The sequence below is a fragment of the Biomphalaria glabrata genome, chromosome 14, assembly GCF_947242115.1.
Source record: "Biomphalaria glabrata chromosome 14, xgBioGlab47.1, whole genome shotgun sequence".
In the NCBI taxonomy this organism is placed as follows: domain Eukaryota; kingdom Metazoa; phylum Mollusca; class Gastropoda; family Planorbidae; genus Biomphalaria; species Biomphalaria glabrata.
The window spans coordinates 10042449-10114537 of record NC_074724.1 but is presented as its reverse complement, the minus strand read 5'-3'; the positions used below and the strand labels follow the sequence as shown (position 1 = coordinate 10114537).

Sequence of the window (72089 nt, the reverse complement as noted above, 5' to 3'; positions counted from 1 at the left end):
AAAGGGATTTATCTCGAAATTTCTCGGACATTTCGACAAGGTTTCTCTGACTCAGTGATCGTTGTAAAGATCCAAAGTTTGCATTCACCAGATTTAATCGTTTCGGTTTAAAGTCAATCGCTTTACATTTCTTCCACTACAACCTTAACTGGGAATAATAGTATTAGTTCAACGACCAGGGTATAACATCTGCCACAGAATTTGATAACAAAAAATAATTTCAAAAAAAAAGTTTTAAATATATTGCTCACTTACCATTGTAGACACCCCAATGCCAGAAAAAGTTACGATTTATTTTAATCAAATCACCTTTATTAAATTTAATGGCTTTCTTGTCCTTCAATAAGCACGGACTGGAGTTTTGTAAAAGTCCTTTGGTTAGAGTGCTACAGAAGAACTGCATTTTGTTTATAAGAATTTAATACAGAAAACTAAACCTAATGGTGAAGATCTATATGAAGCTGTAGTGGAACTAAGAAACACACCCCGTTAGCTATAGACCGACTCAACATCTAGTCTACGTCTACCTGTAACTGGTAATGTTCAAGACTGTTCGGGTAGATTATTGAACACGTCACTGATTTTTTTATTTATACTTTTGGTGTTTTATTTTTGAATGCATTTTTTTTTGTCTAACTTTTTTTTGGTTAGATTTCGACTCTAGAATTAAACTTTACTTTTAAGTGTTACGATTATAATTTCAAATCATTTAAAAAAAAGGTTCTAGTATATATCTTAAATAGTAAATGAGGTTAAGATGAAATACATAGTTGACCTCAATTTTGCATTTTAACAAAGTTTTCTTTTTTTTAAAAATATATTTCCTGGAAACTATCTCACCTGCTTAATGGATATTCGACATAGACAGGTGAGAAAAAAAATGAATTACGTCATCGCCCCTTGGAAGCGATACACGTGTTTCTAAGTTGTCTTTTTTTTTGTTTTCATTATGAAGACTCAATTTTCATATAATAATAATAATAATAATAATAAAGCACTTGGCTTTGACACACAATTTGATCGGTAAGGATACTCTTCCTTATTACAAATACTCACAACAAGAGGTTCTCTGGTCTACTGATCATTTGCTGTACTGGGACAGGCCTATCTTGACCGACAAAACGGTAGATTTTAATCGCCTTGATCTGCTTCTCATCGATAAAAAAGAAAAAGGCCGCTACCATTACTGACATCGCCGTACCACTGTCTCATAATTTAAGAAAAACTGAGAAAGAAAAACGAAGAAAATATGGGAACCTAGGCTTGGAGATTAAGCGTTTATGGAAGTTATCTTAAACAACAATATACCCCATTGTTATTTCAACCGAGGGGATAATAACAACCGACCTCACAGACACCTTGAAGACTCTTAATATTCCTAGGAACATCTTCGTTGCCTGTCAGAGGGCGGTACTGCTGCAGACCTGCCACATCACCAGAAAATTCCTCAGTGGAAACTGTTAAAGGGACTACGATGAATTTTGTTTCTCTTTAACGAAACTCGACCCTGGCAGCGTCAGAGAATGAATGCTCGTTCCTTTCTAACATAATAACATAATAATTATAATAATAATAATTTTATTTAAAAATCGGTGTTAACAAACAAAATGTAGGCAGACATAAATACGATAGCGAAAATGACAAACTAATCTAAAACAGAAATAAAAAGGTAGGTCTTAATATTCCTTTTAAATGAAGAGTAGCTTGTTGTCTGTCTTTAATCAAAACCTTTGGTCAGTACACACAAAAAGCTCGCGAAACCGTAGCGTTTGTGGGAGAAACGTATCACAACTAGAACCATTCAGTGCATTGAGCGCAAAGCTCTTTGAGGGACATAAGAAGTATTTGTGCTTCTTGTTTTAGTCTTAAATAAGAATTTAATTCGAAATATAACTGTTACGTTTACATAGTCAATGAATTGAAAGGTGCTGTATTGGGGATTTCTTTTTTATAAAACAATACATTTGATTTTCGGCTCTCAACAAAAAAAATATCATAGAAAGAGAGAGAGACTGACACATAGATAGATAGATAAGATAAGATAAGATAAGATAAGATAGACAAATAGGAGAGAAAGAGAGATAAATAGATAACACGGGATCCAAATGGCTCGCAAACAATATAAAGCAATGGAGGGGCCTGTACATCTGACTAAAATCAGATGAAAAGGCCTATCGGAATGGAGAGAGACGGTCAAAAGCTTAAGTAAAGTTGAGGTGAAAACTGCTACATGTTGTAGAGGGCGTGGTGGCCGGATGTCAAAGCTCTTTAAAAAACGTGGAACTCATGAATTAGATTCTACTTGGAATTTTTTTCCCTTAAATTTCTTGAAATTTTTAAAGACTCATTTTGTTGAAAGCAAAGGTTATTATTCGTTGAGTTGAAAAGATGACACTTTTAATAACAGTAACCCAACAAAGAGATATGATAAGTCTCCAAAACGGCTCAAAGGACTTTCCAGGGAATTGAAATGCTTAAAGTTACTAGCTAAATGGCCAAACAAAAAAATATTTATTTAGTTTAGACCATTATATTTCTTGTAGAGAAAACAATGAAATAAACAAATATACTTTTACATGAATTGTGTGCCTTGTGTTATAGCACCAGACTAGACCCAGTATTCTGGTCGAAAGTACTGTCTTTTATGTGTGTAAGTCCGAGTCTATATTACCAAACTAAATTATGTCATGTCGTTAACGAGATTTAGATTCACTAACGGATCCAGGTAAAGATCACTGTATATATAGGTAAATACAGTTAAACCAGTGATGCCCAAAGTACGGCCCGCGGGCCAGAACTGACCCGCGACCTGGTTCCATCCTGCCCGCCGAAACGTTGGCACAATAAGTAGAAAATCATCCTTCTTTAAAAAGTTGAAAATGTATCTTAACCTTCGTTAGGGCTCTCGCTTTTTCTCTGATGGATTGGTACCATGACGTTTAACGAGTAAATGTTTGCGAGTTTATGAAATGAAACTCTAAATGTAGAGTGTACCAGAAAAATAAATGAATCTTATTTGTGGAACACGATGATAATCCAACATATTTGTTTTGTAAAGAGGCATAATAAACAAATATGAAGGCTTTCTTGGTTTGAGCCGTTTATAAAAGATTGGTTAAACTACGCCTAGAGATTGGAGGATCGATGGAAATATTTACCAAAAAGGCAAGAATATAAGTTGTGGTAAGGGTGGCTACATTGTTGCTCACAATTAAAGCCATTTTTAGACGCGTAAAAAACTATAGACTTTAAATATTCCATTAATTAATGTAAGTACTGTACTAGATCCAATAATTTCAAATAGTTTCAAGTGAATTTTGATTTCATTTTTTTCTACCTTTTTGTTGATCTTGCCCTCGACAAAGGTGTCGAAAGTTAAAATGGCCCGCAAGTGGAATTAGGTTGAGTATCACTGTTGTTAAATTAACACAACGCGTCAGAGGCACGCCATTTCTATTTTAATAACATCGGGAACTCCACAAATTACACATACAGTTTATCGAGGAAAAACGAAAGGTTCTGGAAATTACTTATTTTACTTTAACTGTTAAAGTTTAACCAATGAAAAAGTGACTCAAGATTCAAATATATTAGTTTCAAACGCCATTACCAAATTATTGTTCAACTGCTACAATTAAATTATATTTTGATCACTATAAAGGTTTGAAATATAAATATTATCGTACTTTAAGTGAGAATGATTCCGGCCTGATTTATCTAGAATCTGTAATGTAATTAGAATTTCTGAAATCTGTTTTAAAAGTTGCTCAAACTAGATTCACATGTAGATATTTGTTTCTATAAATATATAGATCAAATTAGATCTGTTTCAAATATGAAGTTCTAGATCTAGTTTTGTTTGGTCTAGACTTTAGATTATTATTTAGACCTCTCTACTATCTATATAGTATAGTCTCTCCATCAAATAAACTTAATACTGTCAATCCCTTAAAAAAAGACAAGAAAGTTAAAAAAAAATGTCTGAAACTATATAAATATCTACAATGATATAATGTATATATATAGTTTCCTTAGGTACATTCAACCAAGATCGAGCGTTAGGATTACTACTAACAATCGCTAAAAAAATAGGTGTATGTACTATTTTCAATAAAGTGTGCCACAAATGTTACAAGCTTCTGAAAAGTTTTGTAGTAAACATGAAGAGAAGTTTGAACAACTATTAAATAATAAAAGGATTTGATTTTCCCATTTTTAAATCCATCGTCACAAAATTATTTAAATAACCTCCATCTAACCTTTTTTAGTTACTTTAAGAAATACTTTGTTTTGGAAAATTTTTAATTCTTAAAAATTTCTTCATTATATGTGTAACAAATGAGATGACTTCTGAACCCAAATATATTTTCCTAGTCATCTTTTTTCCAGCCTTTACTCTTCTTGTATAAACAATTTTGAGACTATAACTCACAATATATGCTTGAATCTTAAAAATGCAAAGAAATTTAGAGTAGAATCTACTTGACCCACTCATGTTCTCCTCCCACTTCCGAAAATTTTTGTAAAACCTTTGAATTATAGTTCTCTAACAAAACAAAGTTACAAACATGCATCAATTACATTGAGCTTTTTTCTTAAATTTTATTTTTCGAATATTTTTTTTTGTGGTGGGATCCTAAGAATCGTAATCTAAATATGTAGGGTATTTAAACATTTCAAGGAACAAATCCGCTTTATTTGCAATGTAGTAAGGGTCTGTAAATTCAAATTAGAATATTTTTCAAGTAAAATATTTACCAAAGGTCATTTTTAATAGGATGAATAATGAGCTGTAAATGTCAGGTGAATGCGTTTCTGCTGTGCAAAAAAAAGGAGGAAAACGCTTTTAACCCGGACCCCCACTGTCAAGAGAAAGGTTGAGAAAAACTGCTTATTAAAAAAAAACAACTATTATATTGTTATAAACCTGGTGGTGGCACAGATGGGGGTAGTGGTATGAGTGTAGTCAGTCGACGCAAATCGCCCCAGGCCAGCGCTAGACGAGCGGTCAACCGTGACGAGTTACGACGATCGGCCGAGACGAGTGTCAACAAGAGGGTTCGGGAAGAATCGCCTTCGTGAACAGAGCTCATTAGCGTCACGAGAGTTGTAGTCATCTGACCACCTAGAAACGTCGAGCGGCGTTCTGTCCGGTTCTAGAAGGCCAGTAGGGACCCTATATAAAGAGCGGAGGTGTCGCAGTCAAGACGGTTCAGAAAGCGGGTTCACGACAGGAGTTCAGAACACGGTCGACTACAGCACAGTTCAACGGTGTGGTTCTGTACGGAGCATTACGACGGTTCAGTGCGGAGTACTATCAAGTACAGTTGAGACGAACGGCGTCTTGATCTTGGTCTGTGATCGAGTCCGACACAACGAGCCCAAGTGTGTGAAGTCAGTCCCGAACTGTTGAACCCAGTGCAAGCCCGGAACGAGACGGAGAGGCTAGTGCAAGACTTGATACGGCGGAACGGTGTTATCGCAGAGCTATTTGTACTGTTCTACGTGCTGCCAATTGTACAGTATTGGCTGTTATTTATGGACATTAAACCTTTACGTTATTTTGGAGCCCTGACTTGTCAAGTTCTTTAAGTTGGTGGTGTATGGTGCAGTTTGCAGAGAGCCTGGATAGTGAGATTCGTAACAATATATATATATATATATATATATATATATTAAATAATCAAAGAAAGCGCTTCATGGACATTCTCAAAGATTCTCTGAAGGCATTCAGCATAGGCCCAGGCACCTGGGAGACAGAGGCACATGACAGAGCATCTTGGCGTCGCGCTGTGAAAACTGGCGCACAGGTTGCTGAGGAAAAGAGAACAACGCTGGCAGAAGAAAAACGCCAGAGAAGAAAACAAGACCAATGACTATGGCTTCAGCTGGATAAACCTGCCCAGTGTGCGGCCGAACATTCCGGGCTCACATAGGTCTCACAAGCCACATGAGGAGGCATAAACCCCAGTGCTAAGCCCTCAGCCCCCTGGATGACAAAGTGGTCATCACCGAACCACGATGGACGAACTATATACTATAAAAAAAACAATTCTGATGTAACGTTCTGACGATATATATATATATGCTGTTCTTGCGTTTATGCTTAGGGTTAGGGCTTATTGGGCGTTAGTGTTAGGAATTGGACAAAAATTAATTTTTTTCGTTAACAAATGTATTTTAATTATTGATTGTTTGTAGTTAAGTCCAGGTATTATGTTTGAAATAGACGTCTCTCTCGAGGACATTTTTTCCTTACAAAAATCTTCACTATAATTAAGTGCAATAGTCGGAGGAATCTCGACTTATCTCTAATAGGAAAATCCAGAAGAATCACGCTAGAGGAGACGTTTTGAAATGTTTTCTTCAAAAGTTTCAACCCACATATATGCGCGACTCGCGAAAGCGGTCTACATCTGACAAGGTTTTATAAGAAGAATAAGCGACATCTGTTACTTAATGATATTTTAATTTGTAAAATTGTTCATTAATTTGAGTAACTACAATGTCCCCCGACTTTTGTTGTAGGTCGCTCGTTGACGCGTTGCTCCTAACTGATAGCAGCCTACAACTTAATGTAGATCTACATCAATAATGACTCAAAAATATTATAGTCTTAAGTAACAGTCATGTAACATAAAAGTGAACATGTTTTTTAACATTCAACTAGATCTACTTACAGGGCGGAGGTTTTGGTCTAAACAACAATTTGTAGGTAGTAAGAAAAACAAATTCACTGCTCTGCTTCTGTAAGCGTCATTTGAAACAAATATTACAGACCACCCTTGAAAATTCAAGGTAAGAAATGATTTGGCGTCTATGGAAAAACCTTAGAAATTACGCGCGCGCCCTCCATTTTTCCCTATTAAAGGTTTTAGAAATAGCTTCTTATGTACGGATATCTTTTTTTTAAAGAAGTTTTGAAAAAATAGAGGAATAATTTGAAGTTATATAAACATTAAAATATTTGAGTTTATTTGAGTTAAAATATTTATTTATTAAACTCAAAATTTTAAAAAATAAAGGTAACCTAGCTATATTGGAATAATGATTTGACCGCCCCTTACATTCGGCCGGCTGCGTGTAATGCACACATTGCACAATAGGCATCGATGGCCCTGAGTAGTTTCATTATCACAACAGTAAATCTATTTCTTTTTTATCTCTAGGCTCAGAGAATCTAGAATGATGGCTACTAAAAGAAAACCATTTGGCGATGTACTCAATGTGTTGATGAATAGGGACACTACTGGGAAGCGCCCAACAAGCTCTTAAGCTCTGGTAAATTGATGTGTACACGTAGTTTATACATTTATTTATTGATTTTTTTTTACATTTTTTATTTCTTCTTCTTCGTTCTCATTGTTATGTTGGAGCATTCAGATGACTAGACCAATACATGAGATGAACTGCGCAGTGGTTTCCAAATCAGGGAGCTCTCCATATAGTTTTCTTTCTATTGGGGTGTTTTGGGGACAGTGTCTTATACGGGCCTCTTGGTAAAGAGAGCAGTTTTGGAGGACGTGGTCGGCATTCTCTGATGATACTCCACATTGGCAAATTTCACTTGTTCCAATTTTGAGCTTCCGATACATGTGTTGTCGCATTCTGTTGTGTCCGGTCCTGAGTCGAAAGATTTGACGTTGGTCTTGTCGGGATAGCTTATAGTAAGCGTCATCTTTCTTGTGATTTGGATGACAGCTCGTCCATTTCTCATTTATTTTATTTACAATTAATTTCTTCAATTATTCTGGATGGAGTGCAGAGTTTATTTGTGTGTTAGTTCTCCCACTCTTGGCGAGTGTGTCAGCCTTCTCATTTCCTTCTAGTTGTATGTGAGCTGGTATCCATTGAATTTGAATAACATTTTTTTTGCTGTTGTTGTTGAGCTTTGTAAGTGCTGTTCTGAGATTTTTAATATAGGAAGAATCAGAGTTTTGCAATCTTTGGAGGGTTGTTTTCTCATCGGTTAGAAAGACAATCTCACTGTGTGGGGAACTTGGATGATTTGCTAGCATGGTAGCAGCTAGTGCTATTGCTTCCCTTTCTGCTCTGTGACTGTCAGAGAGCTCTCCAGTTGCAATGGATTTTTCCAGTTTTTTTCTCCAATTGGCCATTCGATGAGTATTCCAGCTCTTCCATTTGTGGTGGCTTTATGGGAGGAGCCATCCGTGTAAACTCTGATCCACTGATTGCTAGGATAATTGGTTTGTAGAAAACAGTTCACTATTTCCTTGAGCTCTGTTGGTTTGTAGTCATATTTTTTTTTACAGATTAAAGTTGAATAATTTTTACTTGCCAAAACATTCAATATGATAAAAATGTATATCATTATGTTGTTAATGTCAATATGTCTCTTGAGAGAGATGGGGCAAAACCTAGTGTGGCCCCATCTCAAGATTAAGCCAAAACCAGTGACTAATCTGGGCGCATCCATTGCCTTTCGAGACAAAAGGAGCCATATATAAATATGTAATGGCCTTCTATGTCACTGTAATCATATGAGAAACTCCAATGACATATGCATAATGAAGTTTACTCAAGAAGCTGAATAGAAAAACTTAACGTGCATAGATTAAAATCTTATATTTAATCAAAGAGATAATACATTTATAAAAAAAAATATAATATTATAATTGTTTACATTTTTTTTGTTATTTTATATCTTGATATAATACGTGTAAATCATTTCTATTTATTTTACTTGAATTTTTTTTTCCATTTTAACAGTGAATGCTATCTTAGAAAGGGATCAAGACCTAGAGAAACCATTGGTCTCCATTGCGGAGGCATTTGAACCAGGAACTTCTGAAGTTAATGTATGTAATTGTGTGTACTTAAATAGGTTTAAACCACACTGATTAAAAATATTATGGTATGCAGTAATAACTATTATTCAATAATGGTCATATTAAATCGTACACATTTTTTTCTTGTGGCTATAGATACCTTTTCTGGAGAAACCTTTTTGACCACAAAAACTGGTAATTAAAAATAGTTCATTTCTGAGTGTGTAGGAGTAAGACATTTTACACTGCGCAATTTTTATCATTGCTACTTTCAGCTCCAAGTTTGTCATCATATCATTGTCTATGTCTCTCTCTTCTTTAATATTGATAATAATACAAATATTTTCAAACCATATTTAAAAATAGTTGATGGGCGCTATCCATTATTCGAATGGCTTCCGAAACTAGGTTGCAAGGTTCGAATCTCAGTGAAGGCAGCGATTTTGAATGTCGGGATTTTTAGGGCGCCCCTCAGTCCACACAACTGGAATGGGTACATTTTATTTGGAGAAAGTAAAGGCAGTTAGTCGTTGTGCTGGCCCCATGATACCTTAATCGTTAACCGTTGAACAAAGAAACAGATGACCATAGAATCATTTGCCCTATAGATCGAATGGTCTGAAAGGGGAACCTTACTCTTTATAAATAACTATTTTTTTTAATTGAAAAGAAATATAGAGTTAATTTAGTGAAAATCAAACATTACATTTTCTTTTTAAACAGCTGGAGCTGAGTGGCAGCAAGACTGAAACTAAGAAAAAAATATCAAGAAAACCGAATTTGGGAAGATCTAGAATTATCTACATTCTGAAATGCAAGAAGTGTAGACAGATCTACACTGGTGAGACCACATACACTTTGGCTGAGGTCAGGTCCAGACTTATAAGCGAAGTACAACGTGGAACATCCCAGAGAAAGGTCGCGATGCATTTCCGAACTGCACCATGTGGCGTGGATGACATGAAATTTCTTGAGAAGAAACAAATCGGACACACTGACAGGAGAATTAACCAAAAACGAAAGATGATACAAAAACTCAGAAGTAAAGACATGGGGCTTAACTCAGTAACTCCTAGAAAACGTAAAGTGGATGTGAGATCCAGATCTTCAGGTAAAGACGAAAAACCAGTCGCCAACCAACAAGACATAAGAAGTTATTTTCATGTTATCAAAAGAAAGATAAGTTCCTCAAAAGCACTGTAGGAAATGCGCGATTAAAATAAATGATCCTATTTCTTTACAAACTTTGAGAATTAAAGACACTAATTGATCTTTCTTTGGTTATTTTTAATATTTTTCTAATTCTGTTGTTTAACTAAAAATCACCATTAAATTCAATAAAGATGTTAAAACTTAAAAGTTTTATGTTTCTTTGCATTTAGTTATTAAAGAAGGTGTTATAGCAATACATGTTTCCTTTCCGAGGACTGTCGCACACGGCGAAAAGAACATCTTAAACGTTCACCGGCAGACAATGGTTATACTTGCCCAATGATGTAGGTTACAGATGGGACTGCATAGCCAAGAGAAATACTGCACTCCTCATTAATCTGTAGTATAATAATATATTATCTTCAGTCACACTATCCAGAAAGTGAGCAGGTTGATCTGCATATTTCTACACATAGTATCCTATCAAATCACTCATCTGTCTGTTTGGTACAAATGTGAACACTTTTTTTTCTCCAATTTCGTATTCGCGCAGTTTTATATAAACTAAAAGAAAAATAAGATTACAAAGAAAGTTTGTGTTAACTGTGACGCTCTTTCGCGGTGTTTAGTACTTGAAAATATAACTAAGTCCAACTGGAGGTAACACTGAACTCACTACTGGAACAGATAACACCGGCGAAAGGGCCACAATCGATTAAAGTATCCGACTCTGGTGTTGAACAAAAAAGTACGTTTAATACCAATAAAGGGAACTGTCGAATGTCCTTTCTTCTAGTCCTCTCTAAAATCCTTCACTTGTCTTCAATAGGAAAAGCGTCTTGTCTTCATCAAATCCTAGAGCGTTCTTAGTTCTATCAGGTCATTCGTCACTATGTAAATCTTTCCCCCTATTCCCGAAACATATAACTAAATCCTAATCATATCATAACATCACACAAAATTAGAGGCGGCCCCCATCGAAGTCACCAATCGACCAGGAATATTTGAGCCTTGTTTTGATTGTTTAAATTAATAAAATTGTAAAAAAAATATATTTGGCACTTTATTTTCACATAAAATCAAACTGGACAACACTTAGTCTTTACTAATCACCTAAAACAGAATGGAAACGTTTCTGACTTTATTAACCAGTTCACTGGGTTGAGTATCACACAAACTCCCTTTGTACTCTTTTTTTATGTATACATTTCTTTATACTGTCTCACATTTCCCAATATCGCTTCTCCTTCCTTATATATGTTCACATCACCCATCTCTTAGTTTGTTGGACTATAGGGAAACACATACGCTTTGCGATCTTTCTCCATTCCTCTCTGTATTTTGACTTGGACAAAACCTCTTTCAATGACAGCCCCGTCCATTCTTTGAAGTTGTCTACCTATCGCTTTCTCTGTCTGCCTCCTCTTCTTTTCACTGGTACTGTTTCACGTAGGAAGATCTTCTCAAGCCCCGAAGACATTGTAATATGGCCATATATCTGTTACGGTATTTTATTGTTTAAATAATGTAAACCGGATTTTAAACACTGACGTTTGAGCAAAAAAGAGATTGTGTTTTAAATTTTAGGAGGAAATAAATCACCAATACTAGCAACGACAAAAACATTTCTAGTTTATAATTCATCAATAAAAGACAAAAAAAAAAACGCTTGGAAGACAACATCAAAAGAATTAGAGAAAGACGTTTGACAGATAATATGTGGTGCCCCAACGGTTCAACAAACTAAATGGATAGGTAAAAGTGAAAAAGAATTAAAAAAAAAAACATTTTGGTTAAAAATTTTCCAATTCTCAGATAAAGTGAACATTTTTTACAAAGCTTATATTAACTCTGTCTTTGAGGAGAAATTATGGGGATTGTAGTTTGCATTTTTTTTTGTTTTATTTTCTAAGAGAAAGGAATTTAACTGCGAAAACTTCTGGTAGGGTGGGGGGGGGGGGTAAACTTAAAATATATATTATTAGAAAATGAAACTGTCTTTCACATAAAATATTTAAAAGTTTGAAACACCTTCATTTTACTAGATCAGTGTTATTTTATTATCTTATCTAATACATATTACAGAAGTTACTTGAAAAAAAAGATAATTACGTCCTACGCATTTCATATGTAACATATCATGTTAAGCAATCAGGGCCGGTCTTAGGCCACTGCAACCTATGCGGCCGCAGTGGGCCCAACGCTTTCATAGGCCATGCGCGATGCGATTTTTAGGTGTAAATTATTATATTAAAACCATTTTAACTTAATATTAAAGGATTCTTGGAATTCTGCAATTATCAAATATAAAAAAAAGTCATGAAAATCTCCTGAAATTATTAAAATCTTCTAAAAACTGATGCAAATCTCCTTAAAACAGACAAAATTGTCATTTTGAGGTGTCATTCAATATGGAAAACGCCTATCCTACTCATGATTAAAAAAAAAACGGCATTGTCAGAATTCATTTAATAAAAATGTAATAATAAGCCGAATTTTAACCAAAACAAGAAGTTCTAATACTTAATTTACTTTAATAGTCACTGGCATACAAATATAGATTTATATCTATCTCGACCTCTTAGAAAAAAAAAAAGCGATATTTTGTTAGTCGATAGTAAATGTAAAAGTCAGATCTGAATGTTTGTCGGCTTTTTGTTGGAAAACTACTATCTACTGTAGATGGCTCGTAAAGTTATTTTTGACAGTAATTTTGTACTTAGTAAACTAGAAATAAAAGACGAATTTATTTTCTAATACAAAGTCTTATTTTTCACTTATTTATACTTATCACAACCCAAATTAGGCCCGGCAAAATCCGTTTCGCATAGGGCCCCTCAACCTGTAGAACCGGCCCTGTAAGCAATGACTTAAAATATTCTCAGTCGTTAGTGTCCTGTCTGATTCAGGCTACCCATTCCATTCTCTAATGGCACAAGGGAAGAAGGAGCACTTGTACGAATTTGTTCTAGCACGTATGGAAATAAAAAGGAAAATGTTCCAGCATACGACGTTGCTCTCCTCTTGAGATGGTGTTGCGCCTCTATCATAGTTTGAGAAACGTTGTGCTAACAAAGTTATTCTCTTGCCATTTAGTGTTAAGATTAAGAGATTAAGATAGCTGATACGGCCTGAGAGAGACGAGCCACTTTCTTTGTTGGTCAGAAAACGACTTCTTATTATAGCGCAACTGTGTCATTTAGTACCTTTTAATGTTTCTATTTTTATACAGAAGTGAAATGCAGCAGAAGAAAAAGATAAGAATAGCATTAGTTTATTGACTCATTACAGTAGTAGGTAGCTGCCACTAAAGAATTCCCAAATTCTTGATATATTTGTATAAATGGTGTGACAAGTCACTGGCGTATGAGGACATCCCTCTACTTAAAGCTTAAGATCTCTCTTTAAGTGCTGAAGAAATCACTTAAAACATGGATCGAAACATTGTTCAGCGTTAAAGTTATTAAATATCTTACAAGCTGGCCTCTTATTCACCTTTTATTGTTTAGTCCGATGAGAATGAACCTATGTGGCATCATTTTTCCCTTTAGACGGTAGTCTTGGGGTCAGATAGAACAAATAAGATTTTAGTTTTACCCTCGAGGCTCTGGTTTCGGCATTATTCTGTTCATGTAGCAGCCCATCATAAAGATGACAATCTCTACCGCGCTAATGCTCAGCTGTGAATCGGATCTTTTACAGGCGGTTCTCAATCTTTTTAGGATGATGACCCTTTTCATTTAGTTACAGTATGCGGCGACCCCAGACAACTATTTTCGTTCGTAAGCATAAGGTTGGAAAAACGTAATGTAAATAACCGTGTCAGCGTTGTGTTTTAAGCCTTAGCTCGTTTGCCATTTGACATTCAATATGCACTTTCGTGCTTTAATATTTATTTGGCTAGATGTTAACATGTTAACATAATATTTCACGATATCACATTATTTTCAATAAATGCGATAATAACGTAATCTATTATTGAATTTAACGAATGTAATGTAGATATTATGTCACTAGTCAAGTAAGCATTCTGCACCTTGCGGTCCAAAAGTCCAACAGAACACAATGGTACCTACTTGTTCTCAAAACAACAAACGCACAACACTGAAAAGTGCTGACTCAACTGAAAAGTCCATCATTAACTCCCCTACACAGAGGTACACAGACATACGTTATATCAGCATAATAACAGAAAAATAAAATCATAAACTAAAAGGCAAAGCAACAAAGAAAGTGCGTTTAAAAATTTTGAACTTAACAAGAATTGGTGCTTAAATAATAAAACCTACGCACCGACAATCTGTTCAGCCTTGCGTTGATTGCCAAAACTTTTTTTATCACAAAAAAAAAATAATTAAAAATCTATTTGATAGTATGTCGGCTTTATCTTCATGCTAATTTCATTAGAAATAAATGAGAATGTATCATTATGAATTGTATTTAATGCCTAGTCATCATATTGTTACGATCTTCTCTATCAGGCCTTCTGTAAACACTGCTGAACACACAACACGTCTAACACAAGAACTTGACAACAAGAGTTTCAAGTAGCAATGTGGCGGTTTAATGACAAATGCATGAAAAGCCAATACAACACAAATGGCTACATCAAATACTTTAACACAATAGAACTGTCTACTCAACACTACAAGTCTTTCTCTGTCTACTTCTAGACTCGTACAGCTACATTTTCAAGGACTCACTTTGTGGCACAAGTACTTACTGCCTTGCTGTCCTAGACTCAACTGTTCTTTCTAACACACTGTCTCTAAGTCCGTAAAGGCTTTTGGTCACATGACCATAACACTGGTCATATTAGCAGTAATGTCCCGTGTTCAACTGCCATAGACCTGTGTGATTGGCCTGAGTCTTGTGTATCAGTAGGCCGCACACACATTAACCCTTTCAGTCCGCCACTAGGGTTAGAACACTGCCCTCTTCTCAGATTGTACATCCCGGACAAAATCTACCTCACGACATGGACCTTTGAGGTTTATCGACGCAGGTGGGGGTAGATCGGTGGGGGTGATAATGGGCTTGCCTCTTGAGCTAGACGAAGCCTTCAGTCGCATTCAGAAAATGTCGCTTTCGTCTTCTCCTCCAGTTGACCTTCACCTGGTTGCACTGACGTCGTTGTCGCATCGCCATGTACGTATGACTCATCAAACGTCGCCTTCTTCTCCTTCAGTTGACCTTCATCTTGTTGCAGTGACGTCGTGGTTCCATCGCCATGCACTTATGACTCAGCAAACGTCGATTTCTTCTGTCATTCACTACTGAGGGCAGCCACTTAACACATATGGAGGGATAGGATGTCAGGACTGGGGTCAGCAAGATCGTTGGTCTAATGGGTTTCTTCTTAGGGCTTTGAGGAGAAAGACTTAGGGGATGGGTGTAATTTTCTTCTTTTAATATTGTTTTTTAGCATCAAATCCCCACTGAAGGGGATTTTAACTCAAAACCTTCATTAGCTACGATCATGGCATTTTGAATCTGTAATTTGCTTTTTTTTTATATTGAAGAGGTGTTTTAAGCTTCAAAATCCGGGGGTATAAACTCAAAATTTCTTTGGCTATACTCGGGGAGTGAGGGTTTTGTATTAAAATATCACATAACATAAATAGAATCAAAGAAAAAAATCAATTACTAAATTTCGATTCCCACAGTTGGTGGTGGTGGTGGGGGAATTCGGGAAAGGTTTGAACCCCCTCCCTGGCTAAGTCCATGGCGGGACATGTCTCCGACAAAATGAATAACGCACAATAAGAGTTTTTATGACATGGTGCCATTACGAAGAAAACGCAAACAGGGTCATCCTAGTACAACTTTGCGCCACACTTTCTTGGAGGTTCTAAAAGCAAGTGGGAAGAGGCTTCAGACATTGCCAATGACAGATTTTGTGGAAGCAGCTTGCCGCCGAATGCGCCGAACGACGCGGGAGGATCTAAGTAAGTAAGATTTGTTTTGTTTTTTAAATAAAACTTTTTAATAGCAGGATAATTCAGTGTACCTCCTCAGAATATACAATTTGTTGACTTTCAAAACCGGAAATAGTGCTTGGCGGAGGGGCTTCGCTGGCAAGGGTGGGTTGTCTAAAATTTTTTCACCAACTCCAGAAATAACATATTCTACGGTACAAAAACGACTTTCAAATGAATTAAGGGTAAGAATGTAATAAAGATAAATTATGTACACACACACACACACACACACACACAGAGACATATATATATATATTGGAGGGGGAGGGAGAAAAATGTTCCCTAAACAACCCCCCCCATGCAGACCCCGAAAAAAAAATCCTGGCTACGCCCATGGTCTGCAATATATAAAATGAGATGTGTAACTGCCTCGAGAAATAGACAACAGCCTGGGCTAATGTTAACGGCGCTTTTGATTGCTTGTAAATAAAAATAAGACCAATTGGTCTCTCAACCTCTAAAACAGTGGTTCTCATCATAAATTTTTATATCTATAAGATCCAGGTGTCCTATAGGAGTCATTGGAAAACGCATAATGATACACTATGGTATGACCGTCATATAATTAACCATGTTCTAGTGGAAGCCGATGTGGGCAGTGTAGATAATTTATGTATTGTCCACAGGAAGAACAATAAAAAAAGAAAGCACCTAGCATCAAATGGCTACTGAAAGAAAACTAACGAGCTTTCACTAAGGTCACTGGACAATCCTTTGAGACCCAATGAAAAGATTTCTTCTAAGTAACTTTTTAAAAGTAATTTTACATATAATTTTTAGTATTTTTTTTCTTTATTATCAAGACATAATTATCATAGGAGAGAATAAAAAATCTAATAAATGTCCCGGAACTTAAGAACATGTGTATTATTGCACAAGGAAGTAAATGAGTACAGTGTATTTTCACGTTCTATAGGACCAATATAAATCTAGCAAGACATCATTATAAAATAGTAGTCTCAAAATAAAAACAACTACTTCTCTTGCATGATTAAGACCTAGTGTCGCACTGCGATTCTTCTGAATTTTAAAATGGCCACTTTTTTCATTATGAAAATACTTATTATTATGTGTAATATACTTGGCCATCAATGTTCTTACATAGCAAGTTATTCAAAGGACGAGTATCTCAATGCTATTCAGAACGTGGGAACTCTTGACAGCAGAGAATTTAACCGGTATAGAAAAAAAGGTTTGTATTGCTATTGAAAGCTTCTAAAAAAATAGTTTAAATAAGGCATGTCAAACACGGTGCTCGGGAGCTGCATGCGGCCCGAGACTACTTTGCTTGCGGCCCGCTGGGCTACCTCAAAAATTATCAAAATAATGATTAACTATTACGCAGAAAAATAAGAGACGACAAGCGACTTGAATTGAAACATATTATTTGTTAAACTGAACAACGAGATTGAGTCTGCAGTGAAAGCAAGCTACATTTTGTCAAACTTAATTGCAAGCAAATCATTTAGTGAATGTGATTTTATGAAGGAGTGTATCGTTAAAGCTGCCGAAGTAATTTGCCCAGAAAATGTGAAAACATTCAAAGAAATAGCGTTAACTAAGAATACTATGGCTGATAGAATAAATGACATGTCAATCAGCTTGTGAATAAATAAATAAATAAATAAATAAATAGTTGATTTTGGGTCAATGAGTCAACAGATGTAAGGGGTGTAGCACAGCTGGCTATATTCATAATTACCTGTGACAGGAATTTTCAGATACATACAAACTTGAGATTTGTTTAATGTTTAACACCTCAACAAGCGAGGATGTTTTTAGAAATATAGCAGTCAAATTTTCCTTTGTCTAGTCTAAAAACGGATTGCGCACCAACCATGAAATGAAATGGTTTTGAAAAAAATAAGACTGATGCAAATTTTAAAATTGCTCATTTTGAGTGCATCATTAACCATTACATTATGACACATAAAACTGTTTCAGTCGATCTCAATTTTATTCGTTGTTTAAATCAACGCCAATTTTCTATGTTTCTGGATGACATTGGACACGAATTTGATTGTGTTCCCTACTGCACAGAAGTCTGCTGACTCATAAAGCAATGAAGAGATATTTTGCACTGCGTGAGGAAATTGTATTGTTTCTGACTGTAAAAGGTGAATCTATTGAACATTTCCAAACTGACAAATGGATTCAGGATTTTGCATTTGAAATTTATCTCACTGGACACTTGCAGGACTTGAATTGGAAACTTCTAAGTAAAGACAAAATTGTCACAACTGCGTGTAATGATGTGAAGTGCTTTCAAGCAAAATTACGAATGTGGGTAAACCAAATATAAAATGAACGTGTCAGGAACCAAAAGGATTAAATACGGCTACAACATTTGGTAACGATGTTTTCAATGACCGTTTTCGTGACTTCGTTTCATACGAGCAAGAATTTTCATTGATTGTAGGCCTATCTCCATTTTTATTTGCTTTTGAAAATGATGCCAGTAATTTGCAACTAGAGCTGACAGAATAGCAGTTAGATTCTTTGTTGAAACGAAGTATATAGAATTGGCTGTGTCAAAATTTACAGTTATTTAACTGATTGGTACGTTGAATTGTGGAAATCTGCAGCCAGAATTCTATTTATGTTTGCAAGCACTGATCATTGTGAGCAGTTCTTTTTCATAACACAAGCTACAATAAAATCACACCGTTCATGATTATCTGATCAAAACGTGTCATCAGTGATGAAAGTGTCAGTGGCAAACAACTTTCAACCTGACATTAATAAACTTGTATCCCAGAAAGATGTCAAGCATCAGGAATGTGCTTTTTTTGTTACGGTACGTACCGACACCTTTTTCAAAGTTAGGCAATCCATAACTGAGTACCGACACATATTTTTTGACAATAAAGCACAGATCAGGACACAAAATAATGCGTAATCATAAGTAATTTTTAGCGGCCCCGTAAGGGGAAAAGACGTTATTAGTTTTGTGTGAAATGTCTGTCCGTCTGTCCGTCCGTCCCGTTTAGATCTCGTAAACTAGAAAAGATAGTGGGCCGCTAAAAATTAGTATTTTTTATGTTGTAATAAATTTTAATTTTTCGCCTTGGTAAAGATTTAGCGCATGAAGTATTGATTTCAACGAAAAGTTCTTTTTAGAGAGGAACTAGAATTGGAGTTTCTGATTTTTGTGCTGAAAATCTTAAAATCTTCATAATATTTGATAGCATTTTCCCATCTTTCTCAACTGCTGTTTTTTTTTTCAGAATAACATTATTGTCATCAGCGAAATTTGTGTGTGTGTGATCAGTACGAAGAATGCCCTTATTCCAGATATCTCCATAGTTTGATCATACAACGTGGCATCCATTCCAATGGTTGTAGCTTCATTACCCATAACGTTTAAAGGGACTGAAATTACTTCAGTTTCAAAAGGATGTTGTTAATAATAAACTCCAGAATTCTAATCTCACTGAAGCTCTCTATTACTATCACTTCCATTGTATCAACCTCTAATAGCCTCGCTACTCCCGTGTTATAAGAAGCACTACAGGACAAACTGAAATGTTGTAACAACGTACAAAGTACTGTTAACGTGACGTGTACTCTTGTACTATTATTCATCCAGCTGATACATTGATAGTTATTAGTGGTGGTTTATTATGATTAATGTGTGTGCTTTTTTTTTTTCAAAGAAGGTCAGTTAATTTGTTTTAATATGATCTGAGAATAAACAATAATATTAGTAGAAAATATTTGACAATGCAACTTTCAAAAAATGTATATTTTCTAACTAATATTATACTTTTTATTATTAAACAGGTACATTGGAGCACAACAAACAGGTTTACAAAGACAAATCATCAAAAAATACGAAGAATGTAATTTTAAAAGACATCAACATCTCTATCAACGTAGGCTCTGAGTGTCATGTATATAATCTCACTGTTGACTGTTCAAAGCTACATCTAAAGGAAATAAATTCTTCCTGGTTTTCAAATAACACTGAGATGATTTTACTGAACGACAATCTTCTGACTCGACTCGTCAATTCAACATTTGTACACTTCAGTCATTTAACTCATTTAGATCTCTCAAACAATGAGATTTCACTCATTGATCTTCTCGCATTTGACGGTTTGACCAGTTTGAAATATTTAAGCCTACGTCACAATAGCATCTCTTTCGATGCGGTTTCCACTATAATTTTAAAACCTTTAAATAATTTGCAGCTATTGGATCTAATACAGCAGCCTAGTGCTGGAATAACCGATGTTTCAGTTTCATTGTTGCAATCATTGACAAAGTTACGCACGTTGGCGATTAATACATTTAATTCTACTCTCTACTTTGGGCCTGAGTTCCTTAACTTAACGCATCTGGAAGTATTAGAGATTACTGGATCAACACGGTACGTAACTGAGTCATCCTTTAAAAATGTCAATGGCTTAAAAGAGCTGATTGTACGAGACATGCAGTTATTGAAACAAATGGATGACAAAGTATTTGTACATTTAGACAAACTAACGAGTCTTACACTGGCGTATGTTTCAATAGATTTGCAGAGGGTTTTAGCTTTGTTGTGGCCGTTTAAGGGAAGATCAATGTCCGAGATTTATTTTGAAGGCGTTACCACGACATTTTATATGCCTGATCCAATGAAAAACGGCTATATCACTAAAAAAGACTTAATGTATATAACAGACATTTGTTTAGACACGGTTACAGTGATAGAATGTAATATCTACTACATAACGGCGAATGCCTTTTCAAACAGAATAACATGGGATCGTTGTCTGCGTAATATCTATATGTCAAGAAACCCATTAATCGGAAGTTCTTTTTTTCTTTTTCCACTAGTTCTACTACAGAACTTGACTAAACTTACTGTTAGTGACGCTATAAGAACATGTCAGACGTTTTCTCCGTTCCCACGTTTAAGTTTAGTGGAACATTTTTTTCAAGACACTTCACTCCACTATTTGTCTCTTGATGGTCAAACGAAATTTAAAAACAATTTAGCAAATCAAGCACTTAGCATTCTAAATGGTACTTTCTATTTATATGTCTCTAAGAATTTAATTAGTTGGAATTTAAAACGATTGGTGTCTGATTTATTTTTACGACTGGACGTGACTTTTTGTGGAGCTGATAACCTTCAATACATTGATATATCGGACAGCGGATTTAACACATTTACTGGACATCTTCGCGGTTTATCGTCACTCAGAACTGCAATTGTATCTGGAAATGATATCTCTATTCTTTCTGAATACTTTCTAGATGAATTATATGGCTTAGAGAACTTGGCTGTGTCTAAATGTCAGCTTGATAGAAATTTTATCGCACTGAAAAGTGCTCGTATCTTACAGAATACAACAAAACTAAAAGTACTTGATATTTCCAACAACTCGCTAAATGGTTTAAGCCAAGGAACTTTCTCTCAAAATTCAGAACTACTATATTTAAGTTTATCTGGCAATCAGTTCAAAGACATTCCGTTTGATTTAAAATTTACTCCGAATCTTAAAATTTTAGATTTAAGTAGTAATATCATCACTTCACTCACACCCGAAACTACTATGGCTGTAGATTTCTTAAATTCGAAGAATAAATTATTTCAGCTCATGTTAAATGGAAACATACTTTCTTGTGGTTGCCATGATTTATCATTTCTTCAATGGTTGAATTCAACTTTAGTTCGTTTAGACAACAATAGAAACTACACCTGCATGAACAAAGATGGTGAAAGGACAAACACATTGACGTTCTCTGATCTAGATTCTCTGTGGAGACAATGTTGGGGTGAATTATTTTTTTACATTGCAATGATCACATTATGTCTTTATGTTATTGGGGTAGTCTTAATATTTCTGATGTTAAGGAATAAAAACTTTCTTGTTTCATATTTCTTACAAATTTTTGGCAATTTCAAACTTCACACTAGATTGGATTATAAGACAGATGTTTATATTGCCTATTCAGAAGAAGACTATCGATTTCCTTGCATTGAACTACGCGAACATCTGGAAAGAAATTTGAAATTGAGCACTTTTATAATAGACAGAGATCTGTTAGCTTCTTTGGACAAAGCCAGTGGTATCGTGGATGCAATAAACTCTTGTTGGAGAGTTTTACTTGTCTGTAGTAAGAGCTTCTTAACGGACGAGGACTGGTCAATGTTTACTATGAGGTCAGCTATGTACGCAGAAAGTCCAGCTAATCCTGCAAGAATTGTTTTAATGGTTCATACGAGTTGTCTCTTTTTGCTTCCCACAGAACTGTTAAGTGTCGTCAACGATGAAAATATTTTAGTTGTTTCTGAGTGGAGAATAAACTACATTCTAAGTGAAACGTTGAGAACACGTCTGACCGCTTAAATTTAGTGCATCTTCACAACTATCAGCAATAATTCGCATATGCATGTATTACCATTTTAGGATTTATATTTATTTTTACAATTTAATTTCATTATAGACACATAAATCATGCTTGTATTCTAATATACTTTTGTTTTGACTTTTGCTTGTATGAAGCAAATACACATTTCCAAATGATAATTATACTAATTTTGTTTACAATATAACATTTAAAATGCATCTTTTTACTTTCTTTAAAAGAAACACGCTTGTAAAACAAAAAACGATTAAATATTTGAATACTGAAATCTAACATTTTTTTTATTAAGACCTCCTGATTGTGCTGTAAGCGCCTTGGACGTCGTTTAGTCTTCATCTAACAGGTGTCTTGGTTCAAGAAGAAACCCAAAGGTATCCATTTTCTTTCCAGCCTTTGGAATCTGCCCTTCATCTCCATATGAAATCTGTCCAGCACTTCTGTCGCAACACGTTTGAATTGCAAATCTATTGACCGTCCTACATTAGAACTCAACTTCCCGTCAAGTCTTTTCTTTCTTCTGGTTGTTTTGATTACAAGGAATCCATAGTATTCACTACCTTCTTTTGCTTTTTCGATGGATTTGGTTTGTGTCAGTTTCTCATTATTTTGCAGAAAGCTTGAAAGGGTACTCATTTCTTCAGCAGCTTCCCGTATATGCAGTTTCTTCTGAACTATATTAATTAGGCGCAGGAGCTTTCACCGGAATTCCAGATAGGCAAAAATTCTTAATTTTCCACTGCATTAAGAAGATTATGTGCTAATATTATATAATATTACGTCATTGTTGGTTGTTTATGTTTAGTACAAAAGCAAAAGTATTCAAAGCATACACGTGGGAAAGATCCATATCTCGTAATGCTCGAGTATAGAAATACTCCGATAAGTGGACTGCCGTATTCACCATCACAACTGCTGACGAGTAGAAGACTTAAGGAATTATTTCAACTGATCACAAACTATTGAAATCATCGGTAGCTGAAAATGCAGAGACATTACTCAACGAACGACAGATGAAAAGCAAAGTGAAATACGATGCAACAGCAAGACTACCTAAAGATTACTCTGTCGGAAAGGTGAGAGTTCGTCTAGGACAAACATGGCAGAAAGCAGTTGTCATAGAAAAACATTCATCACCCAGATCTTATATCATAAAGACAAACGATGGAAAAACATACAGAAGAAATCAACGCTTTTTGAATAAGAGTTTCGATGAAGACACCTCTGGGTACTATGATACCGATACTATGATACCGATGAAGACAATGAAACAGACAGTTATAGACCGACGTCTAGAGAACTTGTTGTCCCAGTCAAGACAACCAGAAGTGGACGAATTGTTAAAGTTCCTAGTAGATATCTCTCTTAAGAACTTTAAAAGGAAGGATGTGATAATAACTTCAAAAGGAAGGATGTGTTAATATTATATGATATTACGTCATTGTTTGTTGTTTATGTTTTGTGCGAAAGCAAAAGGATTAGTTGGAAATAAAAAGAGAGTTTCCATTGGATTGAGGAAAGATGAATAGAGGGGTAATAACTCGAGTGTGATGTTTAATTCTGAAATTATAGACGCCAAACCCGAATAATGGACTATTCTAGCATTATTAAGAATATCTTTTGGATCTGTTATACTCGATTCTGTAAATTTCGCTTCAAGGTTAATTAGTGTAGCCATAAAATACTCGCCATTTAGATCTATTATTTGTAAAGGTAACAAGATATTTGGAATTCGCTGTATATCATGCAGTTTTATTCGTGGCACTAAAGTTTAAAATGTAAAACTAACTAACTAAAAAAAAAAACTTTGATCTCTGTGGGAAAAAATATTTTTAAAATGTCAACGAAGTGAACGTACTGATAGACCTAGATCTAGGTTTAGTCTTTGTTATAAATTTCATCCATTTGTGGCCTCCCCCCCCTAGGTGGGGGCCCGGGGGGTTCTTAAAATTCTCCCCCCCCTTTATCCCTTTTAGGTACGCCACTGTCTAAGACCTTGCAATTCGTTTGATCCATTTCCTTATTTCGAATTCAATTAATATATTTTCAATGATTTGTCGCTTTATGATAAACCATTACAAGAAAAAGAAAGCGCCATTATTGGAATCATTAATACAACTGAAGAGACAGATCTGCTTTTGAAAGAGGAAACATTTATTTTAAATGACACACTTTTTATTTATGTGTCTAAGAAATTAGAAATCTTGGATATTAAATGACTGATCAAAGGCGCGTCATTTGATCGAAATGTAACAATTAGAGAAGCAGACAGCCTCAAATATATAGATATATCAGATAGCGGATTTGAAACATTGGTTGGGAAAATTCAAGGTGTATCATCTTTGAAAACCGCAACAGGGTCAAGGATTGACGTCTCAATTCTCTCTAAATACTTTTTAGATGGATTATTTGGCTTAGAGAATTTAGCTTGCTCTAGTAGTTAACTTAATAGAGAGTTTTTTTGCTGTTAAAAGTGATAGAATTTTTCAAAATAATACAAAATTAAAAGAACTTGACCTTTCCGACAATTCACTAAATGTTTTAAGTCATGGGACGTTTTCTCGAAATTCAGAATTAATATATATATATAAGTTTGTCTGGTAATCAGTTCAAAGACATTCCGTTTGATTTAAAATGTACACCTAATCTTAAAATGTTAAATATTAGCAATATCACTACTCTCACACTACCAACAACTATAGTCTTTGGTTCCTTAAATTCAAAGAAGAGCGGATTTCAGCTCATGTTAAATGGAAACATACTTTCTTGTGGTTGTCATGATTTATCTTTTCTTCAATGGTTGAATTCAACTTTAGTTCGTTTAGACAACAATATAAACAACACCTGAATGAGCGTCCATGTCCATCCACCATCTGTGAGGTTTTGACTTGATTAGAAGTGTTTTAAAAATAACTATCCGTTTAATGTATCAAGTACTAACTTTATATCTATTGTGACGTAGAGGGAATTAACTTATTTTTTTGTTTGCAAATGTAAAGACATGAGTGATTTCCCTTAAGAAGATTTTATAAGGCCATGTATAGTGTGTTTAGTTGCCACTTGCTCCTCAGTTAACAGCTTGACCACTGGACCTTTCCGTGTGTTATGTGAACTGTATAATATGTGTTCTGCTTGTCACTGGTCCTGTATCTTTAGCTACTCAGGAGAGGTGTGCCCTGCGCTGGGGGACTTTAGGCTAAGTATATCTTTAATTATTATTGTAAAACATACATTTAGATTAATGATTTCCAGGCAGTGTATTTCTAGCCTGATGATTTTTATTTTACAGTATACCCAAAAGTGTCGTATTTTCTAGCCTTGTGTTTTAGATGGATTTAAAAGTGTTCTGAACCATTGGATAGGCTTCCCTGAAGCTTAATGCTCATCAAGTCCTTATTTGACTAAAAGTGGCTAGACGTTAGAGAGGCTAAGTGTTAGCCTGAAGGAGGTCACCTTAGAATGGCTAAAGGTAGTCGATTTTTTTACGTAAAGCCTGTGACCTTAGAATGTTTTTTTTTTCTTTACTGATGTCTGATTACATAAAAGAGGCGTTATATTGAATGATGGCAATGATCTTTTTTTTGTGTGTAATATTTGAATTTTGTTTACATTTGGTTGAGAAGGCCTTTGAGTTTACAGCCACGTTTTTACAAATTTATTTGACTCTTTATGTAAATCAACTATTTGTATATATGTTTACCAGGAATTTTATTAACTCTTTCTCTCTTTCTCTCGTAATTGACAATTGACATTAAGTTGATTGTTTTTAGTTATAAACATTAATTTGTGTTGTATTAAAAAGAGCATGCATTCCCCCATAATTCACTACCAAATATAACGTTTTTTGATAACACCTAAAAATTTATTGAAGTTTAATCATAACAGGATTGAGAAAAACAAATGAGCGAAATGAATAATACTAACAAAACGAAGAGAAAGAGTTAAGTCTTATGATTAGCACACATTATTGTAATTATAAACTTAGATGTTTTAATTAATAATTTGGAAAAATAAGTCGGTACCGAAATACCACTAGACAAACGTGTCAGTACACTTAAACACGTATTGATTGATCTTAATAACCTAATTGTTGCAGTAGGTCATATGGAAAGAGTGGTAAATAACAGACTGACTTAGATCTTTGAGTCAAACAATCTATTTACTGAAGCCCAAGTTGGCTTAAGAAAACGTAGATCTTGGAAAAAGCTTTCGATAAAGTCTGGGAACAAGGCCTTTTACTCAAACTAATAGACCATCACATATCCCACAGAACGTACACCTGGGTAAAAGAATATCTGAACAATCCAAAAGCTTTGGTCTGCATGCAAGGGCAAAGAAATCACACTCTGGGCATACAAAATGGCGTTCTACTGTTACTAATATATATATATGAATAATCTAAACTAAAACCTACCAATAAAAAAGAAAAGCACCATGTATGTAGATGGCCTTGCCTTAATCAGCAGTGAAGAATATGTACTTATGTAGGAACAACAAAATTTCGGTTACAAGAAGCTCTCGACAAACTCAGTCAGTGGTCCAAAGACTGGGTCATGAGCATCAACACCAAAAGAAAACATACACCATATTCTCACTATCAAGAAAATAGCAAACAATAAAATTAGTCCTAGATAAAGAAGCACTAGAAAAAAAATGAGTCCTAAAAATGACTAATAATATGACACATTACTTACTAGGAAAAATCTAATAAAAAAACACAGAATAAAGGCATCCAAAGATAATGATTAACCTTTATGAAAACATTAGCTGGCAGTGATTGGGGAGCTATTCACAACATTTTAAAAAAAGAAATACACCAGTTACATCATACCTACTCTAGAATACGGTGTCAGCAGCCAAAACCAACTTACAGAAAAATAGACAAGGTACAATAGAATTATGACAGCGGCTATAAAAACAACACCCATTCGAGTCATTGAGGTCTCTTTGAATGAAAGAAGAGAGAAAAAAAACTGCCCGAATTCACCAAATTATAATACTTAGAGAGGCACCCACTCAAAAAGAAAACCCACAAGACTGGCACCCAAAACTGACTAGAAATAACTCATTTTGTGCAGGAATCACAGAACCTTAAAAAGAAATACCAGTTACGAAAAATAACTATGGAGTCAACGAAGCAGCATATCATGATGTTATTTTCCTTGGGACCAGAGTTCCCTCCTATTAGAGACATCATTGAAAGCGTAACAAAAATATCCGATTACAATCAAACAGAGCTCAATGAATTATCATTGTCTAAAATCCCATTACCCCAACAACCAATGAGTCAGAGTTTACACAAATAGATCCTCTAAAAAATCCTACACAAACAGATGAGCTGGCATTCTTATTGAATGACCCAATAGCAACTGGCGATCTCTTACAGTCACAGAGCAGAAAGGCAAGCACTGGAACTAGCAGCTACCACACTAATAAACTACCCATGCACAGTAAATAGCCAAATGGTCTTTCTGACCGATGCTAAAACAGTCTTTCAAAGCCTGAAAAATTCGGATGCTTCCTATACAAAGCAAATCTGGAAAGCTCTTGTAAACCTTAACATCTACAACCAGGAAACTGTTCTTCAATGGGTTCCAGCACACATTGAATTAGTAAGGCAATGAAAAAGCAGACATACAGGCTAAAGATGGAAGAACGAACAAACAAATAAAAATTCTTCTCTAGCCAGTAGAAATGATAAAAGTAATAGTGTGTTCATGAAAGAGAAATGGACCAGCTTACATCCCAATCATAAGAAAAAGGACAATCTCGACAATATCTTCACGCATAATTTTTCGACTCAGAACCGGACACAACAGAATAAGACAACATATGTTCCGGAAGCTGAAAATCGGGACTAGCAAAATCTTCCTTGTGTAGCAGCTGACCTTCAAATCTGCAAACTATATCAAGAAGCCCGAACAAGACTATGGTCCCAAAACCCTCTTATAGAACAAAATTATACGGAGAACTGCCAGATCTGGAAATCACTGCGCGATTGATCTTAGATATAGGATAACTGATTTGAACCCTTCGTCATGTGAAATGAGAACAAAGAAGAAGAAAAAAAAAACTAATTCTTGCTATAGGTCACGTGGGATGTCTTTAACGATAAAGTCATAAAGGAACTGTTATTGACTATATACCTAATAGAATGTTTATAGCTATAACCGCAACTAGATAAAATTATTAAATCACATTTGTTCATAACATAAGTGCTCATTAGAAAGAACCACATCTCTACGTAACAATAGTCATTATACAAAGAACTTATTGGAACATCATCAGGTTTATATTCCTGGTCCTGAGAGACTGCAGCACGACCACTAGAGTTAGAATCATATATTGGTCGCTTGCGAGAACTTGTATAATAAACGAAATATCAATAATAATTTCTAAGGCATATATATTATTATCAAATTTATTTTATTTCAGAATAAAAAACAAACAAACGTATACATTTATACCATTAACAAACTTTAATAAGTATACTAAATATAAATGCATTGTAAATCTAAGAAGAGGTAAGAAAACAATAACATATTTATTAAAATGTAATACTTTTGTTACGATAGACAATGTATCACCAGATTAAACACTGGCTTCCATGTATCATTTAACTATGCAAAACGCATTTAAACAAGATAATTCTGTAGCCTTAAATTGTATAAAAAAATTCAGTGTGACCGAGTAGATCTGTCTTAGGACAATCACATTGGGAATCTTCTTCAACATTTGTCTAGCCCGCCTCCACCATTTTACTATCAGCTAAGGTAAGATAAGCTTACAATGCCTACCTCCATAATCAAAGGTATCTGTTTTTGAACGGAATGTATTAATATGACCGACAAACATTGACCTACTACAAGTTTTGAACTTGTTTGTGTAATTTCATACTAATGCAATTTTTATAATTTGCAATAATCACGGTAAAAAAAAAGGAGGTATATTTTTTTTAGCTCTGTAATTTATCTGTCTGTTAAACTTTTACTTACATTTATATATTGCATCAAACAGTTTAATTGTTCAAATGCCAGAATAACTGATCTAACAAAATAAGTACAGCAAATTTAATTACATGTATGAACTAATATATATAATTTCAGCTTATATTTTTAATATTTAAAAATCATGTATATCATTGTACAAATTATCAAATTTCAAGGTGTTATCCACTGCATATATACTGTAAAATATCATTGTTTATTAAATATTTCAATATTTACAGAACCCTACTGGTTTTGCATAGACAAAGACATTGTACTCATCCTTAATCTCTTGAATCGAAGACATTACAAGCATTAAAGATTTAAATCTTATTTTGCTTTATGATCCTAAAAACAATTACAAAGTGATATTTAAAAGAAACAAAATATTTAACAGGAAATCTTCCTTAAACAACAGGTTGAGCCGTTAACCAATGACACTGAAGGGCCTTAAAGTCTAGAAGAGAAAAGTAAAGGATAAATAAATAATTCAATTTTTTAAATTCTATTTATTGAAAGAATAAATACTCCAGAAAATAAAAGTTAAATACATACATACATATATACCTCTTACATTATGCTATATATTATCTATATTTCGATCGCACCAAATTTTAAAATGTCTTTATGTCTGAATATATATATATATATATATATATATATATATATATATATATATATATATATATATATATATATATATATATATATATATATATATATATATTAATGGTCCCGTACGATGAAACACACTATTATCATTGTCTGTCGTCGGTTGCCACATTGGAATAAATTAAAACACACACAACATAATAGCCTTTTTAAAAATTATATATATACTAGCCTGACATTACCCGCGGTCTGCGGGTCTAAGTTTGTGTTTACTAATCTAGTGGATTGGATTTAGATGTATGTGCAACTTAGCTAACGATCCTTTCAAGTTTTTTCTCTTTCGCTACGAAAATAAAATTCGTTTTGCGAAAATGGGTTTACCCGAAGCCGATACATTCATATCAATAAAAAACGAAAAGAGCGATAGCTTTGTTTAATGAATGGGATTATCAAGTGAACAATTAAACGAATTAATTTTTAGTACGCGATTCATTACGGTATTGTCTAATGAAAGAATGTTCGTATAATGTATGTTCATATAAGGAACTAATTTATGTAAAAAAAATGCTTTTGAAACAGAAAATTGAAGGTTAATTTTATTATATAATGAAATCAATCTATTTTTTTTTTTATTTTCATGTATCAATGTAAAAAAACTATCTGCACAAAGTGTATTTCTTAAAATTAGATCTGTGTCTAAATCCTTTCGATCTTTTCTCATGTCAACATTGTCAACCATGGCCTAGATCCATACATACTATAGCTTTAATAGAACAATTTTTCACAGATCGCTAAAGATGGCTGCGCGCTGTACTATCAAACCCTGCCCGCTCCCATCCCCTTCGTCTTGCGGGAGGTTTCGACTAGGAAGTAAACTATCGTCAACTCTGAAGGAACATCCAAAACGTAAAACATTTTAAAAACAAAAATTTTACAAACACTAAATAGCAAGGCCGGACTTAAGCATTGTGGGGCCCTATACAAAACGGATTTTGCGAGGCCAATTTTGGGTAGGGAAGCGGACAATAAGTGAAATGTAAAAGACTTTGTATTAGAAAGTAAATTCGTCTATGCATTTTATCCATTCTCAACTACGTACAGAATTACTTTACGAACCTTGCGTGTAGCAAAGTCATAGAGTATATCATAATAATTCTGTTTCCTGCATAGATCACGCTCAATAGCAAGAATTACCAAATGTTTCAATCTATCTTTGAGAATTGTTGACTTCAAGGTATTCTTCATTAGTTTGAGGCGCGAGAAGCTTCTTTCACCAGATTACAAAATTACTGCTGATGCATAATGTCGCGCGTTAGATTGTCGTTTTCCATATTGAATGACACCCGAAATGACAATTTTCGTGCACATATTTCCGTAATTTTTAATAACTTTTTGGTATATTTTGCGATTTCGGGAGATTTTCAGGTGCTTCTGGTAAATCGACAGGAGGGCGCGGAAAAGCTCTTTTTAAAAATGGTTTAATTTAATAATTTCTACACCTTGAATTAGGCGGGCCCTATGAAAGTGCGGGTCCTATGAAAGTACGGGGCTCACTGCGGTCACATAGGTTGCTGATGCCTAAGGCCGCCCTGCAAAATGAGGCTTATCATATAGTATAATATAAAATAGGTTTGACATAAATCAACTTACTGTTTGCAACGCTAAGACAGTTGTTAAAAATATACTCCACCAAGGCGAATCGATGTATTCACTACTACCTTTTATTAAAATGAAGTTATAATAATAATAATAATAATAGTAATAATAATATGAATGATGCTAAAAATAATAAAAATAACATAGTATGATAATAATAGAGTTACATGTTTATGCCTAATATTTAATCACTGTTTATATCCTCATGTAAAATCGTAGTTTCTCTTTTTACCCTTTGCATTTTGACATTTGACATCATGACATGAGTTAGTGTACTTAATAAATATATAACCTACATTCAAATTGGTGCGGTATATAAATAAAATTAACAAGAAATAATCATTAAGACTCTTATAATGAATAATACCGTTGTTTATTTGCGAAATAATGTGCAAGTGACGAATCTCAATTCATATTGCTTCATGCCGTTCTTTCTGCGCAGCAAAGTCATCTACAACATCATTTACATCGATAGTGTCTAGTATTGGTGACTAGATTGATATTAAAGCCATACTAAGCCTTTCTTGCGTCATCGTGCTCCTGAGGTAGTTTTTTATTTATTTGAGTTTTGATAATGATCTCTCACATGGCGCAATAGCTTTGGTCTGAGTTACCAGGATGTTGCAAGGCTTGAGCACACATTATTGCCATATGAAGCCACTTCATCAATATGTCAATTGGTAATTGTGGCACTGGTCTGTTGATGAAAAGTGCTCGTGCATCAATGACATCATTGAACAAGAGATTTTCCCTGTATTTCATCAACCAGGAAAAAGTAACACAGTTTTTCATCAGCGTGTCTTCATCCATTCACTCCAAGAGGTTCTTCGTTCAAGAAGAAACCCAAAGGTGGCTTTGGAATCTGTCCTGCAACTCCAAATGAAGTCGTATGTCAAGCACTTCTGTCGCAACATGTTTGAATTTCAGTTCTATTGACAGTATTACATCAGAGCTCAACTCGCCATCAAGACGTTTCTTCTGGTTGTTCTGATTACAGAAAATACATAGCATTCACTACCTTCTTTCGATGAATTGGGTGATCAGTTTCGTCAGTTTCTCATCATTTTGCAAAATGCATGAACGAGTTTTAATGTCTTCTGCAGCTTCCCATATGTGCAGTCCAGAATAATATAGTTTCTTGTAAAAAATATTAATTTGGTTCAGGAGATTTAATCATAATTCCGGATAAGCAGAAAAGTTTTAATTTTCCACTGCATGAAGAATATTTTGTACATCGCTTCTAGTGTTTATTCTTTCAGTTGTTGATTCAGAAAGTTTCTCCAACAGCTTGATAATTTTGTCGAGATGCATGGAAATTGCCAACGTAGCTTTCTTCTCTTGCAAACAAACTGGTATTACTCTCCTTTTTTAAACTCCAGGCTCCATCTTCCTTTAATTTGGCCCATCTCTATTGTGAATTGGAAAAAAGTTGAACTATTCATGTACAGTTCCAAAAATGGTGACATTTGCTGGACAAGTTCTTCATCATGTTTCAAAATTTCATAGTAGCCAATGAATGACTCTTTTATTTCAAAATAATCAACATCCAAGTAAATAACTATTAAGGATACCTGTTCTTGATGAGAAACATCTGCGGTGGAATCAAGCATCACAGAAAAGTAACAAACTTGACTTTCCCATCATGTTTTTGAACTCATTTGAATATCTGGTGACAAATAATGTTTTCCCATATTCAATTAGAAGTAAGTGGTGTTTCGTAACTTCATCAAATTCTGCAAGAAATTTCAAAGATGCTGGAAGTTCCCCAGGATTGGGTGAATTCAGTTTTTCTTTGTGACCACGTAAGCTTGAGTTGAGTTTGTTTTTGCTAAGTATTTAATAGATGCTGCTACACGCTTCAGAATATCTCTCCATTACTGCTGATTTGTTTATAACTTGCGCATGAAACATATGTGTCAGTTCATCTGGTTCTGCCTTAATCTTTTCTTCTTCCACTTCAAAAAAGCTTGTCTGTGGACTCCTTCTTCGTGTTCTTTCAGTCTCTCGTTTTTCTTCCATATGGTGAAACCAACTCCTGGTTTGCTTAATGCACTAGATGTTTTTCTGATGCTTCAGAAAACAGTATGCACGTAAAAAAAAATAAACACCCCAAGTGTGGAGAGAAGAGGAACCTAGATTGGTTGCTAATTTCTCCTGTTGGAAGCTTTCTAGTGAACCATGATGTCAACCTTCGTGATTTACTTTGGGTAAAATCTACTGGAAAAAAATACCATTTATCTTTGTTTTGGAAAAATAAGCTACCCTTTAACACAATCTTTGCTGGAAGTTCTTCGGATAAAATTCCAGGCTGGATCCGAAGTCTTTGTGCTTAAATAGAGCTTCCTCCACTTCTGGAGAAAGTGATTTTGGAAGACAATCTCTTGACTCCTCATCTGTTTCACTTACTTTAAATGTTTTCTCTGACTGTGGTAAAAGGGTATTCCCCTGGAGATTCTTCAGCACTACTTCTTTCTCATTGATAGACATTTTCCCTTCTACGACTGTTGTATTTTTGTATGAATCATCTGAATAGTGATACTTTTCTTCGACATGTTCATGGTCTCCTTTGTTTTTAGTGCTCTTATCAGGTTTCTTCTTAAATGATAAGGATGCTGAAATAAACTACCCTATCTACCAAGTTACTTCCTGAGAGTAACACGGCACTAGTCAGCGCTATGGAAGTTACTCCTTGACATTGATAGTAACCCTTTCTCTGTGTGGAATACATACAACAGGGTCAATAAATTATAAAACAACGTGAACAGCAAGATTACATGACAGTGATGTAATATTTAACTTATTTAAAGATAAAATTCAAGTGGGGACCGGGGGATTCTTCAAATTCTTTCCCCTCCTCTTCCCACCCTAGCTACGCCACTGCACATGCCATTGTATGAGTCAAAACGTTGATTTGTATTAACAGAGCACAGGTAGCAGCAAGAAACCAAAAAATTACGAGCAGCAGCATCATAAATTAACTGTATTTGCTGGGCATCTTGTTGATAAAGCTGCAGATAACCCAAGCACTGAGTAGATGTCCTTGGGCGCTAGTTATTTTGTTGTTGTTGTAGTTTTTATTCCGATTGTATTTGAGAATACATCATTGGTTTTGTTCCTGTTGCTAAGAGAGATTCAATGCATGTGTCTAACGTATTTGTTAGAGAATACATTATGTACAGTATACAAATTGACAGATTATTCTCCAAGGTTACGATGGCTGCCCTGTGATAGCTAGCGTTCTTCCGTAACAGTCCCAAGCGAGAGCGTTGGTGCTAAGTATACCTTGGGCTGAGAAATATGAATCTATTCGCGCTTTAAGGCACAACTTTTGAGATCTTTGTTTTTTTTGTTGTTGTTTTTGTTTTGTTTGTCGGATCTTAAAATAACGGCTGTAAGTGAAACCAGACAAACTGCACATGTGTAATCAATGCCTGCTACTCAATATTTTCAGAAAGAATATCAGATTAAAATTCTATCAAAGCAAAATACATTATGGCATATAATGATCAACTAATTTATCTAATTGTTTTGATAAGGGCCAATTTCTTATTCAAAGCCTCAAGAAAAAACATTTCCGTAAAAAGAAAATTCCTTTAGTTAAGTGTTTCATGGTTACAGTGAAGCTCTGTAGTTCACGCGATAATATAAAAAAAAAACTACTTATTATTGTTGATTTAAATTATGTTCAACTTATATGTACATTTAAGATTTTTTTCCTTTAAAAATGCATAGTTAGTAGGACAGAACTTACTATACTTGGTAGATGCAATTGTAAAGATTTTTTTCAATCTATAACCGTTACCAAAAATGTGTAAAAAATATAATAAAATGGTATCTCACTTTAAAAAATATCCTCCCGTGTTTTTTACATTTAGCAGTGAATAGTTGTAAAAATGGTGTACTTTTATGAAAAAAAAACTAATTGCATAGTTAATTAAAAAAATTAAATGTGTCGCTTTCAGAAAGCAAAAAAGTAGCCGTTGCCTCAGAACCCTGAATCGTCTAAAATATCATAATATTGGACTTTCAATATCTTTTCAAGTTTACGAAATCAAAACGGGACGGACAGACGGACCACACAAAACTATTACTCTTACGGGGTGTGCTAAACAGGGCCTGTCTTCTTTCAGATATTGTAAACATAATATCCCTTGCATTTCTGTATTGTTTTAGAATTGGTACATTTTTTATGAAAAAAAAGTGCTTGCATAATTAATTATATTTAAAAACTATACGATTGCTTTCAGAAAATGAAATGTAGCCGTTGCATCTAAACTTTGCAAGCCACATCGCATGTTAGTAAGATTTTTCATATTTTTTTAGTTTTTGAAATCTGAGTGTGACAACAGACAAACATTTTGCACAAAACCTAATAGCGGCTTCTTTCCCTTACAAGGGCCGCTAAAAAATATATCCACTTTATATATAGTTTAAATAAACAGCCACTGGACGCGTTAGATTCCGATTTAATTTTTATTAAATAATATTTATTTATAATGGTACTAACTTATTAAGAAGTTTTCCCCCAATGAAATTTACTTTTTTAAAGATTTCAATCCATCCATTCTCATTTTACAAATGCTCTAGTTACAAATATTTTCGCGAAGCTTAAATTACCTGTCGGCACACATCTACTTTTGTTAAATCAGAAGTACATTTAACCTTCAAAAAGCAAAATTCTTAACATTACGAAGCACTTTTGAATACCTCGGATTTAGAGTATGATGGAAAATGTATTCTCGTATTGAAACAAAAATCAATGTTTATAAAGCAATGGTTCTCTCAACACGTTTGTATGTATCTGAGACCTAGGTGCTCTATCGAAGGCATATAAGGCACCTTGAACGATTTCTCCAAAGATGCCTTCAATTCATAATTAGCGTTCATTGGTAAGACTACCTTACAAGAAACCTTGTTCTACTAAAGGCTGATGTCGACACTTTAGAAGCACTACATGCAATTTGATAGATTCTCTATGGACACTTTTCCCGCATTTTGGATTCCAGTATTTTTGGCTAGTTTTAAGGAGGACTACATAACAGAGTTTCATTGCCGCAAGCGCTATGAAGATTAATATAAGCCTCGCTTTACACTCACTGTAATAGTTCAAAGTAGCTGGCAGCAGACTCTCTCCGAAGGTCGCGGGGTACGAATTCCCACCCACTGCTTAAGACAGGGCTAAATAGTTAATCTACATAATAAAAGACATAGCAATTTCTTATGTTCGATATAAATGTACATTTGTGGTAAAATTGACAAAGTACAATAACAATTTTATAACGAAAATGTAGCTAAATTAGTTACAAATATTGTTTAATTTTGTTGTAATTATTAAGAGTGTAAAAGAAAAATAGAATGCCATGCATAACAGAGTACTAATAATGAAAGAGTTAATGCTCTTAATAATTATAATTTTAACGACTCTCGCTATCAAGGCTCTCTTCACACGACACTATCAACATAAAGAACTTAGGGCTCCAAAATAACGCAATGCTTATATGCCCAATAATAATGTACAATAGGAAACAAGTAACACTCACTGTACGAAAACTTAAGTTATGTTCCCAATAAATATTTTTCAATGAGTTGCCCCACATCCACTCATCACAGTTGATTATCGCTACTTGGAAGGATGTTAAATTTCACTACTTTATATAATCATGTATGTTTTGCAAAATGTTTATTACTAAATAAAATAAAATAAATTGTCTATACGATTTCAAAATTATAGACAGGTTACCTGTAGCTTGGGTGGTAGCTTGCGTGGTACTGATGTTTTCTGAACTTTTACCTATTTCAAAAATACAATAATTTATCACTTTTTGACATATTTAATTTTATATATACTATAAAGCAGAAAGTAAGGCGTATGTATGTATAAATGTATGTATGTATGTATGTACGTATGTATGTATGTCACAGCTGAGGCTGCGTAGTTACCGGAAATACTACATTGAATAATGTCTTAAGAAAGGATTTATACCCGAATTAGTTATACTTTATCACTTTTTGACATATTTAATTTTATATATACTATAAAGCAGAAAGTAAGGCGTATGTATGTAGGTATGTATAAATGTATGTATGTATGTACGTATATATTTATGTCACAGCTGAGGCTGCGTAGCCACCGGAAATACTACATTGAATAATGTCTTAAGAAAGGATTTATATCCGAATTCAGTAATACATTTGGACGCCTCCAGGAATGAGTTGGCGGAATGAATCGCTCTGCCTTTCTACAAAAATCCGTGTTTACCAAGTAACCCTTTTATATTGATCTGAGACATGGGTATATTACAGAAAGAATCAAAAACTTCTTGAACGCTTTTACCAAAGATGTTTTCCCTTCAACAAGGACATACACTGACAAGACCGCACTACAAACAACGAGATTAGAGCGAAATGACAGTAAAGAACATTAAGTATAAAGGAGCTTTTTATGGCCCGACAGTTACGCTGGAGAAACCACTATCCCGTATGGTGGACGAACGTTTGCAAATAAAATAAAACATAAAGTCTTTTTTGTGAGCTAAAAGGTGGTATAAGTAACAGAGACATCTCTCAGGAACGCTTTAAAGACCAGTTTAGGCACCAACTTGCTTTAACTGATATTGAATAGGGTATCTGACTGCAGATGGCTTTAGAACGAAATAGGTGGATATTTTTTTTACCAAGGCCGACGGATTCACTTTATAGACCAAAAGAAAATCCACTGCCGACGACAAACGTAGATGGCGAAAAGAGTTTTCGACTATCGGCATATAATGTTTATGTTTGCGTAGGATGTGGCAAACTATGTAGGTCGCAGCTAGAGTTTCGTAGCCACGTAAAATCCTGCACTCCTCCTTTATCTTCGGACTCGAAAACAAGACTTATATAAAGGCATAAAGGAAACCTGCGTCCAGATACACCCTCCCCCACACAGTAATGCTATACAGATTTGACCATGGTGCTCTGTTAATGCTATAAGCATGAAACGTGCACTATAAAAGGATATTTAATTACTACAATGTAACTCCTCGCTTTTTATTCAGTACTTTAATAATTCACAGACTCTTACACCATAAAAGGATATTAAATTACTACAATGTAACTCCTCGCTTTTTATTCAGTACTACAATAGAATGCAGACTCTTACAAACTTAAGTAGATTAAAGTAATATAGAACTATGAAAGAAAAAAAAATTCAGACGTGTTTGCTTCATGTGGTTTGCGAGTTTAATTTATTGTTTATACTTTAATTGCGTATAGCGGTGTAGGTTGCTTTAACTTTGTTGCCAAGGCTAATAGAACTTAGGTGCGCAAACTCTTGATTAGGCCTATTGATTCATTCGTTTGCAAAGAAATATTTTAATTTATACTGTAGGCCTTGTGACGTAAGCGGTGCTTTTGCCCTTTGACGTATTTTTATTCATAAAAAATTCAAGTAAAATTTTTTTTTTCGATAATGAGACATTTTAAACCGATATAACTGTCACCTCGAGTTTCCAATTTTGGCCAGTGAGTCGAGAATATTTTTTTTCTCATTATATAAGATATACCTAAAAATTTTTATAGAACATCATTAGAGCCGTTATCGAATTTAAATTAAAATTTAAATAAATAAATAAATATATACTAGTCGACCGGCGGCGTAGCACACGCCGTTTTTTTGCAGGGCCGGCCATAGGCCACAGCAACCTATCCGACCGCAGTGGGCCCCACACTTTCATAGGACCCGCATTTATTCTATGTGTAAATTGTTTTAATTACACCATTTTATAACTTATAACTAATTTCTCGCGGCCGCCTGATTTACCAAGGAGCTCCTGGAAATCTCCTGAAATTGCAAAATATTTGAAAAAGTCATGGAAATCTCTAGAAATTATTAAAATGTTTTGAAAACTCATTCAAATCTCATGAAATACATAGACAAAGATTGTCATTTTGGGGTGTCATTCAATATGGAAAACGCCAATCCTACGGGCGATAAATAAAAATGGCATTATGCATTAGCCGTAATTGTGTAATCTGGTGAAAGAAGCTTCTCGCGCCTCAAACTAATGAAGAATTACTTTAGTTCAACAATTCTCGTAGATAGATTGAAACATGCATTAATTGTTGCTATTGAGCGTTATCTATGTAGGAAATACAATTTTCATGATACACTGTAAGACTTCGCTACACGCAAGGCTCGTAAAGTTCGTGGGATAACTCTATCCTTTACTTCTTCTTCTCGTCCAAACTCTTGAGCGAAGAAGAGAATTATTTATATAGATTCATAGGACCCGCACTTTCATATGACACGCTCTAATTCAAGGTGTATACATTATTAAATTAAACCATTGTATAACTTAAAAGAGACTTCCAGCGCCTTCCTGTCGATTTACCAGGAGCTCCTGGATATCTCCCGAACTCGAAAAATATACAAAAAAGTCCTTAAAATATACGGAAATATATAGACAAAAATTGTCATTTTGGGTGTCATTAAAAAAAAAACGTCAATCTTACGCGCGGCTTTATGAATCAGCCGTAATTGTGTCACCTGGTGAAAGAAGCGCCTCAAACTAATGAAGAATTACTTGAGGTCAACAGATTGAAATATTTGGTAATTCTTGCTATTGAGCGTGATCTATGTAGGAAATAATTATTATGATATACTCTATGACTTTGCTACACGCAAGGTTCGTAAAGTAATTCTGTTCGTAGTTAAAAATGGATAAAAAGCATAAACGAATTTATTTTCTAATACAAACTTTTTTAAATCTCACTTATTGTCTGCTCCCCTACTCAAACTTGGCCCCGCGAAATCCGTTTCGCATAGGGCCCCACAATGGTTAAGTACGGCCCTGCTATTTACATATATATATACATAGTAGATACTTAATCTCTTTCCATGACTTCTAAATCATAATGGTTAAGTACGGCGCTGCTGTTTTGTGTTTGTAAAATGTTTTACAATGTTTCGAATGTTCCGTCAGAGTTAAAGATAGTTTACTTTCTAGTCCAAACCTTCCACAGAACAAAGGGGATGGGAGCGGGCAGGGTTTGATATATTTAAACGACAGTCCAGCGCTCAGGCAGCCATCCGTAGTGTGAACACTACTCTTGTGTTTTCTCGTGGACTGTCCGCAGAAATAAGAGAGGGATCTTTCCTTTACTTCTTGTTTGAACTTTTGAGAGAAGAAGAGAATTATATATATATAGAGAGATATATATTGTCAAGGCCCGCAGTTAGCGGATAATATCCAGCTAGTAAGATATAAATGATCGGTTAAACCCGCTTTTATAGTATTATATATTAGTATTATATATTTGATAGAAATGTATCGGCTTAACGGGTAAACCCATTTTCGGGGGAAAGAGATAAATTTGAAAGGTACATTAGCAAAGTTTTACATACATCTAAATCCAATCCACTAAATTAGTAATACACTAACAAGCCCCGCAGGCAGCGGGTAATATCCGGCTAGTAATATATAAATGATGAAAAGCATATTCATTTTCAATATATTAGTTTGTTGCCCCCCAAAAATTGTAGAAGCTATTCTTAGATTCATTTTAATAACAAAATGTTTTAAGTTGTGTATTAGCCGACTTAAGTCAAATATATTTTGTTTAAATACACATAGGGGCAAAGCAAGAAGAAAAGGTTTGACTTCTCTTCAAATAATTTATATTTTTTTATTTATTTAATAATCACATAGATATAAACAAATATTTTGGTTATTTCTTCTTCATTACTTAAAATTGTAGTATTGTTGAATCCAAAAAAAAAAAACAAAATATACAAAAATAATAAACTGTGAGCGCTCTCACATGTTTGCTCTCCAATTGCAAAAATCAATCAGTTCTTAAATCATTTTCTTTTAGCCATTTGTTCAATTATCTTATATAGAGTAGGGATGCACTGGATAGTCACTCTGGCTCCGGTTTCTGCCGAATATTCTGCCATTTTTTTTAGTATTCGGCCATATTCGGCTTCGGACGAATTTCACTGCCGAATAGTTGACCGGATAGTAAAAATTACACCGTAATACCTTAATTTTTGTTAATATTGTTAGGCGCCTCCGCGCTAAGTCTTTTACAGATTCGTCAAACGGACGTAACACTTAAATACTGAAACAATGCAGGCGAAACGCCGACATTATAAAGGTAGTCGACGCTGATAAACGATGTCGAACGAGACGTTTAATACTTGTGACCTAGAAATAAGATAGGACATAAGACCAGTGACCTGTACTGTACTGGCATGTTAGTCCAGTGGTACTTTGTGGTCCCAATTATCTTATCTAGGCTAATAACTATAGCCTCTAGATGTATAAAACTACAGAGACAAACAAATAATAATTCTGAGATTTCAGTTGCAACAAAAAAAAAAAGGAGTTTATTTACAAACAAAAGAAAAAGATCATGAAAAATATAAATAGCAATAAAGGCTCACAAAAGAAAATGACATAATGAAACAAAGCAAAGTAGCAAGACAGTTTCCGGTCAATATAATGAAAGGACCACCATCATAGAGGCACAATAATGTCTTATGCCGAAAAACCAAAAAGATGGTTTACAATAATATCATACATGCATTAACAATGAAATGACGTCATTCATGAGACATTTTATGTCAAAAACCAAAGCGAGGTTTTACATTAGTTTACAATAATATCATACATGCATTAACAATGAAATGACGTCATTCATGAGACACACTACTGTCTCGTATCTAAACAAAAGAAAAAAACATACAGAAGAGGATAAGAGACTAAGTAGACCTATACCATTTACATAAATCAACTTAGTACTAACAAATTGATAAAGTCTACTTAGCTCATTTTCGAAATATTCTTCCCACAACAGTGGCACACTCCTCTTGAGTAACACAACAATAGTACAACACAAGTATTAGGAAAACATTATATAGATTTAGTTCAAACTATATTGGTCAGTTGAAAGACTTAAGAGAGAGTGGCCATTGTAAACAGTTGACAGGGACTAACTCTAATAAAAAAAAAATAAAGGTAGCCACCCTTATTGTCCCTCTTGTCACAGAAGGGAACTGTCGAAAGTCGTCAAAGTAAATCTCTACTTGTCAATGAAAACGTGCCAAAGATCATTAAGAGGAATGATTCAATAATGTCACTTCTGAAATACATTAACGTTTATGTTTTGAATAAAAGAATGTGCTTTTAAAACTAGGACTATGTATGCACCAAACATCTTTTAGCACAAAGACAAGGCGTGTTCATTTAAATAGAAATAAATTTTACATTATAAATTCTCATTACATACAAATGAAAAATAGCAGCGATGGCTGGCACATTTTTAAATTTTGTCTTGACCTTTGAGTGGGCTAGTTAACATGTAATATTCCTTAACTATCACGCTGACAAGACATATGTCTAGATGTGCGGGTATATCTCCAGAGGTAGAGATAACATTGAGTTCATAGATATTATAGAGTCTAGATTTATTGTTAGATATCTAACTCTATTTTAAAAATTTAAAATATAATTTTAGATTCATGTGAAAATTATTTTGAACTTCTATTTCCGTAGTAAAGAAAGTTCACTTTAATAGCTACAGAAAAGTAACGTTTCTTTCCAGACCTTATGATCTATGACAGTGATGCCCAAAGTACGGCCCGCGGGCCAGATTCGGCCCGCCAAATTGTTGGCACAAAGTGTAGAAAATCCCCCCTTTTTTCCAAAAATTAGAAGGTGTAAAAATGTATCTTTATTGGAGCGAGATTATAAGCCAACATATTTTTTTGTATAAAGAAAGTGTGGCTATTTTAAAAAACAAAAACATATAGACGACATTATGAAACAAATATAACGGCATTCTTGGTTTGAACCGCGAATAAAAGATAGTTAAACTACGCCTAGAAATTGGAGGATTGATGGGAATATTTACCGAAAAAAAGACAAGAAAATGATCCAGTTGTAAAGATAGCTACAATGTTGCTGATATTGTAAATAGAGAAATGAAGCCATCTTCTGACGCGGGAAAAAAAAAGATAAATTTTAAATATCCCATTAATTTATGAAGCACAGGATCTACGGGTTTCAGGTCAACATCGTTTTGTAGGCCTACGTTTTTATTCATGTGGCCCGCGACACGAGCGTCGGAAATAAAAATGGCCCGTAGGTCGAATTAGGTTGGGCATCACTGATCTATGAGGTAGATGATTTATATGTTATTTCTTACGGTGGTCCCTCGGTTAACAAGAATGTCATTTGGCCACCGCAAAGACCAACCGCATTTTTGTTTCCCCAAGTTAGCAATTATTTAGTAATTTTTTTTTTATTTTTCTGTTGTATTCTCTCGAAATGAGTTATTAGCTTTTTTTTTTTCATTTATATTAAACCAGCCCAGAAGCGAGAGGGAGGTAGGGATAGGGAGAATTTGAAAACAGCAACTGAACCATCTAATATAGAAGAGTAAAAGCATACATTTTTTTTACGTCTCGCTGAATCATTCTTATTCTAATACTATCTGGACATTACCCTCGGCCTGCGGGCCTTAGTTTGTGTTAACTAATCTAGTGGATTGGAATTAGATGCATGTTAAACATAGCTAATGATCCTTTCAAGTTTTTCTCTTTCGCTGCGAAAATGGGTTTACCCGAAGCCGATACATTGATATCTATTAAATACGAAAAGAGCGCGATATGAATTAAAAACGGGTTTACCCGATTTGTTAAATGAATGGCATTAGAGAGCATCTGAATTCGTAGATATAAGGAACAAATGTATGCAAAAATGCTTCTGAACACACACATTTTAAGGTTAATTTTGTTAAGTAATGAAATCAATGTACTATATTTTGTATTTTCATGTGTCAAAGTAAAAAACTATCTGTGCAAAGTGTAGTTCTTAAAATTAGATCTAGATCTAGATCATTTCGATCTTTTCATGTAAACATTGGTAAACATAGCCTAGATCGATGAAATTATAATGCTTTCATACAGTTGGTCAACGTTTTTTTTTTTTTTGAGGGTCTTAAGTTAGTTTTAGGGCTACAATACATACTCTACGGCCTAAGTTAGCACCCAAGGATAATTTCTGCCAAGTTTAACATCTAATTTCAATCCACTAGATTAGTAAACATTGGTAAACAAAGCCTAGATTGATGAAGTTATAATGCTTTCATAGAGTTGGTCAACGTTTTTTTTTGAGGGTCTTAAGTTAGTTTAAGAGCTACAATACATACTCTACGGCCTAAGTTAGCACCCAAGGATCATTTCTGCCAATTTTTATCAGATTGGTCAAACGGTTTTGATTTCTATTCGTAACATACATACATACATTCATACATATCAATCTCTATCTATCTATCTATCTATCTATCTATCTATCTATCTATCTATCTATCTATCTATCTATTTATCTATCTATCTATCTATCTATCTATCTATCTATCTATCTATCTATCTATCTATCTATCTATCTATCTATCTATCCATCTATCTATCTATCTATCTATCTATTTATCTATCTATCTATCTATCTATCTATCTATCTATCTATCTATCTATCTATCTATCTATCTATCTATCTATCTATCTATCTATCTTTATCTATCTATCATCTATCTATATATCTATATATCTATATATCTCTATCTATCTATCTATCTATCTATCTATCTATCTATCTATCTATCTATCTATCTATCTATCTATCTATATCTATATATCTCTATATATATGTATATATATATCTATATCTATATATATATTTATTTATTTATTTATTCATTTATTTATTATTTATTCATTTATATAATGTATTTATTTTTTTAAATATTTGAATATTTTTTCGAAAAAACAAACAATGAGAAATTGAATAAAACTTAATTATAACAAATTTAATATAGAAAAAAACACAAATTTACTTACGAATTTTCGGAACAGTAATTAGATTGCTATGTTTAATGCAATTGGTGTCTCTTATTCTTAACTCCAAACTCATTATTGTGTTGTTGAACACTATTTTTGCTGTTATATTTAAGATCACGTCAAAGTTACTTCCGTTACGAATGCAGTAGAATTGAGAGTCCTTCTGCGTTGTAGCACAGTCCTTAATGAATAAAGCGTCCATCTGAATTAAAGAAAAGTAGATTTTATAAATAGCATTAAAATATTAAAGATTAAAACTATGCAATGTGTATTTAGTTTTAAATTATAGTTCAACGACAAAGCCACTGTTACAGCTGTTATGTAATAGAGAAACATAACTTCTACATTTTCACTTAATTTTAGCTTGAATTTATTTATAATGGATAAAGTAAGTTTATCTAAGGAATGCTCAGAAGAAGTTATGGTAAGATTCTTAAGCGCTTCCGCTGTATCGAATACAAAAAAATTGAACTGGAGGTAATACTCAAAATAATTCAGTAACACCGGCGGAAGGCCGAACAATCAATAAGGTAGTCGACGCCGGTGTAGTTCAACAAACACTTTTAATACCAATGAAGGGAAACGTCGAATGTTATCTAATTCTAGCTGTTTATAAAATACTTCTTATTTCTATGTTGTTATGAAAGCGTTTTATTTTATCGACTCCTACTTTGTTCTTCTTGTTTTTAAAAACTATCACGTCATCGTCACTAAGTAAAAAAACGTTCCCTTTATTTCTGAAACAAATAACTAATTTCTAATCATGCCATAACATATGATTGATTACTTTTAGTTGTAGGACAAGAATGCCAATTAACTGTTTAAAAAATAAAAATTGAGTGTTTAATTAATTAACTGGATAGTTTTTAAGATGTTTAGAGAGTCTGCTAATGTCAGAAGAAGGCAGACAGTTGTGTAACAGGTCAACGATCAGTCGTCAAATTGAAAATAATGGGGCAATATTAGCAGCTGTATTTTCTTAGAGCTCTTTAATTTTATATATATATTAGTATCACCTATGATAACCCTCAGTAATCCATTTGTAAATAATACTTCTTAATTTTTAGAAAGCTTATGTCAACTCACTCTGTCAATGTATCTCGTAAAAATTTGAACAAGTTTTTTCTCTAACACCAATTATCGCAGTGGTTCTCAACCTTTTAAGCTCGGCGACCCCTTTTTGCAATCCCCAACTATGCCGCGACCCCCCACCCCCACCACACACACACACAGCAATAGTAGAATAGACACAATACAATCCATATTTTCGATGGTCTTAGGAGACCCCTGACAAATTGTCAATCGACCCCTCAAGGGGTCGCGACCCACAGGTTTAGAACCCCTGTATTATCAGATCAAGTTGAAATAGGGCACAAGTATTCATTGGCTAGACCCGGGGTCGGCAACCTGCGGCTCGCGAGCCACAGGCGGCTCATTGGATGTGAAACTGCGGCTCTTTAGTTCCATAAGCAAATATTATTTATTTTATCGAAATATTTTTCAAAATAATTCTGAATCTTTTAACTAAGATAAGGAGCCGATTCGATCTCTGAGCCACTTGTACTTGCTTTTCACCATACCGGCCCCCATTACATGCGTCGTCACTGTTGTCAGTCCGTCGGAAGCTCTCGGCCGTCGTCAGATGTTTCTATGTAGGTTTTAATTCGCTTTGACGCAAGAAAATTTTGCATTTTCACCACGTACTTTGACCGTGACGTATAGTTTGCTGTTGTTTGTAAATGTGTTAGAGGCGAATTATTTTCTCAAAGCTAGAAGCAATCTACAAGTAATGCTAATCTGGGCAAGCTTTGCGTACCACTAGAAATAGCACAAAAGGCAAACCATTTACAGATGATGAGTATGTCAAAGACTTCTTCCTACGTGCATCTGAAGAACTGTTTCGTGATTACAAAAACAAACCAGAAATCTTGAAAAAAATATTTGCCAGTATCCTCTAAAACAGTACAAGATAGAATAGCTAAATTATCTTCAAATGTAACATATTTGCAAGTGGAAGATATTCAACTTTCTTCTGCCTTATCAGTTTCTATAGATTAGTCTTGCGACATAAAGACACGGTCCAAGTTGCCCATTTTGTCATGTATATGTCTTCCCTAGGATTGCTACAACCATATCCTCTTTGAATGCCCCTTCCTAATCCACCTTAGGCAGACCCTACTATCACTACAGCCCAACATAACCAACACCCTGTACGGCTATGCTGAACAACTATAGAAAACAGCACACTATTTTTCCTTGGCACAGTCTACAAAAGAGCTCATAGCTCAGAAGCAAAAAGCTGGCTAGAAGAAGAAGAAGAAGGATTGCACCGCTCTCATGACAAAACAAGAGATAGAGCGAATGCCGTGCAAAAATACATTGAAGACAATAAGATCGATATGAATAAAATCATTTAAATAGCAACTGATAGAGCCAGAAGTATGACAGGAAAAAATACAAGTACAACAACGATTCGTCTGAGCAAAATAAACCAAGAAATTCTTACATTTCACAGAATAATGCACCAAGAAACGCTTTGTGCCCAAAACGATTCCGACCGAAATAGATGAGGTCATGAATTTAGTAATAAAGATTATTAACAGCATCTTGTCAAAAGCACTCCACCACCTAAAGAAAATGAAGACTCAGTATTCCGACCTCCTTCTTCCCAAAATAAAAGCTATGACTTTCCAAAGGTAATTTGATGAAACGTTTTGCATTGTGCTTCAATGAAATATATACATTTCTAAATGATGAAGGCATTTATCACACCGAATTAGAGAACGACAAATGGTTGCAAACATTTTACTTTATGATTGATATAACAGAGAAAAAAATGAGCTGAATCTAAAACTGCAAGGAAAGGAAAACCCATCCTATGTTTTATGTTTTGCTAAAAGAATTGGTTTGTTTTGAAGAAAAATTGATTCTTTTTGCAGAAGATATTTAGAGCGGTCAATTACTTCATTTTGAATGTCTAAAACTGTATCGCGATAAAATCTGCAACTTTTGACACAAATTACTTCAGCACAGTTAGAAAAAAAATTAAAGATGAATTTCTTGAAAGATATTGAGATATTCTAGCATTCAAAGTACACCATCTCAAAACAAATAGTAACGAAATCCACATTGATCCATGCGGAATTGATACTGGATCTCGAGAAATGTAATTGATCGATTTTAAAAGTAAAGCTTTGTGGGGTTAAGAATTAACACAGTTGAAAAGCAAGTTGGAAGTGTTGGAGGTCCAGAAATATATGTAACGCAACAAAAGTGGACAGCTTTCAAAAATAAAAGGAATGTTGCGAGTTGATTGGGCGCACAGAATAATCTTTCAAATTGCTTTGTAATTGAAGTAGAAGTTAGTGTTGTAAGAAAATGTTTAACTTCTTTAGTTGTTACTATCATATATATTATCTAATGTGTGGTGAAGAACATTACTTATATATGAATTCGTTGTTTTTCCATTAAAAAACAAACGTCTGAGAACTATTTAAAGTTAGCAAGAAAAAACTTTGTGGCTCTTTAAAAACTTCGAAATTTTTAAAATTGTAATTTTTGGCTCTTCCGACTCAAAAGGTTGCCGACCCCTGTGCTAGACAATGCATATATCAATAACAAACATGAACCAATTAGTCCATTATTTACTGGTCATCCATAATAAACCGATACTATACGATAACTGAGTAAATTTAAAGTTGCTTCGATTTTATTCAAGTTTATAATGTTTACATTTTTACGTAAATGAAATGTCATCATCTAGATTCTAGATTTAGAGGCTTAAGAATTCTAAATTACAGGTTTAGGTCTAGTGTTGGATCTAGAAGTTCATATAAAAATATAACTATAAATAGTCGCACATTTACGCATTGCCCGCTGGTCGAATCAGAAAAATCATACATTCAATCAGCTGACGGTGTCATGGGTTCTTATCATATATAATACAGACGTTACTTTAAAAAAGAAGATGATTACGTCCTACGCGTCATTCATTTAGTCATGCAAATTAACCATTGACTTAAATTCTGCCAAGTCACTGGTTTTCCTTGCTAGCTCAGGCAACCCATTCCATGCTCTAATAGCACTAGGAAAGAAGGAGTATTTGTACAAATTTGTCCTAGCATATGGGACGAGGAATGTGCCTTCATCTTTGTGTCTTTTAGAGTATTTTATTAACTTTTGTTTTTGTATTTGAAGATTATCGTTCAGTGTTTTATGTATAATCGCTACTTTATTTCTGTCTTGTGTCCTGAAGGCTTTCTAAATTTAATGATGTTACTCTAGTCAAATGTGAATATTCGTTTGTTATGAATCTCACTGCTCTATTTTGTGTCTGTTCCAGTTTCTTAAAGTTATCTTGAGTTGAGGGGTCCCAAACAGAGGATGCATATTCTATTATTGGCCTAACCAAGGTTAAATAACATTTTAGTTTTATAATCTTATTTGATTCATAGAAATTTCTTTTAATAAATCCTAATGCCATAGACATAAATAAATATAGACTGGCCGATTAAAGAGTTTTATGAAACGAAAATTTGTGACTTGCAAATTGTGTACTTTATTATACAGCATTTATGAGCAGTATAAAAGTTAAGTATTCATATCTATTTCAGCTATAACCTATATAAGTATTACAATATGTTCACTAGTGTTTTGTTTAATCTCTAAGAATGAAGATCATTCAATTTTTCATAATTCGGAAATCCGAACACAATAGATATACATATTTTCAATTTACATGAAGTTACTTCCTTCGGCCAGTCTATATTAATTTATGTCTATGCATAATGCTTTGTTTGATTTTTTATAGTTTCATCAATTTGTGGATTCCATGACAGTTTTTCATTTATTATAACACCTAGGTATTTTGCGTTTTTAGTCTGTTGTACTGGTTTGCCATGAATAAGATAAGTGGAATTAATTTGTTTTAGTTTTTTTGTTAATCTTAACAACTGACATTTTTCTGGGTGGAAAAACATGCTCCAATTTGATTCCCATTTCTGTAATTCATCTAATTCTCTTTGGAAAATATCTGTGTCTTGAGTTGTTTTTATTGTTCTATATATTATGCAATCGTCAGCAAATAATCTGACTTTTGTTCCTAAGGTAATGTAATTTGGTAAATCATTTATGTAAATTAAGGATAGTAGTGGTTCTATGAGGTACTTCTGATTTTACTGTTATCGGTGTTGATTTAGAGCCATTTATTATGACAGTTTGTTCTCTCCCTATCAGAAAATATGTTAATCCACTGATGCAATGTACCATTAATGCCGTAATATTTTAATTTTTTAAGCAAACTATGGTGGTGAACATTGTCAAAAGCCTTGGAAAATCTAGTAAGAAAGCATATATCTGTTCACTATTATCTAAACCTTTTGAAAAGTCATCAATTAGTCCTATGAGTTGTGTTTCACATGATCTATATTTCCTAAAGCCATGTTGGTATGGTGTGAGGACATTATGTTTGTCTAAGTGGTTTATGATGTTGCTACATATTATGTGTTCTAGGATTTTACATGTGATGCTGGAAAATGATACTGGTCTGTAGTTTCATGGGTCAGATTTTTCTCCTTCTTTAAATAGGGGGGGGGGGGAGGGGTGACATTCCAAGAAAATAGCTAAAGAAGATTTTGATTTTAAAACCTTCTCCAAAAATTACGATAAACCCTCTCTCAATATAAAAAAGAAAATTACACACTCAAAATTCTATGAGCGTAGCCCAAGTTTTTTTTTGGTTTAACCCTTCCCCCTCCAGTTGGGGTTTGAAGCTAAAAAGTACCTATTCAATATTTTAAAACAAAGCAAATTACACACTATAGAATTTATGAGCGTAGCTAGCCAAAAGAGGTTTTGAGTTTAAAACTCCCTGCCAGCGGGGTTTGAAGCTGAAAAATACCTCTTCAATATTAAAAAAAAACAAACAACAAGTTACGCACTTAAAATTATATGAGCGTAGCCAATATAAAAAAAAGCAAATTACACACTAAAATTCTTTGAGCTTAGCTAAGCTAATGAGGGATTTTGAGTTTAAATCCCCCTCCTCCAGATGGCTTTTTAAAAATTTAAAACCGCTCCAGATGGTTTTGAGTTTAAAATTGAGTTAACCTCTCTCTTCAATATTATTTTAAAGTAAACTACAATCACCAAATTCTATGACCGTAGCTAAATGGAGTTTTGAATAAAAGAAAATGCAGAGATTTTTTAGTTTAAAACTCTTCAACAGATGATTTTGACGATAAAACTTCCCTTCTCGATATAAAATCTAAAGCGAAATACAGGCATCTAATTCCAAGAGCGTAGTCAAGAGAGGTTACAAATTTCTACTAGTGGCTGGGCTCCATTAATAAAGTGTGAATAGTCATCTGCCGAAATTTAAAAAACTCTAAATGTGGGAAAGAGGCTTCAGACATTACCAGTGACAGATTTTTGTGGAAACAGCTTGCCGGAAAATGCGCCGAACGGCGCGAGAGGTTCTAAGTCAGTAAGAATAGCACATTAGCTTTTTGAAATAAAACTTTTAAATAGCAAGATAATGCAATGTAGATATCTCAGAATATGCATTTTTTGGCTTTCAATACCATAAATAGAACTCGGCGGCTGGGCTTTGCCCGGCGCTGGGGGAGCGCTGAGAGCTCCCACAGACCCCCTTCTAGCAAGGGCGGAGTCTACAAGTTTTCTACTATTTCCAGGAAGAACCTTTTCTAGGCCACAATAAACATCTTCCAAAAGGGTCAGAATGTAATAAAGATTAATTATGTATAAACACACACACACACACACACATATATATATATATATATATATATATATATATATATATATATATATATATATATATATATATATATATATATATATATAGATAGATAGATAGATAGATAGATAGATAGATAGATAGATAGATAGATAGATATATAGATATATATATAGATATATATTTTTTTTTCCGCGGGGGGGGGGGGGGGAAGAAAAAATCCGGACACCTATATGTTTGACCTATCACTAAGTATTGAAGACATATTGAATGATATACTTGGAATTCGCAAGTTAAAGAATAAGCCCAAGGAACAGACCTGTGCCAGACTCTAGAAGAAAACTATAGACGATGTGGTAGATGCCCTGTGCGACCAAAGTGATTTAAGTGATAAAGAAGATGTCCCATTCTTGAACATGGAACGTTTACTCGTCAAAGGCAATGACAAATCAAGCAGCTTCAATGGTCATGCTGGTGAAGATGGTGCTGAGTGCGAATTTGATAGCAAGTCTTTTGAGTGCAACTTTCATGACAAGAAGCTTAGACCTGAGAAAGAGAAAGAGACAGGAGAACAAACAAGACAAGAGGCCAACAGTTTAACCAACACTTTTGCTGCAGGTGTACCTGATACTTGATACATGTATTTCGGTAGATTAGATAGCTAAAAAAAACGTTTTGTCTTACACTAAGCCTTTAGCTGAGGACGTTAGAGAAATCTGTGATTATGCCATTGCCGATTAGAGAAACTCAAATCTCGATGGTTGGATCAAGATGTTTGAAAAAAACTGTACGTGTCGAGCTTTGCAGGGAGAATGCAAACTTCAAGGAACCCATCAACAAGGTGAATCACACGCTCCAACAAATGCTTGCCCAGACACTAAGACCAGCGAGAGAGGCATTGGTGGTGATCACGAGAACCCATTAAAACCCGATGAAGCCGTTGATAGACATTTGTGAATTGAGAGATACAAGCCAGGTCCGTGCCCAACAGACGTTGGTCCAGTTGCCTAAACTGGGGAGAGAAGTCATGATGGTGGTCAGTAGAATTCAAAGAAAGCCTGGCGTTACAGTTGATGGACATTTGCACGGTGAAATTCATCGACATGGTCTTAAACCAAAAGACACTTGGTCCGCTGTTGAGACTAAAGAGAGAGATTCTGATGGTGGTCGAATGGAGCCTGATGCTGAAGATGAGGGACCTTTGCACGTACAATGTTACCAACCTGCCCCATAAGCATGTCCTCCAGACAAAGCTGAAGATAATGACGTGTTCCACAATTCTCCCTCCTATATTCATCCATCCATCCCAGTGGCGCTCCAGCCCATGAACAGCTCTGGCCTGCTTCAACACATCCTTCCATTCAGATCTCTCCTGGTCCTTTCGTCTCCACGCCCTATCCCCAAGCTGTTTCAGATCTGCTTCCACATCACCAATCCATCGCTCCTCTGTTGTCTGACATTCTTTCAAGGTGACCTTCCCAACGTAGTCTGTTTTTTTTTTATTTCCGTCACTATTGGTGGGTCTTATTCAATTGAAGAAATCCATCCCAATAGTCCTTCTCCGCAAAGCCCTATGAAGCGACCTGTTTACCTAACGTTCCCGGCCCTGGCATTCTATACCTCTCCTTCTATTAAGTGGTTCTTTAAGTTGGTGGTGTGTGTTGCATTTTGCAGAGAACCTGGATAGTGCGATTTGTTACAATATTAACGATAATATGATTTTGTAACCGTTAAACCGTTAAGCTAGAAAATCAAATGTTGTGTAAGACAGAAGTGCGATTTTACATAAAAAGAGTGAAAATAGTTTAAAAAAAATAATCCGGAACAACCGATTTTTGGTAAATAAAACGAAAATTATGTGTTTTATTTATTAGCATTTTGGCGTTAATAGATATATGTACACACCCACGCACACACACACACACACATACACACATACACACATACACACACATACACACACACACATACATACATACATACATATTTAAACATAGTTAAACCATTTTGGCGAAGATTTGTAAGAACATTAAATTAATGTAGGTTGATATCTTTTTCAAAAGAAAATCTGGAACATTCCTTACCGATGAAAAAAACTTTTATGTTTCAGCAAGAAAATTAAATGTAAAACAAGTCTAAAAAGTGATTTTCAATAATCGTTTCTAGTAAATTATTTTCTTATTTTAAAATCCTGAACACTCTATTGTCGATATTAAATAAAAAGTAATTTGACATAAATTTGATTTTTAAGTTGAAAATACGGGAACAATTTGATTACGATAATTAAACTTTAGTGACTCTACCGGCTCTGAAACCACATTGGCTTTCAGATAAGACCTCGTCCACTAAAGAGTGGGTTAGTTGGTCGAGCAACACTCGAGCAAAGATCTTTCCTGCTACTGACAGAAGTGTAATACCTCGATAGTTGGAGCAGTTAGACTTGTCTCCATTTTTATATAGGGATATGATTACGAAGTCTCGAAGTTCAGGAGGGACCACGCACTTCTCCCAGCATAGAGCGAACAAGTCAGTTAGCCTCTCGGTTAGGCGACACCACCCATCAGAGCCAGGTGCCTTGTGTTTTTTTAGTTTAGATATTGCTGTCTCAATTTCCTCGGATGTCGGTCGGTCGTCGAGCTCCTCTCTTATAGCTTTCTGAGGGACATTTGCCAGCGATTCCTCCAATACTTGCCTTTTATCACCAAACAGCATACTGTAGTGTTCTGTCCAGCGATTTAGTATATCCGCCTTGCTGGTTAATAGGGCAGAAACATCGAATGATCTTAGCGGCGCTGTAGTCTGGTACGTTGGGCCATAGGCACAACGAAGTGACTCATAGAAAGAGCGCATGTCACCAGTGTCAGCTTGTCTCTGCATGTTTACGGACAGCTCAAGCCACCATTTTTTTAGTTCCCTGACCTTTGACTGCAGAGTGTGACAAGAAGCTTTATAGAGAGCTCTGGCTGCGTTGTCATTGGGGTTCGCGAGAACAGAGCGATAGTATTTATGCTTATTCTTTAACAGTTCTTGAATTGCGTTATTGTTCTTATCAAATCAGTCTCTGTTGGGTTTACTGCAGTATCCCACGACTTTGGCTGTCACGTTCAGAAGTATCGTTTTTAGCTGTCTCCAGTTACTTACTGGATCATCGTTCTGTTGCTTTTAAAGATCAGCCTCGAGTAGTACACTGAAGCGCTCTCGTACGTCAGCCAACCTTTCGACATGTAGCTTCTTTGCCCTAGGATGGCCACCTTTATTTACCATATTGATGGTGATCTTTAGTTTCGTCCGGACAAACGATGGCTTTTGTAACAGTCGGCACTGGGCATTACTCTAGTGTGCACCACATCCCTGACATCACAGTGCCTCACTATTATGTAATCCAACAGGTGCTAATGCTTTCAGCTTGGTTGCATCCATGTGATCTTGAAACGTTCATTTTTGTTAAAAAAAACGTGTTGGTTATCGCAAGCTTTGCTTCAGAGCAGAGTTCCAACAGGAGCCTTCCGTTATCGTTGCAGTTGCCAATGCCTAGCTCACCTAGATCACCAGGTAAAGCGCTGTAGTCTTTCCCCACTCGAACGTTGAAGTCACCCATGACAACCAGTTTGTCAGTAGTGTCCACCTTGCACAAGGCTTTTCTCAGGCCTGCAGCGTGGAGTGTAAACACTGATGATAGTGATGTATCTGGTGCCATATAACGGTAGTCTGAGCAACATCAGTCGGTCTGAGTGACCGACATGGATATCTAGTAGTTTCTTGGCAAGAGATTGTTTACCATAAAGGCCACCCCTAATTGCCTTTGCTCCTCAGGGCCTTTTCCGGACCATTATAGGGTGTAGCTAGCCCCCCTTTCAGTCAGCGACCCCTGGCTCGCCAAGCGTACCTCACTGATGGCAGCTATTCTACATCTAGCCGAGCCAACTCTAATGCCAACAGTGCAGACTTCCGTTGATGGCATTCATTTTTGTTGCTGTCCTGCCGTGTGCCAACATTCCAGCAGGCGACTTTGAGAGGTATCCTTTTATAGACTCTTTTGTGACTAGTCATTTGTGGGATAATTACTGTATTGCCTCCAGCCAGCGCAGAGTATTTTTGAAGTGATAATTAGCTCGCGAAGACTAATACCACTCTTTAAGCTAAATGCAGCTCACAGTAGCACAGAAGTCTGAGACGGCTGTGAACAACAGATAGCCGTAAATGTTATATCGGAGTTTCATGTGTTTTTGCAACGTTTATGCATGGAAATTAAATGTAATATAAGTTAGAAGAGCAAATAAAATATTCCTTGGAATTGATTTTTTAAAAATAAAAACACCCTGAACAATAATGAAAAGTATTGACATGTTTTGGAAGGATCAATTTATTTTTTTGACTTTGACATAATAAAGATATTTACCTCTTCTAGAGTTTCCTTGGTGTTTCCGTTTAGAATTTTGCATGTCGCTTTTATGGCATTGATGTCGTAATTGGCAATATAGATAAATCCTTTTGTTAGCAGGGTCTCATTTTCTATGAGATAGTCTCTGTTTTCTTTAAGTGTTATGTTACTTAAAGTAACATTAATTTCTCCTTGTGTATCACATCCTAAATAGAAACATTTTATAAATTAATTCAGTGCAAATATCCCCGATTGTCTGAAGGAAAAAAAGAGACTAATTAAGATGCACTACTGAATGTGTTTGTGCCCCATCGGTTCAACAGTCTATCCCCCCCTCCTAAAAAAAATATAATTAACTGGCACTCGTTGAGAAGCTCAACAGACATAATGTGCCTGGCTCTGATAGTATTTCAGAGGAATCTGTGACAATACCATTATGTTGAGGTTATATCTTTTATGCTTTCTTGTATTTCTTTTTTATGGATACAATTTGCCAAAATAATATGATAAGATTTAAAGTTTAAAAACAGCATACTTAGATTTATTTAAACTTGATAGCTAGTATCTAGTCAACACCATACATTTTTTGTTATCATTTTTTTTCAAATATAGGAACTGTTATGTAGCTAATTGGCTAAAAGATTGTCCTGTATAACTATTACAAAATTTATCATTATTAAACAAGAACAGGAAGACGCTGTATGAGAGAAGATAACGGTGCTACAACTGATTAGGTAGTCAAAAAATTTGGGAACCAAAATGCCGTCAATTGATGAAGGGGAAGACAGGTCACCATTGTATGGTCTGGCTTTTTTGTCACACATAAAACTGCTTGAGAATGGATAGGAACGTAGGTGGACATCCCAGCCTAGCCAAAATCCTCCACAAACCATCGCGACTAACTGTGTTGAAAGCCTTCGTGAGTTCCACAAAGGCAGCGTATAGGTTTAGGATCTGTTTTTTCATTTTTCGTGTAATTATCGCAGAACAAATATCATGTCAGGTGTAACTCTAAAAGCTCTGAAGCCACACTGGCCAAGCAAGTTGCATACCCAACACAAAAACCTTTTTTTTTTTTCTTTTTGCTCAGTCAGCTATGTCTATTAGTAAGAAGCAAGCGAGTAAAATACAGTTTTAACTAGGTCAGGCCGATCGGAAGTTCTATATACATTCAAGGCAGCAGTGAGTGTACTTGGTTGTTGTACATTGATCGTCCTACAATTAACGTTGTATTTTATAACAAGAATGGCTTTGTTGAAGAGATATTGAAATGTGTATTTTAAAAGAGCGTTTTGCTGATTTTTTTTTTTTTTGTAAACTGTCTAAAAGACGCTACTAAGAAGATGAAAAGGCATCACATATGTTTTTTTTTATTAGTACACAAATATTGATTTCTCACTATAATGAAAATACATTTAATGCTAGAAAAAAAAAAAAAGGCCACACTCGTCCAAAGTTTGTTGTCAGATCGTTGCACCGCCTTTAATGGGGGGTTGGGGCGTCCACAGTTTGAGAGACGTTGCTGTAGACTTGTTAACAAAAGAGGAACTAAATAATCTCTTTCTACAGTTTGATACAAATAAGAACAACTAAAGAAGTGAACACATTCAATGGCTATTTCTGTTTAACAAGTGCTTTATCTAAATAGCATCGGAAATTATAAATTTTACTAAAATAATAAAGCAAAAAACAAAACGATTCGTTTTACATTTTAAAAGTTTGATAAATAGAAACATTAAAATAATCTTATAGCTTAAAAAAAAAAGTAAAAACAAAAATTAAGATTACCTTCTGTGGATGTTGGAAAAAGTATCACAATTACAGGTATGATGTTCCAGATGCTTATGTTAATCTGAAGGATAATGTAATGAGATTACAAAACATTTATATCATATTTCTATATTGTGTCTAATCATTTCATCCCCTAGTTACTTCATCCCCTGACATTTAAACCCCAGGTTTTAATATCCAAATATTTTTGTTTTCGGTTAAGTGTATAATGTTGCTGCTAAGGCTTTGACTTTCAGCACTAATTTTATCTAACATGCGACTATTTATTTGTTTGACATAATTTAAAGTGTTTATATTATTTCTCTCCTGTCTTTCTTTTTTAAGTTTAGCACTCAGAGGGATAATAAAAAGAGAACTAACACAAAAAGAGAACTAACTCATTTAAGTCGATACAAAATGAAATGGAAGAGAGACAGTGTTTGAAGATGATAGAAATTTAACAAAATATATAAATAGGTATCACCAATGTCTGGTGGAAGTAGAGGGCATTTTTGGAGAGATACGTTAACAAAAATTATAATAATTTTGATTATGCCGCTAATAAATTGCACATGAAGATCACCAATGGAACGCCTACAACCATTTTGCCTAAATATCTTACTGATTTATATGAACACGAAGACAATTTTGCATGAAATCAATATCTATGGATATTTTTAAAGACGTATAATTTTAGTCTTTTTCAATGTGTCACAATTTTTATTATGTAAAAAAAAAGTTAATATTTTCTCAATTTTACAATTATTATTTTTTTTTTGTAAAATTAAAGATTAGAGAATTAAATGTCCAGGTGATAAAATAATTTGGAAATTTAATGTCTTTCAGTGAAATTGTAGTGGATGGAGTGAGAGGATAAATTGATTGGAATAGATTTACAGGAAATGTGTATGTATATATATATATATATATTAGGGGTGCACCGGATAGTACTTTTTGATATATGGCCTGAGCCGAATATTGCCGAATAGTAAAAAATGATATTCGGCCTGAGCCAGATACCTAAGTGTCTTGTAAATAGCTTGTGTTGCTGAACATTTTACTAAATTATTAAATAACATACCTATATTGGTTGGTTTTTTGTTCCATATATATACCTTTTTGTTTTAAACTCTATTACTGACTGATATATTCAAGCTGAAAAGTATTTATAAACAGATAGGCCTATCACAAATTAATCTGTGTAGCATGAGCATGTACAGTTCTTGTCAAACACCTGAGCGCAGTTATCCATCTATAAAGGCTGTTTGTGGGAGGGTCAATGTAAAATATGTTAGTATATTTTTATCTAGTTACTAATGTAAATCTCTCATAAGTAAAGTGCAATCTGGCTTGTAAAGTGGTTGGATGTATGTGTTCAAGAATTTCAGACCAACAAATTGTCATCAGATTTGTAATTTAAAGTCCAAAGACCGCTTCTGGTTCTGGCTTCAATGGCTTAATACCGATAGTAGCAGTTAGTTAATAATTGAAATCTGAAGCGTAGTCGGTCATATATTTATTAATCCAATTTCGGCAAAAGATATTTTATAAACACCGGGAACATTAATTATACCTATTTCTAGCTTGAACCTTAGATGTTGCGAAGCATAGATTTAATTGTAGTCTGTAGGCCTATTCTTGATATCTATGTTTAGATCTACTGTTTATAAATCTAAAAGCATTAGGAAAACTATAGAAGAAAAAAACTCATACACAACCTCCCTACCAAAAATAACAACATAAATAATTTTTATGTTCGACTAATTGCAACGACCTAGTCAGATAGACGTAGTGAGCCTAAACATGTAGTCCTAGTGTAGTGTGTATAGTTAATGGTGTTGACCATCACGCGTTTTTTTTTCCTCGGGCATACGCAATAGTGTTGAGTGGTCAGGCAAAAAAAGATAACACATTGGCATTGTCAGTCAAGCATATAGATGAATTTTATCCGTACACTAGTTACAGAGGTCAAGTGTTTCTTAACATTCCAGCAAATGTTTTCTTTGTATGCTAGATCTGATTGTGCTGCTTTTTATAATTTTTATTATTGAAATAGATCTAGATCTAACTTTCACTATAAATGTTATCACAATTGTAGAAGAAACAAACATAAATGGATCTAATATTTTTTTTACTGTACATAGGGCTGGGCTAGTTCTATTTCTAGACTATATTATACAAGATATTTAAATCTCTGGATATAGAAAAATAAAAAAAGAAATCACATTGTATTTCTTTAATATTACAAAACTAACTTTTTATTTTTATTTTTTTAGAAACTATTTTTAAAAAAAATAATTCAGTTGACTTTACAATCTTTTTTTTTCTTTTTATTTTCAAGGTTCTTCGGCATTGATGCAATCAACTGAAATTTTATGGAAAAGATCAGGGCAGAAGTTTACACAGAGATAAACAACCTTGTCTGATGGAAACACCAGGTTGTTTTTGAGAGTTTTATGAACAGATCTGAGCCACAGTCTGAGCCTCAAGGTAGTGTCGTAAAACAGAACAATTCGTCGGCCTTATAGGTTTCGAACTACTTGGTTCTCTCCGCACCATGTTTTATTCTGAAGTAAGGATAAGATCAGCCTAGGTCAGGGGTCGGCAACCTGCGGCTCGCGAGCCGCATGCGGCTCTTTGGGTGTGAAGCTGCGGCTCTTTAGTTCCATACGCTAATATTATTTTTTTTTTCGAAACATTGTTTATAATATAGTTCTGAATTGTTTAAAACGAAAATTAGGCATCGATTCTATCTTTGAGCCATTTGTACTCGCTTTTCACCACACCTCTTCCCCATTACACGCGTCTATACTGTTGTCAATTCCTCGGAAGCTCTCGGCCATGGTCGCATGTTTCTATGTAGTTTTTAATTCGCTTTCAACGCAAGACGAATAGGCATCTTCACGTGCTTTGGCTTTGGTGTATAGTTTTTTGTTTCAAGTAAATGAGTTATAAACGATTATCTTCTCGAACTTAGAAGCACTCTACAAGTAATGCTTATCTCACAAGCTTTGCATTACCACGAGAAGTTGCACAAAAAAGCAAACCATTTACAGATGGTGAGTATGCCAAAGACTGCTTCCTACGTGCATCTGAAGAACTGTTTCGTGATTTCAAAAACAAACCAGAAATCTTGGAAAAAAATCAAAGATTTGCCATTATCCGCTGAAACAGTACAAAATAGATTGGCTAAAATGTCTTTAAATGTAACATATCTGCAGGTGGAAGATATTCAACTTTCTTCTACCCTATTACTTTCTATAAATGAGTCTTGCAACATAAAAGACACAGCACAAGCTACCCTTTTTGTCTTCCCAACGTCCAAAGGAAGAACTTCTAGGTCTGGATACCGTTTTCGTGACAAACTAGAGGTGAGGATATAACGAAGACATTAGGATCAATTGAAATAAAATCGTTTAAATGCAAACTGATGGAGCCAGAAGTATGACAGAAAAAATAAAGAGCCAACTACGATTCTTCAGAGAAAAATAAAACACGAAATTCTTGGTTTCACTAAATAATACACCATTCCTGCCGAAATAGTTGAGGCCATAAATTTGGTAATCAATATTGTTAACATCATCTTGTCAAATGCACTGCACCATTGTCAGTTTTAAAGACTTAAAAGGAGACTCAGTATTCTGAGATCCTTCTTACCAATAAAGTTCGATGGCTGAAACGTCTTGCTTTGTGCTTGGATGAAATAAATACATTCCTAATTGAAAAAGGCATTAATCACCCATAATCAGAGAACGACAAATATTTGCAAAAAAATTACTTTGTGGTTGATATAATAGATATATTAAATGAGCTGAATCTAAAACTGCAAGAAAGGGAAACCCATTCAATGTTTTGGTAGAAGAATTTGTTTGTTTTGAAGAAAAATTAATTCTTTTTGCAGAAGATATTCAAAGCGTTAAGTTACTTCATGTTCAATGTCTAAAGCAGCATCACGATAAAATCAGTGAAACGTCTGATACAAATTACTTCAGCACATTTATAAAAAAAAATTTCAAGATGAATTTCTTGATAGATTTGAGCAATTAAAAACCAACAATTCTAGCTTTCAGAGTAAATCCTCTCAAACCAAATAGTAACACAATCCACATTGATTCGTTTGGAATTGATACTAGATCTCTAGAAATGCCATTGATCGATTTAAAAAGTAAAGTTTTGTGGGATGGAAAATTTACAGAGTCGAAAATTAAGTTGGAAGTGTTGGGGATCGAGAATTGTATGTAAGTTATGCAACAAAAGAGGACAGCTTTAAAAGGAATGCAGCGAGTTGATTCGACGCATGGAATAATCTTCCAAATTGCTACAGTGGGTTGAAGAAGTTGGCATTTGGAGTGCTGACTATCTTTGGATCGACATATTCGTTCAAGCAAGTGAAAAGTAAGAAGCTAAGTAACAAATGAAAATATAGAGTCGTGTTTGAAACTTAAAACAAGCTATGAGCCAAATGTCTCCAAACTTTCTAAAACCATGCAAAGCCATCGCTCTCACTAAATTTGTTAGCTCAATTGTTTGTTAGTGAAGTACAAGTTAATAGTGTAAGTAAATGTTTAATGGCTTTAGTTGGTACCGTAATAAAAAATATTATCTAATAATGCCATATGTATTGTATATAATTTGGAAGACCTGGAGCGACACTGGGAAGTGTGTCGTTGGTCTGTTCTGTGGAATACGGCTCGATGCAAGTTGAGAAGAGAGGAATTGCAACGAAGTGAAGAGATGAATTGCAACGAAGTATAGCTAACTGTAAACTGACAGATATTGTTCAGTCTTCTACGCTACATGTTACAGTAACGAATTGTTAGAGTTAATAGTCATTAAAGTTATATGAAACTGAAAGTTTAGTAGTCAAGTTCTTTGCAGTGTTTTTATTTGTGTGCCAACTAATACATCTAGCCAGAAGATTCAGAAATACGTAACAATATCTTTAGGCCTATGTATTTTATCAAGTGTCATCATCTGAAATAATCCTTCAGCTTAGATAGTTTCATAGCGTCATTACTTAAAACTTTGCACATAGTTAACGGAGGAAGGCGTAAAACCCAATTTTCAACACTCTACTAACTACATTTCTTTTTGTATTAAGTTGAATATTAGTTCTATGTAAACACAATGAAGATATTTAAATATGATGTTGAAATTTTATAATTAAAATAAATTAGTTAATGGTTGAAATCCGAAAAGATTAACTAGGTACAAATCACTAATTAATAGAAAATAAAATTTAGAAACTCAATTTTTTAATTTAGATCCACTATCGTAGACCCACGTTAACATCTTATAGACCCCAATTTACATTTTTGCTCGCCGCAGACCCATAAAGGCTTATACAGACCACTCTGAAAATCACTTGTTTAAACATTTCATTCCAATGGCACGAAATGTCTTTAAAGATGTTAATAACATTGTATACATAAGGATATAAATGTACACAGAAATTAATATATGTGAATCGCATATATTTAATAAGATCAATCTCTTTACGTAAGTCTCCACTCCCCTGCCCCTTAAAAAAATGCTTTTTCACAAATGTTCGATAAAAAGCGAAGCTTAATTAATAAATGATGCAAATGTAACCTAATGAAATCTACTTGGCCTTAAAGATCACCTAGAATAAAAATCCAACTAACCTTGTAGAATACTTTACATTTCTGAGAAGCAGCTTATTGTATGGAACTTCAATTTTAAGGGGAAATTGATCAACTTTTGCTAAGGGAGTAGCGATTTTCGGACGTCTGTCTACAAGTATCATCTCGTACCAGGCAGTGGTTCTCTCAACCCTTCTATGTGGATACGAGACATGGGTAATATACAGAAGGCAAATTAGACTTCTTAAATACTAATGTTTCCTTCATATTGAAATTCGTTTGTTCTACAAAAAGAAGAGCTTAGAAAATTAAATCTAGCTTTTTTAAAGAAGTAAAGCTTATCAACACTTCCTTTTACACCGGATACAACAAAGTTCCTAGCTAATTAGATTTGTTCCGCCTTGTTTGTCAATCTCTAAACAGTGTGATTACGTTTTTTACAAATCACAAAAATATTCCAAGTGTTTTCGACAATATACTATTTTTAAAATTCATAGATGTTAGAACTTATTTTCCTTGTGTTTCTATTTATTTTTTTAATTTAGGACAAACCATTTATGTTCTATTATATATTATTCTGGATGAAATTACAATAATTAGTAAAATATAAATATACACATTTTAAAAGAAACCAATTATAGTATCGGCAGAAATCAAGTGAAATTGTTGTCTAGTTGTGTGTATGCAACTCTCAAAATGCTCTCAAAGTAATCTGTTATTTGGAATAGTTTGTCATATTGTTATAGTGACCTCAGATGTTTTTTTTCTCGGAAAGCCTGCAAAAGTTATAAGTGGTTTGAAAGTTGTCTGCATTGAAGAGCCTCTTCAATTTTTGAAATTAAAGAAGAAGCACAGTAACTCAACTTTTTTTTGAATTAACACATGCAAGTAAAACGGTAAGATGTCAGTTTTTGATGTGGTCAGTTACATTCATCAGTCACGATAGGAAAGTGAAACAGTTAATTAACTTTAATGTATGTATAATTTAAAGTATAACTATTTTTGCATAAATGAAACAATAAGTTGAAAACAATTTTATTGAATGGTAAAAAATGAACTGACAAAGAAAAGTTACTAATTTTAAAATGTTTTATGGTTGAACAAGAAAAATATAAAATACTAAATATTTAAAGATAGAAAAAAAAAACCTCAATTAATACTTCTTATATAGCAATTATTTTGCTAATCATAACTAATGAATGTTAGATCTAAGAAAAAAACAACATTTTTAACCCTCGCCATTTCCGCTCCCACCCTTTCCCCATAGAAAAAATTATGATTAAGCAAAAGTATAAATCTATTAGACTTTATAGTATTTTAATGATAGCGCTTTAAATCCATCTTCTTCCTATACACTGACACACGAATTAAAAACCTTTTTTTTCCACTTGAAAAGTAGTGAACAAAAATTTTAACTCCGCAGATAATTTTCTGGATGTCTTCTTTGCTTAGTATACACGGTATTTTATACAGAATGGAATCGAATATTATTTCATAATGAATTCAGCAAGTCAAATATCATGATTTGGTAAGTAAATTCCTGACTTCCTGTGTCTAATTGTCCTATTAAAACTATTGTCTTGGATATATTTTTTATTAAATATTAAATAATTAAGATGTGTATAATAAATGCCATCTGAAAAAAAAATATATATATATTGTGTCATATAACTTTTGAAATGTGATATGTAAAAATGTGCACATTGTGACTTTCTTATGATCGTAAAGCCATGCTCGATACTTGTTGCTACAACTTTGTCCACTTTATAGAGCAAATTTAGATTTAGACTTTTTAAAATAATAACAATTTATATCATAATTTTGTATTTAATGTTTCTGTTTAGTTTTCCAAGTATTTATCCCAGATAAGTATTTGATTTATAGATCTAAGTCTAGAACAGCTAACTCTAATTAATTTATCATTTAATATTCCAATATTTTTAAAAATTAGTTATAATTTAATATGCAAATACTTTTAAAATTAGTTAAGCTACAGGTAGGGTAGACTTAATATGTGATACATTACCATTATATTGGTCTCAATTGCAATGTTAAAAAGATTTGATAAAATTCATAATTAAATACACACAATTTAATATTTCAGATAATTTACTATAAATTTAAAGTTTAAATATAACATCTCATTAATTTCTTTAAGATGCACTTTGTTCCGGAAAACACCCAAAGTCATATCATACTGTTGGGTACGTGTTACAACGCAACGGTTAGTTGTGTGAAGATTGCTTGTTTGAAGCCTGTCCAGTTCCATCCCTGCTGTCCTTCATAAAGGTTTAGGCTAGGACGTAATCCACACACAGACATTTAATTGAAAGATCTCATTTCAACGGATCACTGCAAGGTAATTTTGTATGTGCTTCCCACTGTCTTCGTAGTGGTCATCTGTTCGAATCCTATCCATTTCCCTCCCCTTTGCGGTCCTGTAGGAGGTTTCTGCTAGGATGTAATTTTACTTTTTTTTCTCTATTTACAAGTACAAAAGATTCTACTGCTAAGGATTTGTTACAACGAATTGCTAGCTGGTCTTTTTGGTATGGGTTTTGGACTGTCGTCATGATGGTTATCTGTTCAAACCTTACTCATATATATTATTTGTGCTCTAAAATTAGAGCTTTATTTAAGCTTATTACGTGTAATCACTAACACTCTTTACGCTATGTAGTTATTATGTTAAGAATATATATGTACTGTTGTACTGTTAGAAAGCGAGATGTTATTTATATAACACAGTCTTTGTCTTATTTTGCAGCCTTTGACTCACCAGCGGATCAAGAACTTTTGAGTGGGGGGGGGCGATTTTTTTCAAACCCCAACCCCAATGCCCAGTAATCCCTAATCATATCCATAAAAAAGCGTACAACATATATATATAGAGAGAGAATTAAAAAAGCAGTGTTTCTCAACCTTCGGCGAAAAAAAAAGTCATATTGAGACCTTTCTCTTGCAAGCTTGGCAGAATTTAAGTTATTGGTTAATATGCATGACTGAAAGCATGACGCGTAGGACGTAATCATTTTTTTTTAAAGTAACGTCTGTATAATATAAGGTAAAATAAGAAGCCCCGACACCAAAAACGTTTTTGTTAATTTTTTTCACCGAAGAAACGCATTTTTCTAATATCTACACATGTGCCATGGTGTCATTATTCATTCTATTAAAAAGGGACCTTTTGAATAATGTTTTACTTTAAAAATATTCTAATATGAATTTATAGGCCCTTGATACATTGCAAATCAAACCGATTTGTTCCTTGAAAAGATAGGATACCCAACATATTTAGATTAAGACTTTGAGGATGGTCGCCCAAAAAAAATAATTCAAAAATGAAATTAAAAAAAAAAGCTCATTTGTAAGTGATACATTTTGTTCAATAGGCATGTTGGTAGCTTTGTTTTACTACAGAACTATAATTCAAAGCTCTAAACAAAAAAAGAAATTGAAAAGAAAGTGGGAGGAGAACTGAAGTAGACCAATTAGATTCTACTCTAATTTTTTTTTTTTTTGCATTTTTAGGATTCAAGCATAAATAGTGATATATAGTCCCAAATTTATTTAACTAGAAAAATATCAAATTGAGTAAAGGTTTGAGAAAAGCGACAAGGAAAACAATATTGGGGTTTAGAACTCATCTCAATCGTTACTCTTCTACTGACCAATTTCGTATGAATTCTAAATTTTTGAAAGCAAAAGTCTTTCTTGAAATAGTTATGATAAATTCGTGTGAAATTACATAAACTCTGTCGCCATATTTGACTATTCTGTTTTAAAACGCCATGTCTTCTTATAGAAAGGGGAGGGGCGATAGAGTGAAAACTATTAATCATCGCTCCTTTCTAATGATTGCATTTGGCTTTAAATAATAGGGTTGGAGCGACTGGATATACGAATTTATTTATAGCATATATACATTATATTAGTAACATACTTTAAAATTTTTTTGTAATTTCTTAACTATAATACAAAAAGAAAAGTATTGATTTGTCTGTTGAGCGGAAGGCACTTGCATGTATTGCCCCTCCCACCTGGTACAACATCTTTTCATTTTATATTTACTAATGATAACATTTGAGTAAGTGTGCAACATAATATACAAATGGGTTCACATTTCAATACATATATACGTAGAAGATATTCAACTAATTTTGTTCACAAACTATGATTTCTCCATAAAAATAGGACCGCCCCTCAATCAGAAGGCTAGATTGGGGAGGGCAGTAGATGCAATCGCCCCCCCCCCCCTTAACCCACCGAATCGGCCAAGATACCAGAAAGGGGGCGGCATACTATAAAATTTATATATTAATTCAACTAATTTCGGTCTTCAACTATAATTTCTCCATAACATTAGGGCAGCTCCTTCCCTCACTTTCAAAGGGCTTAGGTGAGAAGGGCAGTAGAGGTATTCACTCAATCGGCCAACTGGGAACGACATAATATAAAGATTGGTTAAAATATCAATTACAAATTTTAGTCATATGGATATTTAATTGATTCTTTTAGCAAGCTGTGATTTCTACAAATAAATTACACCGCCACCCCCCAACTGAGAGTTTATGCGGGGTCATGATTGATGCCATCTCCCCCTCCCGACCCCACCAAATCGGCCAACGTACTAGAGAAAAGGGGCGAAATAATCTAAACATAGGTTGAACTATAAATAATTAGTATATATTATTAACATAAGTAATAAATTGTAAACAAATTTTGTGAATTCTTTACTAAAATAGGGGTTTGGCGATCACCCTTACCACCCCCTCTTGGATACGCCAGGGCTTTGACTTCACAAGTGTTTATTAGCCCTAATATAATTGTTTGTGAAAACGTGTGTGTGTGAATGTGGGCTTGCTTTAGGCCTCTTCTGTAACATGAATGTTAAAAGTATTTCCAGTTAAAGGTGTACAAATGGTAAAATGGGATACAAAGTGTGAAGCTGGGTGCTCTTAATGCAATTTTTAATGTAGTATCATTACAAATTTTTTTTTTTAATATCTGGGCGCTACTGACAACACATATTTTTATATTTTTAAAAGAAGAGGCCATCAAAACGATTTTATTTTATCTTGCTTTTTTTTTTAGATGGCATACTATTTTACTTTACAGCAAAATGAGGCTTTTGTAATGAAGATTCTTGTCTTGGCTGCTTTTCTTTTAGGTAAATGTTTAATTTAAATTTCTTTTTCTGGCTAAGATAGAAACTTATTTTCATGGTCAATTAACTTTTTTTTATCTACGAAAAAATGGAATTTAGGAAGAAATATGTTTGTTACAAAAAAAAAAAAAAAAGTAAACCAAAAGTCATTCGATTTTTATTACATTTTTAACAAATACATATTGAACATTAAAATAATAGTTACAACTTAGATGAATAAAATTATAGTTCAGAAGGCATAGATATAAATATTATTAAATATTGCTGTTCAATGTGACATATTTAAAATTACAACTATTAAACTTAAACGTGCCTTTACTACAGGTTTCTAGAATCTACATTTTCAATTCCATATCTTGTTTATTTATCTACTAAAAAATGAGGGGGGGGGAGACTGTAAAAGTTTGATTTTTTAATATATATATATATATATATATGTGTGTGTGTGTGTGTGTGTGTAAGACGTGACGAGAAATGTTTGAAAACATCTCCTCTCACAAACTCACTAACCTTCAAATGCATCAGAAATCTGCACTCTGACTATCTACCTCGTTTAGATATCCATTATATTGGCGATGGCAAAAAGCTAAAGCTACAATGGAGTTCAGCATCTAAATCCATTACCTCGCAAAGTTTTTTTCAGGAAATGTCTCTGCAAGTAGCGCTTCCTGATGAGCAATCTATTTGCGGCATTTTCTTAATTTCAAAGTAGTGACATGCTCCTTCTCCTTGTCTGACTTTTTGCTTTATTCGTTAAAATCGAGTCAATATTTTCTCTAATAAAATTTGATGCTTTTTTTTCGAAGCTTTCAGTTTCAACAGATCCTGCTGTATGTCTATTTCTTGAATGATACTTTCATTGACAATAATTCCAAAGTCGTATCTTAACAGCCAGTGGCGTAGCTAGGAATCGACCATATTTTGGGCGCCTGGGGGAGCCTGACCTCTTTGTGAGCCCCTGCATTTTGCGTAATATTTAACGTAAGAAAACAGTTTTGAACACTTATTTGGGGGCCCCCTTAAGTGGGGGCCGGGAGGGGATTTTCAAATTCTCCCCCTCGTCCCCCCACCCTAGCTACGCCACTATATACAAACTTTAGTGGAGATAATAACTTACGGAAGAAAGGCATGCACCTCCTTCATGCCTTCAATCCCCCGTTCGCCCTAATGGTATAACAAAAGAAGAAAAAGAACCTATATAACTATGCTTCTTTGTTTGTCGAATTTAGTATCAACTAATTTGGCGTCTAGATATGCCACGGAAATAATAATACACATATTTGTGAGCGATTATTTGTTAATCTTTTGATATTTTCGTGATCAAATGATATTTCAATATTATTCTCTCTGCTTTAATTAATTAAATATAAACGTGTCATATACATTGAAATCCAAAAGGTATTATGTAGATGAAACCTAAACTACGTGTTTTCAGATTTTTCTTTTTCTACTGATTGTATAGAAGAAGGAAGAAGTGAAATTCTACATTTTGAACGCAATCATACTTCAGGAGTGGACATAAAAGTTGCTTGGTACAAAGGTGACAGCATTGTCTCAATATGCTCTGTTACTGACGGATGTAATGATCTAGATCGAAACACAGTTGAATCATCATTTGAGTTTTTTAAAGACAACAGCACATTTACAACTTGTATAGTTATTAAAAAGATATTGAGAACTGATGGTGTTTTGTGGAAATCAAAATACCTCGGAGAGGCGAAAATTGAACACCCTGGTGTGCTCTACTCTCGTAAATTGACATTATGCGGTATGTGATCAAAAATAATTTTCACAAAACTATAAATTTATGAGTACTAAATCGCATTAGTGCTCTTATATTTATTTTCAAATGGATAGTGCTATATTTTCTTTTCAGGATCTACGATACGCCGGAATTGTTAAGGCCTAAATTATTTTTTTTCACTTACATTAGGCTTAGATAAATGCGCAACTTAAACTTATATCATATAAAAACAAGTAAATATTGTATATCATCCACCTTGTAATTTTATTAAAACAATAATCAGATTAAAATAAAGTAACTTTTTATATAAGAGTAAATATCAAATTAATGATAGATTTAAACAAAAATGGTGTGAATCTACTAAGAAAATGTATTTCCAATGATAGGCTTATAGATCCTTAACTTCTTTTTTTTACAAAGTCGTACAGGACAAATTTGTACAAATACTCCTTCTTCCCTAGCCCTATTAGATCATGGAATGGGTTGCCTGATTCAGCCAGGAGAACCAGTGACTTGTCAGAATTTTAGTAATTGGTTAACATAGCGTAGGGCGTAATCATCTTCTTCTTTTGAAGTAACGTCTGTATTATATAAGATAAGATAAGATTAAACTCTTTAATGATTAATGCCTAAATGTGAGAATATCCAATGAAGTATATCTGTTTAAAAAGGAAGAGTGTCTAGACCTAAGGCCAAATTTAAATAATTTTTCATTATACTTTGAACAATTTTAATGAGTCAACTAAAGTTTTTTACATGTAGACAAATAGCTGATAATTTTTCCTCAAAAGTATACTAGAACTAGAACGCAATCATCGTCTTTGTTTTGAAGTAACGTTTGTATTATATAAGATAAGACTTTCTAGGAAAATTGTTAGAGCCGTTCTTTTATAACCGCGTCGACACTCTCAGGATTGTGAGTACATGAATTTGCACATGAATTTGCTAGCCGATGAGATGAATTGTAAAATAGCATTTTTTTTAAACCACTGATTTTTTACAATCTGATTTCACAGGCATCGGTCATCTTTAAAATGAGATTAAAATGAGATTACTTTTCTTTGTTGTTATTAAATTTGGCAGTGGTCGTTGACATCCTTTTTGTGATAATAATAGTCCAATCATTTCAAATTAAAATATTTTTATTTAGTTCTATCTTATTTCAACTTTTCAAATCAGTGCATTGAGCAAAGTGGGCACAACATGTGTACATCTTAATGTGAGTTTGTTAATAAAGTTATATACTATCAAC

The 72089-nt window shown here is 34.2% G+C and overlaps 3 protein-coding genes and 2 long non-coding RNA genes across 10 annotated transcripts in view; 3 read left to right on the top strand and 2 right to left on the bottom strand.

The window, feature by feature from the left end:
• Nucleotides 1-3463, bottom strand: part of LOC106069204 (phospholipase A and acyltransferase 2-like) — a 15521-nt gene extending 12058 nt beyond the window's left edge. The window contains exons 1-3 of one of the 5 annotated variants that reach the window (XM_056010718.1): nt 3338-3452; nt 1348-1541; nt 1057-1225 (exon numbers count right to left, since the gene is read on the bottom strand). In XM_056010718.1, coding sequence (XP_055866693.1) covers nt 1057-1193 — 137 coding nt within the window. In that variant the 5' untranslated portion in view covers nt 1194-1225; nt 1348-1541; nt 3338-3452. Of the gene's footprint in view, nt 1-255; nt 767-1056; nt 1226-1347; nt 1542-3337 lie in introns of those variants that run through there. The other 4 variants (XM_056010719.1, XM_056010716.1, XM_056010720.1 and 1 more) reach the window with 4 other exon arrangements.
• Nucleotides 3464-3522: 59 nt separating this feature from the next.
• Nucleotides 3523-10148, top strand: LOC106062024 (uncharacterized). Of its 2 annotated transcripts, XR_008774815.1 has the most exons (4): nt 3523-3661; nt 7170-7281; nt 8731-8819; nt 9513-10148. It is a non-coding gene; the product is annotated as an uncharacterized LOC106062024 (long non-coding RNA). The 2 variants fall into 2 exon arrangements; XR_008774816.1 differs by lacking the exon at nt 7170-7281 and having other exon boundaries at nt 3530-3661.
• A 6845-nt stretch (nt 10149-16993) lies between these two features.
• On the top strand, nt 16994-22521 carry LOC129922892 (toll-like receptor 2). Its single transcript, XM_056011040.1, has 2 exons — nt 16994-17114; nt 19706-22521. Exon 2 carries the CDS (start codon nt 19894-19896, stop codon nt 22261-22263), a length of 2370 nt encoding a protein of 789 aa, XP_055867015.1. The 5' UTR covers nt 16994-17114; nt 19706-19893; the 3' UTR covers nt 22264-22521.
• Nucleotides 22522-28735: 6214 nt separating this feature from the next.
• On the bottom strand, nt 28736-61166 carry LOC106052597 (uncharacterized). Its single transcript, XM_056011129.1, has 7 exons — nt 61110-61166; nt 58342-58405; nt 56572-56759; nt 45416-45617; nt 37274-37324; nt 31528-31595; nt 28736-29722 (listed from the first exon to the last, which is right to left on the bottom strand). The coding sequence occupies exons 1-7, from the start codon at nt 61164-61166 to the stop codon at nt 29693-29695; spliced, it is 660 nt and encodes a 219-aa protein (XP_055867104.1). The 3' UTR covers nt 28736-29692.
• Nucleotides 61167-65348: 4182 nt separating this feature from the next.
• On the top strand, nt 65349-71105 carry LOC129922968 (uncharacterized). The gene is made up of 4 exons (XR_008774897.1): nt 65349-65454; nt 66085-66285; nt 69021-69096; nt 70529-71105. It is a non-coding gene; the product is annotated as an uncharacterized LOC129922968 (long non-coding RNA).
• The last annotated feature ends 984 nt before the right edge of the window (nt 71106-72089 follow it).

What these genes read in the sequence shown, in the direction of transcription:
- LOC106052597 (XM_056011129.1), bottom strand. Translation starts at nt 61,166, where the DNA reads ATGGCCGAGAGCTTCCGAGGAATTGACAACAGTATAGACGCGTGTAAT. An exon ending in ACGCGTGTAATGGGGAAGAG is followed by an intron (nt 58,406 to 61,109) that starts GTGTGGTGAAAA and finishes ATTATCCTTCAG; the next exon opens with ATTAACATAAGCATCTGGAA. An exon ending in TTTTCCAACATCCACAGAAG is followed by an intron (nt 56,760 to 58,341) that starts GTAATCTTAATT and finishes GTTTCTATTTAG; the next exon opens with GATGTGATACACAAGGAGAA.
- LOC129922892 (XM_056011040.1), top strand. Translation starts at nt 19,894, where the DNA reads ATGATTTTACTGAACGACAATCTTCTGACTCGACTCGTCAATTCAACA.